Source organism: Lygodium microphyllum, chromosome 7 (genome assembly GCF_053477565.2).
Source record: "Lygodium microphyllum isolate KBCC chromosome 7, Lygodium_microphyllum_v1.1.10, whole genome shotgun sequence".
Taxonomy (NCBI): Eukaryota; Viridiplantae; Streptophyta; class Polypodiopsida; order Schizaeales; family Lygodiaceae; genus Lygodium; species Lygodium microphyllum.
The window spans coordinates 133,284,971-133,357,059 of record NC_141141.1 but is presented as its reverse complement, the minus strand read 5'-3'; the positions used below and the strand labels follow the sequence as shown (position 1 = coordinate 133,357,059).

General features: G+C 41.7%; 1 protein-coding gene across 1 annotated transcript; it reads left to right on the top strand.

The window, feature by feature from the left end:
• The first annotated feature begins 30,353 nt into the window (after nucleotides 1–30,353).
• LOC148033983 (heat shock protein 70 (Hsp 70) family protein) lies at nucleotides 30,354–51,269 on the top strand. The gene is made up of 14 exons (XM_087681971.1): nucleotides 30,354–31,546; nucleotides 37,652–37,884; nucleotides 45,308–45,467; nucleotides 45,590–45,844; nucleotides 45,972–46,108; nucleotides 46,231–46,582; nucleotides 46,715–46,876; nucleotides 46,989–47,063; nucleotides 47,432–47,526; nucleotides 47,649–47,718; nucleotides 47,817–47,873; nucleotides 47,969–48,030; nucleotides 50,703–50,775; nucleotides 50,878–51,269. The coding sequence occupies exons 1-14, from the start codon at nucleotides 30,770–30,772 to the stop codon at nucleotides 51,058–51,060; spliced, it is 2,691 nt and encodes an 896-aa protein (XP_087538097.1). The 5' UTR covers nucleotides 30,354–30,769; the 3' UTR covers nucleotides 51,061–51,269.
• Nucleotides 51,270–72,089: the final 20,820 nt, after the last annotated feature.

The window sequence follows — 72,089 nt, the reverse complement described above, 5'->3', positions numbered from 1 at the left end:
GGATTACAACTAGAAGTCCGTAAGTTTGTGGAGCTGCAAAGACCAGCCACACTACAAGCTGCAACAGAAGGTGCAAGACTGTACGATGAAGTGGAAGCTAGATTGGCAATGAATCCAGGAAGAGGAGTCCTACCTCCTCTGATGCCAGGAATGATGTACCCACCAAATGCAGTCCCAGGGACAGTTCCCTACCCCTACCAACAGATGCCCCCAGTATCACAGTACAGTGCACCAAATCCACAGTGGCCACAATCAATACCTCAAATGATGGTTCAACCACAACAACAATGGTCCCAACCAATTTTCCCAATGTCAAATCAGCAGCAACAGTGGAACCCTACCAACTGGAGCCAACAGCCAACAGTTCAAACAGGAGCTCTGAATCAGAATCAGAACAGAGACCCCTCTACGCCAGCCCAACCTGTTTATGCAGTGATTACAGAGACTCCTCAAAATCCTACTGCCAGTACCTCAGGAGGAGAAAGCTTGAAGGATTACTTATCCAACTCAGTTGCAAATATCAAAAAAGAGTTGATGGATGTGATTATAGAGCAGCTACAGACGCTGAAAGTGAATACCGCCAGCATATCCAATATGGCAGCAGCAGGAAGAGATGTGATGTGGTCAAATACTTGGTGTGGTAAGTGTCATCAAGCAGGCCATTTAGCCACTGAATGTACATGAAAGCCAACAGTCCCTGGAGCTTTCTGTTCCTACTGTTTGCGGAAGAACCATACAGAGGATATTTGCTCTCTGAAGGAGATGCATGATAGGAGAAGGAAGGAAGAAGAGGCAAGATTCAACTTGCTGGAATCCAAAATGACAACACAGGATATTGGACCCAAGCCTAGAGAGTTTGGTCCTAATTTCGGACCCAGAAGATTTCCCTCTCAAAATTACAGAGGAAGACAGTCTGGCGGTGGTCAGAGATCAGAAGTGGAGTGTTATAGATGCGGAGAAAAGGGATACATTTCACCAAATTGTCCAAATCCCAGAAGGTCAGTGGATTACAAGTCCTTATGCAGTCGATGCAAAGGAGAAGGCCACACTGCAAAAGACTGTCCAAGCCCAGCCCCAGTGAAAAACAGTGCTACTGATAGTCCGGCCAAGGCCCAAGAGCCTACCTCCAATTTAGTGGAATTGGAAGTTGCTACCATCACGCGTGCAAAGAAGAAGGAACCACCTATCCACAAAGAAAATAATCCTCCTGCTAGAACAGTGAAGTTCAATCTTCCACCAGAAGAACAGAACAGAACAGAGCCTGACAGTGTCGTACAGAGCACCACAGTGCCACAGAGAGTCACAGAGACAGTTCCAGAGACATGACCAGAGGTCCAGGAAATAGAAGAGGAGGAAGTGCCACAAGTGGCAGAAGAAGTTCCCATGATGCCCCTGTTGGAAGAAAAACGAAAAATGAAAATGGGTGTTGCCCCATTCCCTAACTGGTTAGAGAAGCCAGTGGATCCTATTCAGGAATACGATCTGGTCAGAGATCTAGATACCTTTAAACCAAACCTCACATTTCGACAATTATTGATGTTGTCTCCCAGTTGCCAAAAAAGGCTCAAAAGTATACTGACAAGAAAACGTGGCTTAAGGATTGCTCCCTCAACAGCAACAAAGTCCAACAAAGCTCTAGAGCCTGTAAAAGAAGTGGACGTGGCTAACGCCTTCTTACATCCGGATACCCCAGAGACTGGTGTGTGGATAGAAGGTTGCTTCATTGCAAATGCACTGATTGATGGTGGCTCGTCAGTGAACATTATGACGGATGTGACAATGAAGGATCTATGTCTACAAGGTGTGCAACCAACCCAATGACTCATCAAATTGGTGGATCAGAGTAGAATCAAGCCTTTGGGCATTCTCCCATATGTGAAGACTACAGTGGCTGGAAGAGATTATTGGTTAACCTATCTGGTGGTAAAGCCAAACTCTTATGGTACATCCTACCCTCTGTTACTGGGCAGACCATGGCTTTTTGAAGCCCGAGCAAGGACGGATTGGTTCAAAGGAACCTTGACCTTGGGTAGAGGACCCAACAAAGTGGTGCTGAAGCTATATGGTTCTCAAAAAGGACATGGATCCACCTCCTTGGAATTATCTTCTGACTCCCCTAATGAGGCTAGAGATGGAACATCAGCAGACGAAGATGCTATCAAACAGATCCTTCCCAAGAAAATAGTGGCACGTTCCTTAACAGTGGATACTGTAAGCTGACTCCCAAACGATGCAAAGTCCCTGTCAATGGGTGAATACTTCCTGCCTGAACCAGGAATGATTTCCGAAATCGCTTCTGACAGTGAGATAGAAGCATGGATGTACTGCTCTCCTTGTTACATGGCCATAGCAGAGCCAGAGACAGAGGCAGAAGATGAAACAGAGAACCTGTTCTTCTCTTACAGAGCTCCCATAGAGACAGAGCCAAAGCCAGAGACAGAGACAGAGCCAGAGCTAGAGACAGAGACAGAGACAGAAGAGGATGGAGATGATATGGAAGAAGAGGGTTATGAAAGCGAGATGGAAGAATCTATCCCACCTGAAGAGGATACATATGAAGAAGAAGTTCCAGAGGCATTAGAAGCAGACGAGCTCATGCTGTGGAACAGAATGGCGATGGTACCATTTGGTCTGGTAAATGGATCTTCTCATATGCAAAATCTCTATAAGAAATGGGTTAAGAAGAATAAGCCGTCTTTCAGCAGTGGCTCATGCCGTCCTTAACCATCCTTGCCAAGAAAAGATGATGATGATGCACCATGCCAACAAGCACCAGTCTCACGATTCCAATAGGCATTAGAGGGTCCCTGTTATGTGATGTTCCTGGACGTGTCATCAGAAGATGAGTCTTCAAGCCAAGAGGTAATTAATCGTGAAACCAAACCTGAAACAGCTCTAATCCCATTTCAACATCTCAAGGAGCAACCTAAGTCTCCATCAAAAGAAGAAGTTGGGTCTAGTGGGACATCAGAAGAGGACACCACTCCCTTGAAGGAGTCGGATCTGTATCCAAAAGCAGTCCGCGAGACCTTCATCCGTGAAGTAGAAGGTGAAAGGCAGTTAACTTTTGTGGATGCAGATGGCACTGAACGCCATTTGAAGGTGGGTAGCAGCCTACCAGAAGAGGAGTTGTCAATCTTGTACAACTTGTTGAAAGAGAATTTGGATGTGTTTGCATGGTCCTACAAAGACCTAAAGGGGATTGATCCCACAATATGTCAACATCATATTGACTTGGAGCCTGATGCCAAGCCAGTACGGCAACGACAGAGGCGAATGAACCCGAATTATTCCACATTGGTTAAAGCAGAGCTGCTGAAGCTTCTGGAAGCTGAGTTCATCTATCCAGTGGCAAATAGTGAATGGGTTTCACCCATCGTGGTGGTACCCAAGAAGAATGGCAAGCTTCGTATATGTGTGGATTTCCGCAAGTTGAATTCGATGACGAAGAAGGATCACTTTTCTATCCCTTTCACAGACCAGCTGTTGAACACAGTGGTAGGACATGAGCTTTATTCCCTTCTAGATGGATTCAGCGGATACAACCAAGTCCAAATAGCAGAAGAAGACCAATCCAAAACAACCTTCACCACAGAATGGGGGACCTACGCTTACCGAGTGATGCCGTTTGGGCTCTGCAATGCCCCTGCTACTTTCCAGCGAGTCATGATGGCCGCATTGCAAAATCATCTGCACGACTTTATTGAGGTATATTTGGATGACTTCTGTGTCTATAGTTTGATCCATGAACACTGGGGACATTTGGAACAATGCTTTGACCGATGCCGGGAGTATGGGATTTTCCTCAACCCCGACAAATGCATCTTTGGGGTCTCTTCTGGAGTTCTATTGGGCCACATTGTCTCTGCACAAGGGATATCAACAGACCCTACAAAGATCGAAAAGATCGCAGCTCTGACAGCACCCACCAACCTCAAACAGTTGAGGGGATTCCTAGGCCATGTGGGTTACTATAGAAGGTTCAGAGCCCATTTTGCAACAAAGGCAACCTCCTTGCACAAGCTTCTGAGGAAAGATGCAGAGTTTACTTGGACGGAAGAATGTGACAAAGCCTTCAACACTCTGAAGCAGTGTTTGATTGAGGCACCCATTCTGCAACCTCCTGATTGGACGAAGGAGTTTCATGTACACATTGATGCATCTATTGAAGGGCTAGGCGCTGTCCTATGTCAGAAGGGCTCCTCGAAGCTGGATCAACCGATCTATTACGCAAGCCGAAAAGTCACTGATAGGGAACGGAACTATACAGTGAGACAGAGCTTGAGTGCTTGGCAATGGTGTTTGCCCTAGAGAAGTTCCGCCACTACCTACTGTCTACCTACTTTAAATTTTATGTGGATCATGAGGCCCTATCCTTCCTGATGAACAAAGCAGATGTGAAAGGACGCATGATGAGATGGCTTCTTCTATTCCAGGAGTTCGACTTTGAGGTGATTACCAAACTTGGTCGTTCCCATGTTCTGGCTGATCATCTGTCGCATATCCCACAAACTGTAGACGAGGAGCAGGATGATCCAGACCTCCCTGATGCTTCCCTATTCCTGGTAGAAACTGTAACCCCCTGGTATGCCGACATTGCCAATCTGCTGGCAACCCAACAGTACCCTCCTGGCATTTCTAGTCGGGAAAGGAAGAAGCTTATGTTAGAATCAGGCCCCCACACCCTGCTAGGCGGCGCGCTGTACAAGAAAGGCAAAGATGAAGTGCTCAGAAGATGTGTTGCAGGAGATGAGATTGGGATTGTTCTGAAGGCTTACCATAACGAGCCATGTGGAGGCCACTTTGCAGGAGAAGCCACAGCCAGGAAGGCTCTGCTAGAGCAGGATACTGGTGGCCTACCATTCATAAGGATGCCTATGATTACTGTAAAAGATGTGATGCTTGTCAGAGAATGGGAAAACCCACGAAGATAAGTGCCATGCCACTGCAACCTATCCTTCCCTTAAAGCCTTTTGAGAAGTGGGGCATCGACTTCGTAGGTCTGATCGATCCTCCCACCAGAAGGAAACAGAACCGATACATCCTCGTATGTATGGATTATGTCACAAAGTGGTGTGAAGCTAAAGCCCTAAAGTGGGACGATGGTAACAGCGTGGCCCTGTTCATGTACGAGAATATCATCACCCGTTTTGGCAATCCCCTAGAGCCGGTAAATGACAGAGGCACTCATTTCATTAATAAAGTCATGGAAGAGTTGACAGAGTTGTATAAGATATGCCCCCATCGCAAGTCCACTCCTTATTACCCCAGAGCCAACGGCCAAGTCGAAGTCATGAATCGCATCCTCTGCTCAATTCTGACACGAACAATTGCCGCACATCGTCGCGATTGGGATGATCGACTTACAAAGGCCCTTTGGGCGTACAGAACCTCCCATAAAGTAGCAACAGGACAGACACCCTTTCAGCTGGTGTATGGTACAGAAGCTGTTTTCCCTGTTGAACTGAAATTGCCCTCTTTGAGAGTGGCTATCCAAGAGCGTTTGGGGGACGATGATTCACTGCAACGCCGCCTCTTGCACTTGGAATGTTTGGACGAAACTCGCAGGATGGCTCTACAGTGTATGGAAGCCACGCAAGCTCGACGTAAGGTTTACCATGACAGCTTCATCAAGCACAAGGAGTTCAAAGAAGGTGATTTGGTCCTAGCCTATGATTCACGATTTGGCAAATTTCCTAGCAAGCTTCAATAGTGGTGGATGGGCCCATATAAGGTACTTGATGTCAACCCTAATGGCTCTGTCCAAGTGCAGACCGTTGATGCCTCTGATGATCCCTTCCTGATCAATGGATATCGCTTGAAAAAGTACTTCCCTCCTTGGGAATCTTGACAATCATGGTCACCTAATCCTTTCCCCCGTTGGCGTGGCACTGTAACTCTTATAATGCTACTTCTGATAGCCGTTCTTCAGCCAATCCTGATGAGGTGGACGCAACCCTCTGTCCCCTCAGCCCCACCTACCAGCCTTGATCTTTTATCCTCTATTTTCCACCAGCGACAGTGGCGCGGTGGGTTCTGATACATGGTATTTCCACCATTCCCTTGCTTAATTCGAAAAAACAAGAAGAAAAAAATATACATATCGGTCATGGGAGAAAAGGACTTAGGTCCCTGTCATGCCGACCTATTCTTCGAGAAAAGATGGAAACACCCTCGGGAGTAGGAGAAAAAGAAAAGGAAAAAAAAAACAAAAAAAGAAAAGAAAAAAAACTGTTATGGGAGAAAAGGAAGCAATTCCCTGTCATAGCAGGCCTCATTCCAAGAAAAGGTGGTAAACACCCTTGGGCGAGAAGCTGGCTGTGGAAAAGGTGGCAACACCCAGTAGTCCAGAAAGTGGATTCATCAATTGATATCCCCAGGATCCAGTTCCAAAGCTACCTCCCTTGGTACGTTGTGTCCTGGGTCTCTCTACAAAGCTTCTAAATGTCCTCTAGCAGACGCCATGTTCCTTTCCAACACAACGTTCGATTTGTTGGCTACCTCCCTAGGTATGCCTCTTCCACAACTGACGACGCGATCTTCATCGACAAACAATCGAGTGATGTGGGCTTTCATCCTAACCGGATGGGGAAGTGAGTATGGGTTGTCCTCTGTAACTATCAACAGAGTGTGAGACAGAGGGTGGGGCGAGTGACCAGTCTTTTCCCTTCAAATCAAATGAGAGGTGAGCAGTGTGAATGAAGTATTGCACGCATGGGATGGGTCTCTCAATGCACAAAGCACAATTTGTTTCTGTGCACTGCACTATAAGGCTCCCTGGCCTTTCTTCTTGCACCGTATGCCGGCACAGGGCGGGATGCACAATTGCACCATCAAATACGCACAAGGCATACAACCTTTGCACAAGTGACCGTGAGGATAACATCAATGGGTTTCAGGAAAGGGTTGCCTCCTGTATCTATCAACAGAGAGTGAGACAGAGGGTGGGCTGAGTGTGACTGGAGTTTCTTCAATCAATTACCGAGAGGTGAGATTGAGGGATGTTACGACACTTGGAGTCAGGTATGTTCTCGTTTCCCTATGCACCCCCGGGGTGGGTCTCTGTTGTCATCACAGGACACGTCACCCTGTTTCGTACACTGCACTGTAAGGCTCCCTTGCCTTCCTCCTTGCACTTATGCCAGACGGGTTGGACGCACTAATGCACCATCAACTGTGCACCCTGGCATACTCCTTCTGCACCATTTCCTTGTCGATTCCTCAACCGGGATGTGAGCCATGGGTTTTTCTCTTGCTTTCCTCGAGTGATATTAGTCATGGGGCGAGTGACAGTTCTTTCATTCCATTTGAGTGATTGTGAGTTGAGTGTAATATCCCCTCGCCATCGAAAAATTTCCTGCAATTCCTTCAACGAGCTACCTCCCTGGGTGTTGCCGCATGGTCCCTGCCATGACGGATGTGTGCTGTGAAGATGCCTTGGTACCTCCTGCAGCCAACAATGACACAGGAAGTGCCATCGACAATCAACCTTGATTCTCGACAATATGAGCCAAGTTTTTCTAACCCTACACCTTCTGTTTCTCAGTGACATTCATGTTTTAAGTATGGGGACGTTATCGGATGGTTTGTTATGTGGTCCTAGGTCCCTGTTGCTCGGTTAACCCTGTCCATTAAGGTTTTAAGTGTGGAGACACGTCCCTGCGCGTTTACATTGCATACCCCTCTGCATATGCCTCCACCTGCTAATGCCTCTATGCCATGACTTGCTTTTACCCTGCTGGGGTTCCTCCCCACCCACCCGTCCACTTTCACCCCTCCCTTGGGGTTGTTCCTTCTCCATTTCTCTTTTTCTCTTATTTTGCTGTGTTTTTATGTGAACGCACCCTACGTTTAGCGGACTTCCAATATAACTTTACAAACATGTTTCTCCTTTGAACTGACCATTTTTCCTTTTTACCTACCCCTGTTTCGGTGCACGGTTTTCGAGTTATTCATTTTTTAAGCCTTTTCCGCACATTAGTCGGTTTTCCATGTGAACGCGCTTGGCTTGCTTCGGAACCGTGATCTGATGTCATAGCCCTGACAACCACTTTCTTCCTGACATTTTTCCTTTTTGCTCCGTGTCATTTTGATGCATGGTTTGTCCAATATTAATTTTTACGATTTCTCGAGACTTTTTCGTGCGTCTTTTTGACATTTTTCCATGTGAACCTGCCCTGTTTGCATCGGAATTCCAGTTTGATTTGACAGCCGTGTCCCCCGCGCCTTCCCCCACCTTTTTTCTTTTTCCTCCCCCTCTTTTTCCTTCTGTATTTTTAATTATTAATTTTTCAATGTGTTTTCGGGTGTATTTTTGGTGTTTTTCGCATGTGACCCCCTCCTACTTCAATCGGAACTGCGTTTTGATATGACAACCCTGTGTCACCCCTTCCTATGGACATTTTTCCTTTTTACTGCATGCCATTCCGGTGAGCGGTTCGTCCAATATTAATTTCCGATAACATTTTCAGGTCTTTTTTTGGGTTTTTCCCACATGAATGCACCTTATCTTAGTCAGAACTATGTTTTGACATGATAGGATTGTCGGGCACATCCTTTTGCACATTTTTCCTTTTTGCTACACCTTGTTCCGATGCACGGGTCTTCCGATATTAATTTTTAATTACATTTTTGGACCCATTTTTCGTGTTTTTTGCATGTGAACGCCCTGTCTTTCCCCTGGAACCTCCGTTACACATTTTCCCTGTCTTTCCCCTACCGTTCTGCCTACTTTTTGTTTTTATGACATTTCGTTTTGATGACTGGCTTGGGAGATATTAATTTTTCTTTATTTTTTTGTGTTTTCGCGCGACTCGTCCCGCGCGTGAACGCGCTCGTTTTCAATTTCACGCGTCTCCACGCGCCCCGGTCGCTTCCGTGTGCCCCGTACCACCATCCCGGTGCTATTTCGATCCCGTCACTGTAAAGTTTTTTACCCCGCCCCACGCACGTGCGCGGGACGGGGGTACACCTTTCTTTTATGGCAGCCGTCTATTCTCCCCCATGGATCCCCGCCCATTTCCCTATAGGCACCCCATGGTCCCCCTCCTCCTACCCTTCCCCCCAGGCACCCCCCCATTTACCTCTCAAGTGCCCTTTACCACCCCCCTCCCATGGGCGTACCCCGCCCCTCCCATTCTTCTCCTGGGCACCCCTATCCCCTACCCTTCCATCCCATGGGCCCTCCCGCCCATTCCCCTCTAGGCATCCCCCCACACCCTTCCCTATCCCACCCCCCCAACCTTTCTCTCTCCCCGGCCCTTCCCCCCTCAACGACCTCTCTCCTTCTCCCCTCCCTGCGTGCTTTCCCCTTCTCCTTCCTCCTTCACGCCTGTCGCCTCATCTTCTCCCTCATCCTCCTCTTCTCCTCCCTCCCTCCTCCCCTGTCCTTCGCCCTGCCCTGGTTGCCGTTGACATCGCCTAGCGCCCCCTCCTCCATGGCGAGCGCCCGCCACCTCCTTCGCCACGTGCCCCATGCAGCGCCTGCACGCCCGCCTCGCTATGGCCTTCTCCCTCTCCGTCGAGCACCGCCCCCCTCCTCATGGGCCCTATGCATCACGCCGCCACGGTGCCCTGTGGCCCCGCCTTGTGGCCGCCGGCCACCCTGTGGCCTCGCTGTAACCGCCGAGTCCTTCGCCCTGCCCGCCTTGTGGGCGCCGAACGCCGCCGTGGCCTCCTCGCTGCCGCCTCCTGTGCCTCTGCTCTGCAGCCGCCGTCGCCCTCCCTGCTGGCCGCCGTTGGGTCCCCTGCCACCCCTGCTTCACCACGTGTCCCTCCAAGCCCCCCTTCCCCCCCAGTCCTACAGTCACACACACCTACCCACCCCCCAGCTAATCCCCCCTTCCCCCACAGTCACAACCCACCCTTCCCACCCTCCAAGCCCCCCTTCCCCCCAAGCACACCACACACCCTACCCCCCATCTAAGCCCCCCGTTACGCAGACACCCCGCAGACAACCACTTACACCCCATCAGCCCCCTTTTCCCCGCCGACAACCAGCAGCACCCGCAGACATTCAAGAAACCACCGATAGAAACCCGCAGATACCATTCTCCACCCCTTGACACACGCCAGCGTGGTTGTGTTCGTGTGTTCGTGATTGTTCGTGTTCGTGTGCGGGAGTCTGTTAGTGGATGTTTACGCGCGGGGATGTGCGTTAGTTGGTCCGTGAGGTGGTGTGCAGCCGGCTGTTCACACGCAGCTGACACGCAGTCTATTCCTGGGTATATTCCCGGATTTTTACTTCCAAAGCCCGAAACCTTTAAAATACATTGAAAAATTACACCAAAAACATTTAAAAACACTTAAAATTCAAAAAAAAATTACATAAAAATCTTGAAAATTTTTCCAATATTTTTGCAGTAAATTGCCATATTTTTCTAAACTGAACATTTCAGTTTTTTTTTTTAAATTAGAACATTTTAAAATTAAATATTCTTTTACAAATACCCAAAAAATGAAAAAAATTCATTAAAAATGGTAAAAATTTCCAATTTAATTGCCAAAGAATTCCATTAACATTTTTACTTATTTTTGAAAGATTTTCTAAGCTAAAAATGATGTGTCATTTTATTCCATGATTATATTATGGTAAAAATATTTCATTAAATGTTAAATTCATTAAAAAAATCATTTTTAATTCAAACCACACACTGAAAAATCTCTAAAAAAATCCAGATACCTTTTTGGATTGAGAATAGCGCATTCATTGCATTCACATACACCCACTACCAGGTATTTTTTTCTCTTTTATATTTTTTATTTTTTTCTACTACCCCAAAATTCACGATTAATTATTAAAATGAACCCTAAACACCACCATGGCACGTGCGCTCGCGCTAAACACACCATTTTATAATAAAAATTAACCCGTCGTTCACTTAGCACGCGCTAAGTGCGCTTAAGAGGCACTTTAATATTTTTAATTAAAATGAACCAGCCGTCACAAGAGCACGCGCTGGCAAAAAAGCGCTCCACATCACCTTAATTTTTAATATATGAATTTGCATTTAGAGACCCAGTCTGGGTATCGAAGTCCGAGATTCGGATTAAAGCACCGCTTTAACCTAATAATTGATAATTAAAATTTTAAGAATGAACCACCGTTTTCTTGTTAAGGTTTATCACTTAATAAAAAATCACCCATTTCTTAATAATTTACTAAAATGAACCTTTCATTAAATTAATTTCCCCCTCACTGCACTTATTTCCCCTTTTTAATGAACTCGTTTCGTGGGATGGGTATGCGAAGTCTTCGAAGTTGTCTCCATGGTTAAAATTGATTATCAAAGTTGTGGTCCTGATGTGTGTGGGTTGTTGTTATGTTTTGGTTCAGTTTCTTTTTTACGGTTAAGGGTACGGTGTGTAGTTTTTCTCTTTATTGCCTGATACGGGGATTTGGGTGTTTGCATGTTGCATAGCATGAAGCTTTCGGTCGCATATGTCTAGAGGTCATGTCGAATTTTTTCTAGGCTGTGGTTTGCTTGGGGATAGTTGGTCGAGTCACGTTTTATCGCTTTGGTTGATATCTTATCCTTGGTTTTTGTCTGTTGCTTTGCAGGCATTCTCTTTGTTTGTCTATGTTTGTGGTGTGCGTGTAACCATCTGAATGGCGCCTCACGCTCCTCCCCCTATCCAGTATGTCCCACTAGTCAGTAGTAGGGATTACTCTTCCCTACTCACTTTTGAGCCTCTCACAAAGGCGGGACTCACCACTTTCGTGGCTGCCTCCTTTCCATTGCTTCCAGAGGATCCATCGATGTGTGACGAGTTTCTAGCCTCCTACAGCAAGAAGTCAGGACTGGTCCAGGGTACTTCCATGACTTTGACACCTCGAGGCCTCGGGAAGGCTCTGTCTCTTCCCTCCAAAGGTGAACCCTTTGTTACAACTCGCCAACTTTTCTCTAACGAAGAGATTTTGAAACTGTTACACAAGCAGACCAGGGAAATTCTGGATGTTAAGAAGGTGATCAACTCTTCAGGAGTTTCCTTTTCCATGATCACTGATCCTGTGTGGAAGTTGGTCTGTCAGTTTCTCCAAGACAGGTTTATGCCTGCAAAAACACCATCCCATTACTTGTCCAAAGAGCTCTTTACAGCTTCAAGGATGGTGTTAAAAGGAGTAGCTATTGATTGGAGCACTTACCTACTCACTAAGATGGATCAACATTTCGTCAAAGTCACCAGGGGCAATGTTACCAATGTCACCTATGGATCGTACTTGTTTGCCTTCTTGACCTACTCAGGTTTACAGAAGAGTGTGCCTCCACCTCCTCCATCTGATCCAGTACCTCCTCCTCCACCTTCAGATGAGTCAGAACCAATTGATATAGAGGATTTGGATTCTCCGCCTCCCCTGGTCATACAGTGCAAACGCTTGAAGCGGGTAGCAGATAAAGCTCCTTCAGTTCTTCCTTCCGTGCCCATTCCTGCTACCTCTGGCAGTGATCTCCCTGGTTATCTCACATGTAATAACCTGTTCAGAGCACATCGAGAAGGTTCATTGGATATATCAATCCCCTCACTGAACAGTCTCGTCTCGGGAGATGCCATTCCTTTCCTATGTAAAGACATTCAGAGTTCCATTGAACTGTCAGTGACAGCTTGTGTTCAACAGCTATACGCTTCCTTTTATGAAGAACTGATGCAGTCTAAGGACCAGTTGCATAAGGCAACATTCAAGTTAGCCTCTGCTAAGGATACCCTAGCAGATTTTTTTAAGCAGATGGAGCAACAAACCCAACTGATTGAAACCCAAAGAGATGAGATATCTTCTTTGAAGATTCAGTTAATAGGGGCTCAATCAGAGATTACTAGCCTCTCAGAGGAGAAGGAGAGGATGTCCAAAGAAACGCAAGAGTTCCAAACTCTTTTAGATGTCAAACTTTCAGCCTTACAGACTGCTAATGACACAGTGGAATCACAAGCTTCCCAAATCAAGCAGTTGCAAGATCAACTGGCAAAGTCACGGTCTGTTCCTCCAAGCCCTCATGTTCCCTTGATCCCTTCTCTCTCACAGCAGGACTTGGCAGCTCTTCAGAGACAGGCTACCTTATGTCCCTTATTCCAGACCAAGGTGGAGAGATTGCAATCTCGTATGAATTTGTTATGGTCTTCTTTTGAGCAGTATCAAGACTATGTTCCACCAGATCATTCCTTTTTTGTCCATTATCAACAATAGAAGTTGGCCTTCTATATCAAGCTTTCCACGATGGATTTACCTATTCCAGAGGATGGATGGAGTGGAGCCTGGTCATCAGATTTGTTGATTGAAGTCGTAAGGATGGTTTTTGAAGACTCTGTCACTCCAGATACGATGCTTTTGTCTTACACGTATTTGAGGGGTGATTTACTGATTCCAGATGAGGAAGATTTGGCTTGGTATGTCGGAGATGTGGTCTTGCAAGCTTCTTTGTATGTCCGACATTTGGAGTTGAGGATTGATGAGATGTTCCAGGGATATTTTTCGAAGGTGGCTGAGTGTCCTGAGTTTTCATGGCACCCTATGGTTGATTCTGTCATTTTGAATCACCTTCAGGTCAAAGCTTCAGCTCATGCCCAGAACACTAACCAACTGAGGGTGGATCTTTTAGCCTATCTTTCCAATCAACCCCCATTTGATTCTTCTTTCTTTGAAGCCTATCATCGTAGATCAGCTTTAGGTCCATCCTTACCATGCTTAACTCATTATCAACAAATGGCTCATAGGTATGATGCTTATATTTCCCTTTTTCAATCTAACCCAAAAGTCATTTTACCCCTTCTTTTCCAACCTCAAGGATCTCCTCAAATTCCTATTTTTACGCATTGTTCTTTTATTGAAGATAGAGTTTTTCTACCTCCTGATGCTTGTCATTCCCCATCCCCTGATATTCTATCCACTTTTCCTCCTTATCTTTTAACACCTTTCTTAACAGAATCTCCTCAATTTTCAGCCAATCCATCTTTAATCCATTCCTCATTTTATGATTTTGCCTATCCATCACTTCATCCACTTTCATTAGTCCCCCTTCCATCTCCTAATACTTCTATTCCTAATCCTCCTTAGTTGGTTAGTGGGTATCCAGGTTTTGATCATAAGATTCTTCGAAGAAGAGGCTGGAGTTCAAATGATTCCCTTACTGGACCTCAAATCAATTGGCCATTGATCCCTGGAGAATGGATAAGTGCTAGTCAGGCTTATCAGAATTATCTGCATTTTGCTCAGCAGTATTCTCAGTCTGCAGATCCTTCTGTGCGCTTAACTGCTCATTTTACTTGGTACCTGGCGTATATGCATAGGCATTCTCATAATGATTCAAAGCCTATTCCAAAGTTGTGCATGAATGTCAATGTGAGCATTGATTCCCAGCAGCTGGATATATTGTACTTTCATGCCCTTTGTTTGCCTAGCAGATACCTTGTCCTGTTGGAAAGAATGTGCTGCCTTCAGTTTTTTCAGAATCCTCCCAAGACATTTGTAGATGAATCCTTATCCATGGATCGTTTCCGAAATCACCAATCTTTCAAGAGGGATCATCTTCATTGATACCTTTTTCCAATGTATGGTGGATGATTTTTAATGATAAATCTCTCTTTTTGGAGGAGTCATTCAGATGGTTGTGTTGTTTGTGTTGTGGATTAATTTATGTAATAAGATCATGGTGGTTGCCTGGTGTTCTTTTCTTCATTGTGATCATATAAAACCTAATAAAAAAGCTTGTTGATGTTACAAGATAGATTTTATTGCAAGAGAATTCCCTTTTCCTTGGTGTTCCTCTTGGGGCTCCAAAGGGGCCTACAATTTTTTGAAAAAGAGGCGGTTTTGTAACTACTTATGTCGTTATGTTGTTTAGAGCTAGGCTACTGCCCATGCAAATTGTAACAACTAATTAATACTTTAAAAGTTACCATTTTTATTAGTCAATTTTTGGTTAAAGACTCAAGTTTAGAAGCATGAATAGAAGCCATGACCAATCAAAAAGGCCATAAAGAGGGTAGGATGCCCAAGGGACATGGGGAAACCCTAATCCTAAATTTCTTGTATAAAAAGGATGAGAACTAATGAAAAAGGCTATTCACGTGTGTGCAAACTTGTCTTCTTAATTTCTTGTTAAGTGTTGCCTTGAGAGTGAGAGTAAAGAAGAGTGAGTTGAGAGCTTGTGAGAGGGTGAGGGACATGGAGTATGAAGCTCTTTGCATGTTATTATTTCTTCTCCATCATTTCATGGTGAGTATCTTTGTGAGCGAGAGTGTATGAGTTGAGAGTGTAAGAGGGTAAGGGACATGGAGTGAGAAACAGTCTGCTTCTCTTCTTATCTTCAACTCATTGTAGATATCTCTCTCCATCACAACAATAAAGAAGCAATATCAAAGACAAAGAAGCATGCATTTGGATCGAGAACAAGGCAAACTAATACGTTGACTACAACGAAGAAGGTGAATATAAGTAAGCATGTTCTCCCATCTCGTGTGGATTCATTGCTGATTAGGCTAGGTGAGAGCTAGTCATGGGTTACGTATGTCAAACTCTTGAAATAATAAGAGCATGTCCAATGGTCCCTATGTCAAGCTCATAGAGCATGACACCTAGCTTTGGTATTTATACCAAATAGCTTGACTAGATTATTCCATGCTTTTGTAAGAATATATGCATCTTGTAATACCCAATCATGTTGTTTGAAACGCTTATAGAAAACCAATATATAACTCGGATAGTATCCTCGTTTGATTCATTAAATGCATTTACACGCTCAAGCATAGCATCCTGCTTCGATAACTCTGTAGCCTTTGCATTATCCCTTTCAATAGAGTCCCAATAACCTTCAACCATAAGGAAATCGGTCAATGTGAACTTCCAAGCATGGAGGTTATGTTTTCAAATCTTGTAATTCATAATCTAATTCAACCCCTTAGACATTATGCAGTAGAACCCAAAATTTTACTAATCTTGATAGTCTACTAATTTAGATAAACTTTCATTTGTACCTCGCCTTAATTCATATGCATACATTAGACAACACTTGTAATACTTGAGATCTACAAATACTATTTGCCACACCCGACACTTACAACCTATTTATGAAATGGAGAAGGTTTACAGAGTTTGAAATCATGTACACTTGGCCAACCTTTTCTTAACAACCCTTTTTTGAGTTGGTTGCTTTGGCTAGTTGAACTCATGGTTCTTCTAGCTCTTCTATATGATTTTAGGGTATTCCTTTCCAAATCTTGTAAGATTACTTCCTCTTCAGTACATAGAAATTGGGCTTTGTTCTTCTTGAGTTGGTCCATTACTAGAATGCAATCGTAGCATCCCAATGGTAGGATCCATAGTTATGCTCTAGTTAAATGGTTGTTTAAGTTGAATTGAAATCTCCTTGTAGTTTTTATCAAGGCAATTTCCTTTCTTCTATCCCATTCTACTATTGTTTTTCTTATTTTCTTGGGTTCTAGTAGGTGCAATCTCTTGACTATCTTGGATGCAAGAAAGGAATGGCTACTACCGCAATCAATTAGTGTTTTAAATTATGTAACCTTGTAAGTAGCTAGATATTGGATTATAGAACATTGGGAGTCCACTCTTTCTTCTCAATGGCAGCATGTACAGATCCTCTTCCAATCTCTTCACCCAAGGTGCACTCTTTGGTGCCCCTTATCATGGCATTTACTTGAGCTTCACTGCTCTTCCACAATTATAACCTTGGTTATTGTTTCCATTTCCATGGCCTCTACTTGCAAGTTGGTAGGTTTGGATTATGAGGATGATTTTTTTGCATGGAAATCATAACATATTGCTAGCACATAAGTTGAGAAAATATCAATTAACTTCCTAACCACTTAAGACAATTTCCTCTTTTAGTAGCACATTGGTGTCTTTAGCCAAATCTATGGTCTCTATATTTAGAGTGACCATAGTGAGTACATATTCTTTTTATTGATCACCCATCCTTTGACCCTTTGGCCCATATACCTTTATGCTCATCTCTTTCCATCCTTACCCTAAGGCAGGCTATCCCTTGACCCCTTAACCTTGGCAATGCCTCAACATGCTAGCATGTTGCCTACTATTAGCATTCTGGTCAACCTTTTCTGCAAATGATCTCTGATCATGACCCTTGTCCTAACAAGGGTAATGATAGTATCCACCACAACTTCATGTATGTGATCTCTCACCTGTTGCACTATTGTGTGGGCCATGATCTAGAAGTCAATGGTTAGCCTCTGCTCACTCACTAATGATGTGGTTAGATTGTCTTTGTAAAGGTTCATATATGGAACATCTTGAAATAATTCCCAGTGCGGAGACTTGATTGATCTGGACTCAAAAGCTAGGATTTGAACCTTTCATCAATCCAACCATAGTGTCTATTAGTCTCAAGGGCTCTCACATGCGTGCTCTCTAATCTTTTGCTTTGACCTAACTTTGATACCATTATCATATGTACGTCTAGAAGTTATAGCCTCTCTCAGGTGCAACATTTTAGAAAAGTTTGGCTAGCCTCCATGGCCCTCAAGACAATAACCTATTTTAGCACCACACTAGTATCTTAATGAAAATCTATGGTCTCAATCTTTAGACTAACCTTAATGAGCCCATTCATATTTATCACCCATCCTTTGAACCTTTGGCCCATGTACCTTTATGCTCATCCCTTGGCATCTGATGCCCTAATATAGCTATTCCTTGACCCCGTAACCAATCAAATCCCTAGGCATCTGATGCCCTAATATAGCTATTCCTTGACCCCGTAACCAATCAAATCCCTAGGCATGCTAGTGTATTTCCTATTATCGGCATTATGGTTGAGATTTTCTATTGGATCATGTCCACTCAAGACCCTTGTCCTAACATGGGTAATAATAATACCCACCAAAACTTCATGTATGCCCTCTCTCACCCTCTTGCACCACTATTGGCTTTGCAATCTAGAAATTGACAATTATTGTCCACTCAAGTACTAGGGACAATGTGGTTAGAGTGTTGACTAGTCCTAAGGGCCATGTGCACTCCCTAATCTATTGCTCTAACCTTATTTTGATACAATTTTCACGCATGAATGGAAATCATAGCCTCTCATCAACATAGAAGTTTAGAAAAGCTCAGTTAACCTCCCAACCACTCAAGATAGTCATCTCTTTTAGTAGCATAGTAGTATCTTTAGGCAAATATATGGCCTACATATTTAGACTAGCCTTAGTGAGTCCATTCATATTGATCACCCATCCTTTGACCCTTTGGCCCGTATATGTTTATGCTTGTCTCTTGACATTTTACACCCTAACGTAGGTTATCCCATTACCCCTTACCCCCTTCAATGCCTTGGCATGCTAGCCCATTCTGTGCTATTGGCATTATGGTCAAGTCTTCCATTGGATCCTTATCCTAACAAGGGTAATTATAGTATCCACCAATACTTCATATATGCTCCCTCTCACGCTCTTGCACCACTGCATAATCCATGATCTATAAGTCAACAATTATCATTTGCTCTACCACTATGGATGGTGCAATCAAAGTGTTGGTTAGTAACAAGGGCTCCCATCGGCATGTACTATAATCTTTTGCTATAGCCTTGCTCTAATACTAGTGTCATGTATGTGTGGAAGCTATGAGGAGGCCATAGGCTCGTGCTAGCATAAAAGCTAAGAAAAGCTTACCATCCACTCAAGACAATAACCTTTTTTAGCACCATCCAAGTATCTTTAGGTAAACACGTAGTCTTTATATTTAGTCTATTAGTCAGTCCATTCCCACTAATAACCCATCCTTTGACCCTTTGGCCCATGTACCTTTGTGCTTATCTCTTGGAACCCTATACCTTAAGGTAGGGCTATCTTTAACTACTTAACTAATATGCCAATCCCTTGCCCGATGTTAATATTATGATCAATCTTTCTTATGGATCATGTCTACTCAGACCCTTACCTTGACAAGCATAACCATAACACTCACCAAAACATCATGCATGCTCTCTGTCACCCTCTTGCAATGCTACATTGTGCATGATCTAGAAATTAACAATTATCATTTGCTCAACCATCAAGGATGTTGCAATCAAAGTTTTCCATAGGGACTTTTGTACACATGCTCTCCAACTCTCATATCAAAGTCATGCATGCGTGGAAGCCATAGCCTCTCACCAGCAAAAAAGTTCAAAGAAGCTTGATTAACCTCCCAACCACACAAGACAATTTCCTTTTTCAGCACCACATTGGTATCTTTAGGCAGATCTCTCTTTGTGCTCATCTCTTATCATCTAATACCCTAAATAAGGCTATCCATTAACCCCATCAATGGCTTAGCATGCTAGCTTGTTGCTCCCTATTAGTATTATGGTCAAGCACTAAGCATTCTTTCAACCTTTCGTCCATATACCTTTCTTGCCATCCTATGCCCTAACACAAGCTATCCCTTGATCACTTTACCCATTAATGGCTTAGCATGCCAACCTTTGCCTATTATTGGTATTACAATCGAGCTTTCCTATGAACCGTGTCCATGCAGGATTCCTTTCCTAATAATGGTAGTCATCGTACCCACCAAAACTTTATGTACACTTTCTTTCACCTTCTTGCACCAAGGTGGGGTCCATGGTTTAGAAATAGGTGGTTGCCATGTGCTCAACTATTAGGGATGGTGTAGTAAGAGCGTTGATTTGTCCCAAGGGCCCTCACATGGGCTCTCTCTAATTTATTGCTTTAACCTTGCTCTAATATGAGTGTTATGCATGCATGGAAGCCATAGCCACTCACCTGCACAAAAGCTTAGAAAAGCTTGGTTAACCTCCCAGCCACTCAAGATAATCACCTCTTTTTAGCACCACATTGGTATATTTAGGCACATCTATTGTCAATGTATTTAAACTATGTCCATGCATACAAATTACCCATCCTTTGACCTTTAGCTCACAATATGATTATGCTCATCTCTTGGCATCCTACACCCTAATGTAGGCTATCCCTTGACCCCTTAACCCCATCAATGTCTTAGGCATTACCATGATCGAGCTTTCCTTATGGATCGTCTTTGTTGTGCAGGACCCTTGTCTTAACAAGGATAATCATAATACCCATTAAGGCTTCATGTATGCTCTCCTCATCCTCTTGCACCATTGTATGCCATACAATCGAGAAGTTGATGATTACTATCTACTTGGCCACTAGGGCCGATAGTCAAAACTATTTGATTGGTCACATGGGCTCTTGCGTGAGTGTTCTCTAATCTTTTTGTTGTAACCTTACTTTGATACCAATGTCATGCACACATGGAAGCTAGTACAAAACTTGGAAAAAATTTGGTTAACCTCCCGAGCACTCAACATAATAGCCTCTTTTAGTACCATTCTAGTATCACTAGGTAGATCTACAATTTGTGTATCCATATGTCTTAAGGTAGGCTATCATTAACTCATTAACCCCATCAATGCATTAGCATGCCAACCCTTTACTCATTATCAACATTAGAATCAAGCTTTTCAATGAACTATGTCTACTCATAACCCTTATCTTGACAAGTTTAATCATAGTACCCACCAAAACTCTGTGTATGCTCTATCTAACCCTCTTGCACCACTACCGGGTCCCTAATCTAGAAGTTGATGTTTCGGCCACCAAGGAGGGTGTAGTCAAAGTGTCAATTGGTCACAAGGCCTCTTACATGTGTACTCATTAAACTTCTAATGTGACCTCATTCTAATACCAATGTCATGCACACATGGAAGCCATAGCCTCTTGCTAACATAGTAGTTGAGAAAAGTTTCAACTTCCTAGCCACTCAACATAATTGCCCTAGCATGCTAGCTCTTTGCCCACTATTGGCATCATAGTCGAGCTTTCCCACTAATTGTGTCTACTCAAGACCCTTGTTGTGATTAGGGTGATCATAGTACCCTACAAAACTTCATGTATGTAGTTCTCTCACCCTCTTGCACCATTATATGTCCACAATTTGGAAGTCAGTGGTTGTTTTCTGCTCAACCATGACAGATGCTATGGTTAATGTTGTTGATCCAAGGGACTCTCGTGAATATGCTCTCTAATCTTTTGTTGTTACCTTATTTTGATACTAATGTCATGCTTGTATGGAAGCCATAGCCACTCACCAACATAGAACTTGAGGAAAGCTCAATAACCTCCAAGCCACTCAAGACAATTACCTCTTTTAGCACCATTCTCATACCTCTATGCAAATATATCGTCCATAGACTATTGACCCTTTGGCCCATATACATTGCCTTGAGGTAGGCAATCCCTTGACCCCTTAACCGATTTAATTCCTTAACATGCCAAACCACTGTTTGCATTATGGTCAAGATTTCCTACGGACCATGTTTGCTCAAGAAATCATTTTCCTAATAAGAGTATTCATAGTACCTACCAAAACTTTACGTATGCTCTCTCTCTCTCTCTCTCTCTCTCTCTCTCTCTCTCTCTCTCTCTCTCTCTCTCTCTCTCTCTCTCTCTCTCTCTCTCTCTCTCTCTCTCTCTCTCTCTCTCTCTCTCTCATGATGTTGTATAGTCAGTGATTAGGAAGTCAAAAATTGTCATTTGCTTGATAGCCAAGGAGAATATTGTCAAAGGGTTAATTGGTCACAAGGGCTCTCACATGCATGCTCTTCGAACTTCCATTATAACCTTGCTTTAATATCACTTGTGTGCATGCGTGGAAGCCATATGCTCTCATTAGAATAGAGCTTGAGATTTTGTTTAAACTCTTAGCCACTCAAGAAAGTAGCCACTTTTAGGACCATGCAAGTATCTTTAGGCAAACCTATGGTCTCTATATTTAGACTGACCTTAGTGAGTCCAATCATATTGATCGTGAATCCTTTGAGCCTTTGACCCATATGTCTTTGTGCACATCTCTTGGCATATTATCTCCTAAGATATGCTATGCCTTGACCCATTAGCCCCATCAATGCCTTAACATGCTAGTCTATCACCCCATATCATCATTATAGTTGAGCTTTCCTATGGACCATGTTCACTTATGAACTATCTTGACAAGGGTAATCATAGTACCCACCAAAACTTCATATGTGCTCTCTCTCACCCTCTTGCATGATTGCACTATTTGTGATTTGGAAGTCAATGGTTGCCATTTTCTCAACCACCAAGGATGGTGCAATTAGAGTATCGATCAATTGCATAGTTCTCACAGATATGCTCTCTAATCTTTCAATGTAACATCGCTCTAATACTACATGGAAACCATGGCCTTGCACCAGCATATAAGTTGAGAAACACTTAGTTAACCTTCCTAGAACGCAAGACAATCACCTCTTTTAGTATCACTCTAGTATCTTTAGGCATACCTATGGCCTCCATATTTAGACAAATTTAGTGAGTCCATTCACATTGATCTTCCATCCTTAAACCTTTGGTCCATATTCCTTTATGCTCATATCTTGGTGTCATGTCCAGTAATGTAGCCTATCCCCTGACCCCTTAATCTGATCAATGCCTCAAAATGCAAGTATACTGCCCATTATCAAAGTCATGATCAAGATTTCCTTCAGGCCATGTTCGTTCAGGACCCTTTTGTTGATAAGTGTAATCATGATAAGTGCTAAATGTTTATGTATGATGTCTCTCACCCTCTTGCATCAATGTATGGTCTAGATTTTGGAAGTTGATGTTTATACTTTTTGCTCAACCACCACGGACAGTGTGGTCAATTGGTCAAAGGGGACCTTGCATACATGCTTTTGAGAGCTTTTAATGTAACCTCTCTCCAATATCAATGTCATGCACACATGGAAACCATAGCCTATTGCCAACATAAAAGTTGAGAAAATCTTGATTAACCTCCCAGACACTCGAGACAATCGTATCTTTTAGCATTACATTACTACATGTAGGAAAATCTATGGGTTCTATGTTTGGACTAACCTTAATGAGTCCATTCACATTGATCACCCATCCTTTGGCCCTTTGGCCCATACATTTTTGTCTTTATCTCTTGGCATCTTATACCCTAATGTATGCTATCCCTTTGGCCCATATATTTTTTGTCCTTGTCTCTTGGCATACTATACCCTAACGTAGGCTATCCCTTGACCCCTTAACCTTGTCAATGCATTAGCATGCTAGTCTGTTGCCCGCTACCAACATTATAGTCAAGCTTTCCTACTTGGATCCTTGCCTTGACAAGGTAATCATAGTACCCATCAAAACTTTGTGTATTCTCTCTCTCTCTCTCTCTCTCTCTCTCTCTCTCTCTCTCTCTCTCTCTCTCTCTCTCTCTCTCTCTCTCTCTCTCTCTCTGACTTTGCATCCCACCATTGTTTTCCTCTCAATGTTTGACAAAGAGGGTATCATGAAGATTATCATTGGAAATGTAAAAGTACATTTCCTTGATTCTACTATCATCTTTCCTACTTTGATGATAAGAAGCATAAACCAAGATTGTACATTGATCTATGTGCTAATGGATTGACCAAATCTTATTCTTCTCTTTGAATGAGTTATTATTAGCAAAATCCATCACAAAGTCTTTGGTGCTTTTGTAAGAAGCATCTTCAAGCACTCTCTATATTGATCAGCCTACACTTGTATGTGAATGTGTGTTTGATGAAGGACCTAAACACATTCAAACATTTAAACTAAATTTTTTCGTCTCTTGCTACTCATACAGACAAATAGGAATGTTCCTCACATTGCGTTTGTCACATCGGCACTTAAGACATTCATATTTATGAATGCTTTGAACATATACACGGGCTTGAGATAAAAATAGAATTTGCTATTAGTTTTGCACTTGCAAGGTTTGGATTGATCATCAAATTTATGGATGAAAAATGTATAGTCCCTGATCACTCATTTGGTGACACAACTTTTCAATCTCCTTTGGCTTGTTATGCATTGTGCAAGCTCAATAATTATGGAAAATGAGTGGAAAATATGGCATGTGGAGTTGCTAATTCGTGGGTAATTTTAAAATCCAACTTTTTTGGCAAGTTTGCTTTGGCCATTAGAAATTTGCTACTTTGATATGATTGCAAAAACCTAGCATGTTGTCTTCATTGCCTACTCTTGAAGCACCCATAAAATATATTTGTGAGGGCTGTACAATGTTCATGTATACCCCAAAAAAAAAATGCTATAGTTGAGAGAAAGAAGAGATTGCTTATGGAGATGGCTTGATGTATTATCAATAGTCAATCTTTATTATTGAGGCTTAGCAAGGCAAAATGCCATATGCCATGTTTCTTACTTGTATGCTTTTAGTTTCTTGGCTTGTGCATTGAACACATATAGCATTGCAAAAAATTAGAGGATAAGGTTGTGAAGTGCACCTTGTTTTGTTACAATTTTGAAAGAAAAGTGTGTAGATTATATAATCCACAAACTAGTTGTGGAGTATATTTTTGTTGGTTGCATTTCTAAAAGCAAAGGGTGGAGATTATATCATCCCCACAAACTAGGTATATTTCGATTAGTTGTGATGTCATCTTTGTGAAAGATGTTATAAAGCCTTTACTTTCATATACCAAGGACTAAAATGAATGCTCACATGATAAATGACATTTTGTTGCTCTTTTTTAGTGGTAGATATTCAAATCTAGCACCAAATGGGTAGTGTTTTTTACTTATGCAATTTTTAAATGAATCCACTACTTTTTATGTAGATGTGAAAGATGCACTTATTGATGAAAGAGAAGAGATTTAGAAGTTTAAGACTATGGCATGTATACATTGGGTGATAGTAAATTAGATGCACTTTTGATTAGGCATACTTGTTATGGCTCTTGTAGTGCATCTTATGCCTTAGATCTTATGTCCTAGTTCATTCTAGTATGTGAAATGAGGATTACCTTGTCCTGTTCAAAGAGGTACAAATTTAAAAAGCTAGATGGTTGCTAAGGCATTTGAGTATGATACTACTATCATAAATGGCACTTGGTTCTTGCATGACTTGAGTTTTGGCAAAAGGGCCATCATTATACTAAGTTGGTTTATGAATTGAAATGGAAGCCAAATGATAGTGTCAATTGCTATAAGGATGGACTTGTAGCAAATGATTATGCTTAGCAAAAGGGCATTTACTTTGATGAGACATTTGCTCCCACTTACAATATGCCAATAAATTGTAGCATTTGTGTATTAGCAACTCATAATGTTTCAATTTTGCATTGATAATGCCTTTTTGAATGGTGATTCACATGAAGATGTATTTCAAGTTGGTCATTTTGTTCAACAAGGGCAAGAAAACAAATTGGAGAGGAAGTTGTATGGCCTAAAAAGTAAACATCTTGGGCTTGTATCAAAAAATACATGCATGCTTGACTAGACATGGTTTTCAAAATAGTCCAATTGAGAGTACCTTATATGTTAGACATGAGGGTGATGCAGCTCTAATTGTAGTGGCTTATGTTGATTGCATGCTGCTTCTTGGTCCTAATGAGACATGTATTACTAATTTTTAAGGTTCATTTGAATTTTGCTTTTAACATATTGTATTTAGGCCTATCGTATAAATTATTTGGGCATCCGGATTAAGCAAAGTGATGGAGACATTGACTTCTTTCAAGAAACATATGTTGAGACATTGTTGTGGATATTTAATCTTGAGGATTGCAAGCCTACTGCCACTCCTATGGAGATAGTTTTGAAGTTGAGCCTTCATGACATCAAAGACAATACTGTGATGTCTTTCTCCATAAGCAAACTAACAGATGCTTGATTTATATGTGCATCACGAGGCCATAATTGAATCTTAGGCTCATATATGAGGAGGTTTATGGATAGACCAAGCACTAAGCATTGGCATGTAGTGAAGCATATCTTTTGTTATTTGTGTGGTTCTTGGCACATTGAGCTATTTTGTTCCAAGGGGAGATCATTTTCACCTAACTTGCATGCTAGATTAGATTTTGACTAGGCTAGTTGTTATAGTCCTCATGTATCTAGAGATAGTTTTGACTTAATGATTGCCAATTCATGCATACCATGGTTATAAAACAAGTAGCCCATTATGGCCACTTCTCACAAAGCTGAGCATAAGGCACCTTTCATAGCTATAGTTGAGTGTGTTTGGGTCAAATGCCTTTTCACAAATTTAAGTGTTGGACAATCATCTACCAACACTATCCTCATTGATAGTCAAAGTGGAGTAGTAGTTTCATGGAAACCAATGCTCCATGCTTGTACTAAGCACTTTGAATTGCATTATCATTGTGCAAGGGAGAGACTCTCTACGAGAGAGACAAGCTTGGCCAATGTGGAAGTGAAGAAAACCTTAGAGATATTTGCATGAAAGTTTTGTCTCATGAGAAGTTTGAAACATTTTCCAAGGCTTTGAGCTTACTCCCCTTTGTGGATTGATCATAGTCCACAATGCTTAGCATAAGTACTAGCTCTTGTTCATTGGATCGGTCCTATGGGGTATTTGTCACCACATTTTTGTAGGGATGTGTGTGAATACAATTAGGACCCTCGAGGCATGCTTTTTTCTCATTAGGATCATCAACCCCCCCCCCCCCCCCTCCCCACCTCCCCCAACCTTGTACATATAGCCATTCACTCTAGGGAATACTTAGATTTGAATCTTCTTTTTTATGCTACTCAATACGCTATGTTATGTGCTCTTAAGCTTCTTCTTCTTTGAGGGGGGTGTGTGTACACGTGCAAGTGTGTGCATCCTTGAAATCCTAAATCCAATTGATCTCTCCTTAGAAGACATCTATATTGGATGGTCCTTTTTTTTAAGAAGACGAGTTTAAATTTGTAGTAGGAAATATGAATAAATTAAAGTAACTAGGAATGGATGGATCACTAGTTGAGGCTTTTCTAGAGTTTTGGTAAGATGTTTGTGGGGATGGCTCTTCACTCAAGCCTTTTGTTTAGTTAAATACACTATCCTTTAGGGTTGGGCAATCTATTGGTCTATTTGAAAAGAAGCTAGCATGAGGTATTAATAAAAAAATGTGTAAAATTTTTGTTAGATTTGTGGGACCTTGTGATTATGGATTTTGTGCCTATAAACTTACTTGCTCGAAAATTTGGCCTAAACTCAAGTGAAGCACAATGGCTACGACAAGTTTTGTCGAGAATGAAGGAGAATTATCATATTGCCCATTTAGTATTGCATTTTAGTCTCCAACAACTCGAGGTGCAAAATGTAGGGTTTAGTATGCAGGGCCTTGAAAACATTTCAATTTTTTCATAGGTTTGATGTGGATACGTCAAAAAAATCTATTCAATTGGTGATGTTATGGGTTGGAAAGCTACTTACTTTAATGAGATTGATTTTATGCTATAGAAGATTGCTTTGAACAAGTTACCAACTTGAGATAGATTGAATAAATCGTTGGAGGTTCCTTTTGTTTTCCTTGTTTGTCATTTAGAGGAGGAATTTGTCTTCCATCTATTTTGAGAGGATAGGAGAACCAAGCTAGTTTGGAAAAGGGTGCAAAAATGGCCTCTAGATGCAGCAGGCCTTCAAGGTAGGATCACATGAAATAGGTGTTGTTGGGTCGTGGAGAATGAATCTTGTTTTTGACACAAATGGCATGTGATTAAAGGTTTGACTATGATAGCTACTTGAGAGGCAAGGAATTAGGTTGTTTTTGGATATTTGCCCTAAGAAGTTTTCAAAGTTTGTGCATTGGATCCTAAAGGTCGTGAAGCCTTGTGTTGTAAGATTATTTTTGGAGTTATTTGCCCATGTGGGGATGATACAGGTGTACTATAGCATTGTATGCATCGCTTTCAAATATAAATATTTACCTTAAATTCCTATTTTTGTTTATGCTTTTCTCATTGATCCTACTCTATGGTTTGCATGTACCTATGTGCATTGCTTCCATTAAAAAGTGAGATTCAAGGGTCAACAACTGAAAAGGGAAGGGGCAAAACAACAAAAAAGGTTTGTTTCCATGGAGGTTGAATCCACATGGCCCTCGTTTTGGGCATTATTAGTAGTTGTGAAGATACATGTTCATGCTTTACTTTTGCATAGTATATCTCTTTAAGTTGGCTAATTGTGTCTCATCTTAGAACTTCATTCCCTTAATCCACTCAACTTTATATAGCTTAAGTTATACACCTTTGTCAAATATTGAATTCTCATATTCTCATTCTTTCTCACACTATTTCTTCCACTTTGTCTTGCCCTTCCTTCCTTTCATATATATTTTTCTCAAGTTTGGATCATAGGTATGTAGTAGAATATACATTAACCTTATATAGCATAAAGTCCTAGTTTCCTTGATTAGAAAAGGGTAAAAATGGCTTCGCATAAAGTTAGCAATAGACCTCTATTTAGTATATCTAGTCAAATAATTGACATTCTTAAAACAAGAAACAAGACTAAATTTTTTATTCTTTAACAAGAATATTGAGATGCCAATTTTAACACATGCAAATGCATGGTATCATTAAAATAGTAGAACGATTTGGGAATTTGAAGTACCTTCTTATGATTTGGGAGTCAACTTGATGTAAGTCATATTAGGTTTAGTGACATATCTATTTGGGAACTTTGAAACTATTTTGGTAATTTAGAAAACTAGTTCAAACAACAATGTATCAAAGTTCTTTTCCTAGGGGTCAAAGAGAACTGACAAAGTAGATGCAATTGGCATTTTGTTAAGTATTGACTTGTAGAATCTACATCTTTTAGCCCTTAGTAGCAATTTGAAGAAGGAAAGAGTTTAGCTTTGAAGAGATTGTTTTGTCATAGCATGGATATTAGTATCTTATGTTTGTATTGGAATCTTTGTTTAACAAATATATCTCCAACCAAAACTAGTTATAAACATAACTTTGTGTCAATTTATATTCGAAAAGTCATAATACAATCTACTGAATTTGGTAAAAGATGGCAATTAAGTGGGAAATCAATAATCTAACAATTATAGGTAAATTGGAAGCTTAAGATCACAACACTAAGTCAGAACTTGATGATCACAATTTTCCAAAACCACTTGGCAACTTCTCACCATTGGACTTCAGAGGACCCAAAACCATCAACACCTCTTGTCTAAATTTCCTAAGATTGCAATTAGGCTTTTGCACAAATTTCATTCTAAAGATTACAACATTATTGCTAGACCAAATAAACCTCAAGGCAAAGCCACAAAGCAAACTTCTTTTGTAAGGCGTGAGCCTTGTCACATCTTTTGATGTTTCATAGAAGTCGGAGTGTAAGGTGTGAGCATCATCACATCTTTTGATGTTGTAACTTTCACTTACTTTTATCTTAATATGATGCACATTACAAAAACTTCTCACCATTGGATTATCACACAAGTATTGTGAAGCTTTTTTTCACTTGCCACATGCTATATATGTCCCTTGAGAGATAAGAAGGTTAGCTCCATTATTTTAGTTTTTTGAACACTACAGGAATTGATGTAAGTCATTTGAAGTAAGAATTTTTTGTCTGAAACTATGAGCTACATCTAACATATACACAAATTTAGATAAGAGCAAAGTAATAAGAAATTTGTTGTGGAAGTAAGGAAGAGCTTGAGTAGAATAGATTATGCAAAGAAATCCAAGAGTAAATTTGTAATGATCACTTTTAATATGATCAAATGTTAACTAGGAGACAATCACCGCAACTAGAAGCTTTCCAAATTGTTGGCCCTAACAAAATATATCTTGTCGGGGTGTTGTGAGTGTGGATGAGATGAGGCATTATAAAACACTCACATAATGAGATAAGCTTGGATTCAAATTGTTGGCGTGGTCAGTTTTAGATATTGTCACTGAATCCATAATGTGCTCTTAGTGTTCATAAAAAAGCAAGGCTTAACGTAGCATGAGATGCATATTTTCGAAACAAACATTGAGCAGCATGAAGAAGAACACTTAAAGTCTCAAAATTTGTAATCTTATGGGTTATGAAGTGGTGAGAACATGCAAATTGAATCGAAAGTCCATCAACATATTTTGAACAACATGAAGAAGAATGCGTAAAGCCGCAAAACTTGTAAGCTTATGGGTCATAAAGTGGTGAGAACATGCAAATTGAATCGAAAGTCCATCGACATATTTTGATTAAAGTTATTTTTTTGTTTGGTTTGGTTTGCTTAAAAAAGGTTACTCGTGAACTTAGCTTCCTCTCGAAGATCAGTGCGATTTCTAAATCCCAACATGGGCGCACGCCTTGACGATTCATCATGCCCCATACGAACATGACCTACACAAGCACACCATGAGAACGGGTCCTAGAATGTTGAGGAGTCAAACAACTGGACTTTTAGAGACCTCGCTGCTGGCTTTTAATCGAGGAGCAAGTAGTTTCTGGCCATGTGGCACGTGTGCCACGTGGAGGCTAGCGATTCGTGCACTCTCGCATTTTCGTGTCGGTAATATTGCACTATAAAAAAAAATGGACCAATTACATACACCACACCACGCCTGCCTGCTCACACAGACAAGCTGGTCTTGCGTTGCTTGCTACCGGTCCTTCTGGGAGGCCTGCCGCCTGTTCACAGACACAGAGAATAGGGGTTTTAGGGAGGGCTCCGCAGTCCTCTCAGGCCTTCGCGCCTCCCCTCGGATCTCCATTTTTGCAAGTCGGCTTGTCCGACCTCGCGTTTGAACCTTGCAACAACCATCCCTCATCTTCCATCTCCGATTTGCCTGTCCCCGTCAGTCCGTGCACTTATCATAGCTTCCCTTCAGCAGCGTTCGCAGCTCACAAATTGTCGGCATTTTGATAGCTTGCCTTGATAATCTTCATCATCAGTGGCTCAAGAATTTCCGACACTGATAACATTACCTTGAGAGTCTTCCATCAGTGCAAAGTGCACAGAGTTAGTGCTCCAAAGGAAGAATGCCGCTCTCTAATCGAGACGGCATGTTCCGTGGTTCACTTCTGTCTCTGGCATTCTTTATCCTGCTGTCATGGCCGGTGAAATCAGCGGTCATCAGCGTAGATCTCGGATCGGAATGGATGAAAGTGGCAGTTGTGAACATAAAACCTGGGGAAAGCCCTATCTCCATTGCTATCAATGAGATGTCGAAGCGGAAATCGCCGTCTTTGGTGGCATTCTCCAATGGTGACAGGCTTCTGGGAGAAGCGGCTGCAGGGATAGTGGCTCGCTATCCTGAGAGGGTATACTCACGAATGCAAGACATGGTTGGTAAACCCTTGCAGGAAGTTAAGAAGCTGTTAGCCTCTGAATACCTTCCCTTCGACATTGTTGAGAATGAAAGAGGTGCAGCAAGTGTGAAAATCCATGATGGACAGACAGTGTTCTCTTCGGAGGAGCTCCTGGCGATGCTCCTAGGCTATGCAAAGACATTGGCAGAAAGTCATGCAAAGAGTGTGATCAAGGATGCTGTTATAGCTGTGCCACCGTACTTTGGCCAAACAGAAAGGGAATGCATAATCTCTGCTGCTGAACTTGGAGGTTTAAATGTGCTGGGCCTTCTGAACCAACATTCAGGTGCAGCTCTGCAGTATGGGATCAATAAGGATTTCTCCACTGAGCCAAAGCACGTTATATTTTATGACATGGGTGCCAACAGTGCCTACGCTGCCCTGGTGTATTATTCTGCATACACCACCAAGGAGTTTGGAAAGAATGTAACTATCAATCAGTTCCAGGTATCACATATATGCCCAAGATACTCCCTATCCAAGGAATTCGTTTTGCTCAGTACTGAAACTTATATGGCACAGTTGTTTTGTGCTCCACTGCTGTCGTGCTACTATGCTTCTAATTGCTTCATTTGGGTCTATTCATAATAGCATATAGCGTTTTTAGCTTTCTTGCACAACACTATTTTTGTGCTGAAGTACCATTTTTCTTAGCACTTCATCTTGGTTTGTTCCTGATCTGATATATTGACTACATTTTGCCTGGCTTATCTGTAAATACATTGAATAGGACTTTTGAGTATTTCAAAGATATGAGTTTTATAAGAATGAAGATAGAAGTAGGTGTTAGATATTGCTGTAAGTCTTACAGGCATTGTTGCTGAATAGTGTGCCTTGAGATGTAGATACACGAGGAGGATCGCAACTAAGCTGTCTCAAGGCCATGTACAATGATAATTGGGGTTAGTATACATTCCTTTGGAGGAGTGATTGTCTATTTCAGATATGTATTGGATGTGAGCAATGATTAATCTTAGAGCAAGTGTAAATACCATACCCTTCAAATGAAGCCTTGGAGGTGCTGCCATCCCTCGCAACTCTCCTATGCCAAAGAGGGACTGTGAGAGGGTGGTGGTGGTGGGGCATCGTGGCCTCATATATAGGTTGGTGCAGTGGACCTAGATTGTCGCTTCCCTCATGAATTGATGAAGCTTGGTAGTTTGAAATCCTAGAGTTGGTTTGACTTCTGGGTTCATGATGGGCTGTTTTTTGATGACTAATAGTCTTTGCTCCTAGTGTAAGCTCACATAAGGGGACACTTTGACAATCTGGTCGAAGGTGGGAATCCATGGTCATGAATGCTTTTGTAGGACATTAGGGAGAAGCATTGAGACCCTATTATTTCCATTTTTTGTGGTTAGGGATTGTTATGATTGACATTGACCCTAGTGTCATTCCAAGGCACCTTGGTGATGGCTTGATCACCCATGGCTTGGGTATTCATGGTTTTGTTCGATTGTGATAGTTATATGTATTATAATGAGTCATTATCATTGTTTATTTTATTGTACTGATGATCCATAATCTGAGAGAGGGGTTAGTAGAGTGCATATCTTGGGTGTTAGAGGTTGCAGTTTACAAGTATTTTCTTCTTATGCCAAAGCCTTCTTAGGCTGTTTGAGTGGCATCCTGGTGCCATTTGTATCTAGTTCACTAGTCATCATGGCATTCTTTTTGCCTGTTTATTAGGAGTCCCTCCTCTCAACTAGTCAGTCATCATTATATGATTCCATTAGCATGATTGCTTTTAGGTGGAGAGAGGGAGACTGGTGCACATTGCTAACAACTCATTGTGTCAGAAATGGGTGCATTGATGGAAGTGTAGAAGACTGTTGTAATAGATTGCACAACACAAGAGAATTGAATAAACAAAAGAAAACAAAAGAACAATGCAGAGATATGCTCGGGAAATGAAATTCATATACCAAACATGAGACTGCCATGTACAACAGTGAGTCATTTGTTGTGTTGGTATTGCCACCAGCTCCCTCTCTCCAACAAGACTTGCTCAGAGAATGAGAGTGGATGTTAATGATGCAAACTGAGGAGGGAGCCCAATATGTAAGCATAAAATAATGCCAAATAATAAATAGGTCGGCCAGCACTAGCATGCAATTGGCGAGCAATAAATGGTGCAAATCACCAAAATCGTGACGATAAAAAATATATAAAATATCCTATTATGCCCAGCCCACTAATAGACATGCCTAGACTTACATGTGAGCTAGCTAGACTGCTAACACCCTCTCTCAGATCATGGGTGATTTGATACAATGATAATGACTCATCATAGTCCATAGAACAAAGACCACTAGAATAGGACCATGGATACCCTAGTAGTGGGTGATCAAGCCACCGCCAAGGTGCCTTAGATAGAACTTGATGTTGATGTCGATCATACTAGAACTTGAAAATAGAGAAGAATAATAGTAGCTATCTATGTGTGTCAACAATGCCTCATAGTAGCATACATCCATGGATTCCTTGCCTTCGGCTAGATTGCCACATTGTCCCCTCATGTGAGTTCAAACTAGGATCTGATCCCACTCTCTGTCATAAAATAACCTGTCATGAACTTGGATATCAATCCTAGCTCTAGGATTTCAAAACTTGCTAGACTTTAGTCAATGTGGAAGGAAAGTTCTTCTCTAGATTTTTTGCACCTCTATACACGTATAGATGAGGCTTAGTGGCTCCATATCACCATCCTCTAGAACTTGATGTTGATGTCGATCATACTAGAACTTGAAAATAGAGAAGAATAATAGTAGCTCTCTATGTGTGTCAACAATGCCTCATAGTAGCATAGATCCATGGATTCCTTGCCTTCGGCTAGATTGCCACATTGTCCCCTCATGTGAGTTCAAACTAGGATCTGATCCCACTCTCTGTCATAAAATAACATGTCATGAACTTGGATATCAATCCTAGCTCTAGGATTTCAAAACTTGCTAGACTTTAGTCAATGTGGAAGGAAAGTTCTTCTCTAGATTTTTTGCACCTCTATACACGTATAGATGAGGCTTAGTGGCTCCATATCACCATCCTCTTGCACTCCCTCTCTAGCAGTGGAGAGTTGTGATGAGGGATGACCATATCACCTACACTAGAAAGCAGCAAGAGGGGTTGCCCAAGCCCTTCCGATGATTTGTAGAAGAGGAATCCTTCCGCACCTTGGCCTTCACCTTGGCCAAAGGATCGGAGTCGGAGTTGGAGGAGGATGACTTGGTGGAGTTAGTATCTTGCTCCTTCCTTGAAGCGGTTGACTCCTTACAATCCTTGCGTAAATGTCCCTTATTACTAGAGCAATAGCACTAGGCTTTCAACTTCTTCTTGTTGTCATCCCTCTTTGAAGTTGCAAATGCCTCATTGGAGTCACCATACTGAGATGGAAGGCTCACCTGTAACCTCAAAGATGCCTCATGTTTAAGTAGCATCAAGGACACGTGTAAAGCTCATTGGTATTGATGATGTTTGGGCTCGCAAAGCACTGGCTACTCCATCAAACTTTGGAGGGAGGTTGTAGATAATAGTCCCAACTAGATGAGCCTCTAGAAGAGTGGAATGCATTGTGCCGAAGTTGATCTTGTACCTGTGTAACATGAAGTAAGGAAGATTGGATAATACCCTTAGGCTCAAACTTCATTTGTTGGACCTGTCCATAGAGGGTAATTGCACGCATAGTTGAGGAAGCCTTGCACAACATGTGTAACTTCTCCCGTACTATTGAAGCAATCTTGCAAGAGGTGACCATTGGTAGAACCTCTTTAGAGATACATTGGAGAAGAGCAAAATATACATGGGCATCATCGAAATTCGGAGAAGAGCAAAATATACATGGACATCATCGGAATTCCATGTAAGCACAACTTCCTCATGGTTGTCGTGGTCCCAATCATCTAGAAGAGGGGTGGTAGGTTGAGGTCTCTCAATAGCTCAAGAAACTATGTATCACAATCGCTTGTGCACAAACCATGCTTTTATAATGACACTCCATGTTTTAAGTAATTAGGGTCATGAAGTTTGTCATTAGTAGAATAGTAGGGATGAGCTATCTAGAGGAAAGGATGAGAAAATTACGAATAGAGAGAGAGTACAGCCATACATGACTCAGATTGCATAGGTGATGAGTTTACACATAGTGGCTATTTGGAGAGGAAAGGATGAGAAGATAAAGAATGGAGAGAGTACAACTGAACACAACATAGATTGCATGGATGATGAGTTCACACGTAGTAGCAAGGGGGGCTGATCAGAAAATGACTGCAAAATTTGAGATAATCATGAGTTTATCGTGAGTAGAACAATAGGGAGGAACCCTAGTTGTCCACGTTCAAAGGATGGGTCAACTCGTCCAATCCGTCTTGTCTAGTACAACACCTAATCACATCCGATGGAAATTGTCTGATTGTTTCAAAGTGCTTGTCTGTGACCATTTGGGGTCACTTTTGGGGTAAATTGTAGTGTTGTTTAGGCTTCCTCTTCACAACACACTTGTACATACCCCCGTCGCTCCCTTCTCTCTCTCTCTTTCTCTCTCTCTCTCTCTCTCTCTCTCTCTCTCTCTCTCTCCCCCTTGCCCCCCATTCTAGCAGTATACTCTCTCCCTCTTTCCCTTTCTAATTTCAAATTCAAATATCAAGCTCTCTATTCTCAAACTCTCTCTTGTCAAGCTCTCTAACCCCACTCCCTCAAGCTCTCCTTCGTCATATCTCCACCCTACCTCCACTTTCAAGTTCTCCATCAGCCATTCTCTCTATCCTCAAGCTCTTAATATGTAATCTCCTCGTATAAAGTCTCTAAATGTTTAAAGTGTATTATTTCTGAGTCCCAACATTTAAGTATAGGCATTAAAATTATATGTACAATTGTTTTCATTGGACGTAGGTGACAACCATGGGAGGAGCCATTTGGAGAGGAAAGGAGGAGATGATAAAGAAAAAGAGAGAGTACAGCCAAACACAACATAGACTGCATGGATGAAGAGTTCATGCGTAGTGGCAAGAGGGGCTGATGAGAAAACGATGGCAAAGTCTGAGATCTTCAGGATGTAAACAGTCAGAAAACACAGTTTGAAGGATGAAAAACTTGTCATCCAGCCTGCACAAGTATTAAATGTAGAAAATGCAGCAGCTGCAGATCAAAATGCAGACAAAGAAGGCACTAAATGCAGTTGTCAGCATTAAATTAATGTAGAAAATAAAAAACGCAAGCAACTGAGATAAAATACAGGCCTCAAGGGCAAAAATCATGCCAATTTGCAGCAGGGACAGGTCGCCTGGGCTGCAAGAGAGAGCAGGAGATTAATCAGCAGCAAAACAGTGTGAGGGTGGACTGTACACAGCAAAAAACAGCATTCCGAGCCCAAATACAAACATTTGATACAGTGTCAGAAGTGGGTGCAATGATGGAAGCATGGAAGACTGCTGTGATAGACTGCACAACACAAACAGAGAAAACAGAAGAAAACAAAAGAACACTGTAAAGGAAGAACTTAGAGATATGCTTGGGTAATGAAATCCATATACCAAATGTGAGGTTGTCAGGTACAACAATGAGTCACTGGTTGTGTGGGCATTGGTACCATCTCCGTCTCTCCAACTAGACTTGCATAGAGAATTTGCAAGTGGATGATGATAATGTAGATTGAGGAGGGAGCTGAATATATAGGTATAAAATAATGCCCAATAATAAACAGGTTGGCCAGCATTAGCACGCAGTCGGCCAACAATAAATGGCCCAAATCACCAAAACGGTGACAATAAAAAAATACATAAAGTATCCTAATATGCCCAGCCCACAAATAGACATGCCCAGACTCACTCATGAGCTGACTAGACTGCTAACACATTGTCCCTGCCATTGTTGGTATATGGATTACATTCATTGTAGTTAATATTAGTAGTGTCTCTCTGCTTCCATTGCTCCATGCTTTTCTAACACTGACAAGGCTATGGCCCTAGATTGTGTTTCAATCCTTGCGTGAATATCTGAAACTTATGGAAGCCCATGGTTTGATAGGACTCGATATTGGTTTGTGACAATTGCTTGTGGAAACCAAGTTTTTGAGAGAACTCTATGTTATTGTGTCAAGATTACTCTCTCTATCTGCCACGTCTAATTTTTGTAGTAAGGACCCATCATATAAGGTGAACACAGGAGATAGTAGGCTTATACAGCCTTAGAGCATTTGGTCTTTGTCTTGAGAATGGCTTATTATAGCTTGAGGAAAGTGGCCTTTTCCATCCTTATGTAACTAGACTTTGTATGCATGATGTAAGTGGCATTTGCTTGAACAACTATTTCATAGTGGTGAGTTATGACTTGCTTTAGAAAGGATGAAGAAGTAGTTGCTTGTTAGCTAAATGATAACTTCTGAAAGGGTGTCCAAAATAAATAGCTGCTGCTTATGCATGTTTTACATTTCCATTTTGTGCACCATATGAAAGATCTTTTTTCTTGCTGGAAATAATCAATGTTGCTTTGTGTACTCAAGGGGTGTTGTCTTTAATTCATTTGGTCGTCTCAGTGTTCTGATGTTGCCCCTTGCAGGTCCAGGATGTGAGATGGGATCCTTCACTTGGTGGAAATAAGATGGAGTTACGACTTGTTGAATATTTTGCGGATCTGTTTAATAAACAGATTGGTAATGGTGTGGATGTACGACATTTTCCTAAAGCATTAGCAAAGTTGAAAAAGCAAGTTAAGCGTACAAAAGAAATCCTAAGTGCAAACACAGAGGCAATATTGTCAGTGGAAAGTCTGCATGATGACCATGATTTCAGGTTTACTCCTCAAGACTTATATCATCACTTTTTAAATTCAGAATTTCAGAATATTGATTTTCAGGAAGGGGTACTACTTGATAGACATGCATTTTTTAAATTGCAAAAGGGTTTGATAGACATGCACATTAGAAAACTTGATATTTACTTATTTTTTAAAACTCCTTCAATTAATGACGTGAGGTGTCTCGAACTCTCATCCTTGGACCTTAATTGTTGTGCCTGGAGATTGCTTAAAGGAACCCTAGTGCTGATGTGGAGAGAGAGAGAAAGGCTTTGATGCCAATGAGAATTTTTGGTACTGTAGAAAATCTTGCTTTGAGAATTTCAAAGACTGAAGACCTTACTTTAACATGTTATTAAAGTGAGGCAATACGCTTGTTATTTCTTGTACGAAGCCTGGACTTTATCAAGACTTAGATACTCCATTTTCAAAACAATGCATCTTGACCTCTTTCATGTATAAATTGAATTGGGCTGAAGATTAAGCTTAATGTCTCTAATGCTCCTTTTTTCCTATCCTTGAAGCTTGAATGTTACTGGAAAAACAACCTTCCTGTGGCCTTCAGGAACGAAATTGGTTCAGATGACTGGTTGTCATACTGTAAAACACACAATTTTTATTTTGATTGCTAACTTTTGTCTGTTGTCGAATTCGTCATCAATAAGAAACTCTCTTTATATAGGTGCAGGCCTTCTCCAAACCGATAGATGATAGCCTCCATCCTAAGATATCAATTTTGAGTAGCTAATGCCAATATAGTTGATGAGTTTTTAAGGTTAAGATAAGCCAATGATGGTGTTAGAGATCAGATCACAGCCAGTGCAGTCGGACAGGCAGCCGCAGTGTGCAGTCGGACTGCCACGTGGCAGTCCGACCTGTGCAGGCAGTCGGCTGCAGCCGACAGGCAGTTTTCTGGCGCCCTATTTTCCCCAGATTTCTGGCTATAAATAGCCGACATCTCCAGCAGTCTCCAACACTTCTCTGCTCGCAGATTACAGACCGGTGACGCGCAGATTCCGTCTCTGTTGGCAGATTTCAGACAGGAGACAGTGCAGACTGCAGCAGACTTCTAGGTGAACAGCAGGTCGCATTGTCGAGGTGGAGACACGCAGTCCAGCGCACTGCGCCTGTGTATATATCTGCATATCTTTGTATTTAGCACACTTTATACAGCAGATCTTCATCTTCCACCGTCTCTTTCTCTCTCTTCTCTCTCTGCGTTCTCTCTCTCTCAGTCCTACGCTTCCGCACCGCTGCACTCTGACATGGTATCAGAGCAGTGTTAAAGGGTTGACTGAGCGCAGAATCAACCTGAAGAGGAGTTTCTATCGCGACACAAATTTGCGTTTTTTGCGTTTGAGGGCAGATAGGAGGGCTGCGCCTTGGAACAAGGCTGAAGCGAGTGTGGGCGCACAGGAAAGGAGTCCAGGTGGTGGATTTGCTGCTGTTTGACGCGGAGGAAGTTTGAGTTTTCAGCCTACAAGGGCAGGTTTTGCTTTTTCATCGCATCCGGCGGGTGAAGAAGTTTCAAGACGTGGAAGAGCCTTAGCAGGCTGAGTTTTCACAGTCAGAGGGGGCTGCTTTTGCGTTTGTGAAGGCATTATAGGTGAAAATGTCTACAGAGATTGACTTGGAGTTCCAGTCGATTATGGACCGGAAGGTGCCTGTCTTACCGGCTCTTCCTGCAGATCAGAAGCTCGACGGCGACAACTACCGCATTTGGCGCGTCATGATGTTGGCCATCCTTGAGTCCCATGATTTGGCGGAGCTTGTACAGGAGATCGACCGGCCCTCGGTAAGAGATGAGTCCAAACTCTCTTTCGATGCTCGTGCGGAGTTGGCCAAGGCTCAGTCTCATTGGGACAAACTGAATTCCAGGAGTCGTTCCTTTCTTTTTCTATCATGTACTACAGCCGTGATCGCTCACATCGAGCACTTGACGGTGGCTCGGGAGATATGGCTGGAGCTTGATCAGATGTACAATCAGATGATCCTTATGAAGCGGGTTTCTTTGGAGGTACAGATGCGGACCTTGTCCGTAAACAAGTCTTCTTCGCTGCGGGAGCACATTAACAAGCTAAGGCAGCTTCAGATGCAGGTTCAGAATACGGGGAAGCCGATTTTCTCCGAAGACATGGCGATCACACTTTTGTCCCAGTTGCCGCCATGATTCGGTACATTTTACTCTGCCCTTATTGCTTCAGGGCGAGAGTCTACTTTTCGGTGGGAAGAGTTGGTTCCTATGGTCTTGGACCAAGAGGAACAGTTAAAGGGACAGAATGCTTCCAAGTCGGAGGCGCTGACAGGTCAAGCCTCTCAGAAGAAGGGAAAGGACCAAAAGAAGAAGAAGGGGGATAACAAGTCCAAGAAGGACAAGGACAAAGAAACCACATGCTATATTTGTGGAAAGACTGGCCATTGGAAGAAGGATTGCCCTGACAAAGACAAGAAGGACACCAACAAGGACACAAAGGATTCTGGAGCGGTGGCTGCACCCTCATCAGCTGCATTTCTTCATCTAGCTGTCATTGAGGACGCTTCACCGAATGCTTCTGATGCTGCGATGACGGCTCCCCAGGCTCGAGAGTGGATCGTTGATAGTGGTGCCTCTCGGTACATGACTCCTTCATCAGATGGTGTTGCCCAGCTGCGACCCTCGCGTGGGCAGATTCTCATTGGAGATAGCTCTTCAGTATCTATTGCAGGTTGGGGTAAGATGCAGCTTATTCCAGATGGACGAGGTGGTACCCATACCTCAGAGGTTTTGCATGTACCAGGCTTAGGGTACCATCTCCTGTCAGTTCATAAGATTTGCTCCCTTGGTCTTTTGGTGGAGTTTGACAGTATTACGGTGCGAGTCCTTGATCGTGGATCGAGGAAGGTTCTATCATCCGGATATGAGAAGAACGGCATTTATAAATTGAAGTCTTCCACCGTCCTCACTACTCTTCTTCTTACCTCTCAGTCACAGTCAGAGTTATGGCATGCTCGGTTTGGTCACCTAAACTATGATTATCTTCGGAGGACGTCACGTGGACAGCTTGTTCGAGGGTTGCCGGATATAGTGGTGAGCCAGGAGCCATGTGTTTCTTGCATTCGGGGGAAGCGGCATCGGGATGCCATTCCCCACACAGCTTCGCGGCGGTCTACTTCACCGATGGAGCTTGTATCTACGGATCTATGTGGCCCTATGAGGAATGAGTCCTTGCGTGGGAGCTCGTACTTCATGCTGATCGTAGATAACTACAGCAGGATGACATGGGTCTTTTTTTCGGCATTAAAGTCAGAAGCTTTCTCACACTTCAAGGATTGACTTCTCTTTGAGGAGAACCGATCGGGCCGGAAGTTGAAGACCTTGCGATCCGACAAGGGCGGTGAATTTGTTTCTAATGAGTTTGCTCGGTTTTGTGCAGATCAAGGTATTCACCAGGAGTTTGCCAATACCAACACTCCTAAAGAAAATGATATTCTTGGACGGAAGAACCGCAGTGTGATCGAGATGACGCGTACCATGATGGAGCACCGACAGACCCCTCAGGTTCTGTGGGCCGAGGCTGTGGCTACTGCCGTCCACATCCTTAATCGATCCCCTACTTCGGCCGTCGAAGGGATGACCCCGTTTGAGGCTTACTTTGGGACCAAGCCAGATGTTTCTTACTTTAGGGTTTTTGGGTGTGATGCCTATGTTCACATTCCCAAGGCTCACCGTGATAAATTTGAAGCAGCTTTCCGAAGACAGGTATTTGTTGGCTACAGCTCCCAGTCCCAAGGCTATCGCTTGTATGATCCCGTCAAGCGGGATGTGTACACTAGCCGCGATGTGCGGTTTGTTGAGGTTCGGGCGATATCAACGGGTGAGGAGCATCCCGTTCTTGGAGATCCAGGGGAGAGTTGGGCTCCTTCTACAGTTCCACTGGAGCCCGTGCCTTTTGATTATGATTCTGTTTCTGACACAGAGTCTACTGTTCCACCGGTCACCCCTGAGGAGTTACCACCGGTGGATATTCCAGAGTCTTCCGCTGATGGAGAGAGACGAGGGGAGGTTCGGCCTCCTCCTCGCTGGGCCCGTGACACACTGTGATTCAGGGATCGAGGGGGTTCCTGAGGAGTGGGGACCGCAGGATGGTCTGCGGCGATCACGGCAGCACCAGGCACATTCAACGGAGCTTGTTTGCTCTAACTATTGTTTGATGACCCGTGTTATGCAGGATTGAGAGCCCACCTCCGTGAAGGAGGCTTTACAGTCTACACCATGGAAGAAAGCTATGGAAGCCGAGTTGGAGGCTATTGAGCGGAATGGCACTTGGTCACTCGCGTCCCGTCCCCCGAATAAGAAGGTGATTGGCGTCAAGTGGGTCTTCAAGACCAAATACCTTAGCGATGGTTCTTTGGATAAGCACAAGGCTCGCCTTATTGCTAAAGGTTTTGCACAGCGCCGAGGGATTGATTGTCATGATACTTTTGCCCCCACAGCTCGTATGGCGACCATTAGAGCTGTTCTTGCCTTGGCTGGCCATAGGAGATGGCCTGTTTACCAGTTGGATGTGAAGTCAGCCTTCCTCAATGGTGATTTGAAGGAGGAGATCTATGTTGAGCAGCCTCCTGGCTTTGGATCTTCAGATGGGAAAGTCTACAGGTTGAAGAAGGCCTTGTATGGCCTCAAGCAGGCTCCCCGTGCATGGAACGAGAAGATTGATTCGTTCCTCCAGTCTCAGTTGGAATATCGGCGTTCCAAGGCCGATCCGCAGCTTTATGTTCACACTTCCGTGGATGGTTGTGTGCTTTTTGTGTTATATGTTAATGATTTGATTGTCACAGGTGATGATGCACAGCAGGTCCAAGAGACGAAGTCAGCTTTACATCGGACGTTCGAGATGACGGACTTGGGTCTACTCCATTTCTTTTTGAGCCATGAGATTTATCAGTCGCAGAGGGGGATCTTCATCTCTCAACAGCGATATGTACAGGAGCTCTTGGTGTCTTTTGAGATGGAGGATTGTCGGACCCTATCTACTCCTATGGATCCGAACTGGAAGGCCACTTCCCAGTCAGCTTCTCCTTTGGCGGATGCTTCCCGCTATCGTCAGTTGATTGGGTCCTTGATTTGGCTTCTCAACACTAGGGTTGATCTTTGTTTTGCTGTTGGGCTCTTGGTAGGGTTCATGAGTGAACCTAAGACGGTGCATTGGCAGGCTGCTCAGAGGATACTTCGGTATTTGAGGCGGACATCTGATTTAGGGATTCATTGCCCCGCAGGGACGGATGGTTCAGATCTTGTACTTGCAGGTTGGAGCGACTCAGATTGGGCTGGTGATGTGGACCACAGGCGATCTACTAGAGGTTACTGTTTTACCTTGGGTGCAGGTGTTATCTCATGGAGTAGCAAGAAGCAGCCCACGGTAGCCCTTTCGTCTACTGAGGCGGAGTATCGGGCCGCGTCTTCCACCACATGTGAGGCTGTGTGGCTTCGGAGATTATTGGAGGAGCTTGGGTGCCCCCAGACTCGTCCTACTTTGCTGCAATGTGATAATGAGAGTTGCATTGCCTTGGCACGGAACCCTGTTTTTCATGCCCGGACGAAGCACATAGAGATCCAGTACCACTTCATCAAAGAAAAGCTTCTGGATGAGACCATCACTGTGGAGTACTGCAAGATGGAGGACAATCTTGCGGATTTGTTTACGAAGGCACTTCCCCAGGCTCTGCTTCGGAGACATTCTAGATCCCTCAGGCTTCTGCCCTGCCCAGGCTCTGAGAGGGGGTGTTAGAGATCAGATCACAGCCAGTGCAGTGGCAGCCAGTGTGGTCGGACAGGCAGCTGTAGTGTGCAGTCGGACTGGCACGTGGCAGTCCGACCTGTGCAGGCAGTCGGCTGCAGCCGACAGGCAGTTTTCTGGCGCCCTATTTTCCCCAGATTTCTGGCTATAAATAGCCGACATCTCCAGCAGTCTCCAACACTTCTCTGCTCGCAGATTACAGACCGGTGACGCGCAGATTCCGTCTCTGTTGGCAGATTTCAGACAGGAGACAGTGCAGACTGCAGCGGACTTCTAGGTGAACAGCAGGTTGCATTGTCGAGGTGGAGACACGCAGTCCAGCGCACTGCGCCTGTGTATATATCTGCATATCTTTGTATTCAGCACACTTTATACAGCAGATCTTCATCTTCCACTGTCTCTTTCTCTCTCTTCTCTCTCTGCATTCTCTCTCTTTGTCCTACGCTTCCGCACCGCTGCACTCTGACAGATGGTTGGGGTGCCTTCCAGAATCACACACCAGGTTGAGGGCTGTGGCCAGTGTGTTAAAAAGGATGGAAACCTTTTCACAGGGCTAAGCCCCAATAGGCTCCCTTGACTGCGATTACTCCCTGCCCATTTTCTCTACTCTTTTTGGCCAAGGTACTTTCCCTGACCATGAGTTTTCATGGTAGGGCCCTACGACCTAGGATTCATTCCAAAGAAGAAGGGCTGGAACATGTTTTGGCACATGGCCAGTGTGAGAAGGCCAATGGGCATATGTCTGCTCACCATTGACCATAAAAAGATTTCCATGCCTAGTGTGTAAAGGATGGATGACAAAAGGGCTACCCACCACTTCAGATATGTGTGTTGATCACTGCAATTACTCCCTGCCCATTTTCTCTACTCTTTTGGCCAAGGTACTTTCCCTGACCACCATGAATTTTCATGCTAGGGCCCTACGACCTATGATTGATTTCAACAATGGCTAAAGGAGAAGGGCTGGAACATGTTTTGGCACATGGCCAGTGTGAGAAGACCAGTGGATATATGCCTGCTCACTGTTTACCATAAAAAGATTTCCATGCCTGGTGTGTAAAGGGTGGATGACAAAAGGGCTACCCACTGCTCCCGATATGTTTGCTGATGAAAAAGAAACCCATTTGGGTGCCCTTGGCAATGGGTAACAGGCATTTTGATGTGAAGTTTCTCTCTCATGATTATTATGCTTCTGATGTATGACAGGACTTGAACTTGCAACCTAAAAGGTTAAAAGTGTTTCTGGAATTTATGAAAGGGCATGAACCTAACAGCAGGCGCTCAAATTCAGGCACTTTTGAGAGTCAATCTGATCTCAACAATGAATCTTGGAGAATTTTGTGAGATTTGAGCAAATCCTGAAATTTTTGAGATATAAGTTGGGCCTCCCTATGATATTTTTGGGGCCAATCTGAATATTCTTCAATGTTTCTCCAGATTGACATTGAAGTTGGGTGAATTTTGTGAGATTGGAGCAAAACTTGAAAATTTGAGACATTAGTTGTGCCTCTGCTTTAAGGTTTCTTTGACTGAGTGGCTATTGCTTGAATTGAGACTAAAAGCCATAGTGGAAAAGTTTGAGCAGCCTATCCTTAGATTTTTCCAAGTTTAGTGCTAACTTGAAAGTTCTCTGAAATTGCAGGACTGTCATCACGCGCAAGAAATTTGAAGAACTCTGTGAAGACCTGTGGTTAGAAGCACTGGTTCCCATCAAGGAAGTCCTTAAACACACTGGTTTGGCATTAGACAAGCTACATGCAGTGGAATTGATTGGTGGAGCAACTCGAGTCCCCAAACTACAGGTGACATGTCAGTTGCAGAATGTTGTGATGCATAACAAGCAGGGCATGCAAAAGGCATTATGTATGTTTGTAGTTTTGGTTCATTGTGCTTCTCTTCTTACTTGAACTTGTGGCTCCTGTAGGCGGTTCTATCTGAGTTCTTGGGAAAACAAAGCCTTGATAGGCATCTTGATGCTGATGAAGCCATTGCCTTAGGTGCAGCTTTACATGCTGCAAATCTAAGTGATGGTATTAAGATGAACCGTAAACTTGGTTTGATTGATGGAGTGTCCTATGGTATCTTTGCAAAAATATGGAGCAAAGGTACAGACTTGGGGGATCAGCTGGAGGAAAAGCATGAGGAAGTAGTTCCTAGATTGAAGAAGCTTCCTACCAAGGTTACATTTCCACTGAATTTGATACAGGAACATTAGACTAAACAGATGTGCATTTGCATCAAAATGGGCTTGCTTTATTTCATTGTGTGTACGAGCAGCACTTTTAAGCTCTAATGGTTAATTCCAGGTATTAAAAACTTCGAGAAATAGCAAAGACTTCAATGTTTCACTGTTCTATGATACTGGTGGCCTTTTACCTCCGGGCATCAACTCTCATGAAATTGCAACTTATGAAGTGTCTGGAGTTACCGATGCGTATTCAAAGTAATACTTTCCATCTTCCACTGCATCATTTTACTGTGAAGAGTTGTTAAAGGGGTCCAATTTTGGACTTTGTATGATTAGCTTTCCATGTTAACCTTGTTATTTTTGGTTGACTGTCACAGGCATTCGTCACGCAATCTTACCTCTCCCATGAAGACAAATCTACATTTTTCCTTGACTAGAAGTGGCTTGTTGACTTTGGACCGAGCTGAAACTGTTGTAGAATTTTCAGAGTGGTATGAAGTTCCTGTAAAGGATACCACTGTAAATGAAACGAAGCAATCATTGGAAAAGCCTGTGAACTTGACAGAAGCGGAAGGGAAGGAACCTAGTGATGTGAATGGAACAGGAGAAGAAAACTTAGCTACAGCTGAAACTTTCAACACCACTGAAGCAGAAGATAAAAATACATCTGGATCAGGGGTTGTTTTTGAGAAGAAATTAAGAAAACGCACAATAAGGGTTCCTCACAAGGCATGTCTTATGCTGTTTTAATGTCTTTATGAATTATTGTTATTGTTAGGTTTTAGAGATGTCTGCAGATGAGGTTTATATCACAGTTGGTTTTTTGGACAAAATTTTATGCACCTGTTTTATATATCTCAGATAACGGATGTCAGCATAGGAGTTGTCAGGCCAATGGCCAAGGAAGCTCGGCTGGAGGCCATGCTACGCCTTGATAAGATAAACAGACAAGAAGACGAGAAAAGGAGGACAGCGGAAGCCAAAAACAATCTTGAAGCATACATCTATGCCATGAAAGAAAAAGTAAAGAAAATGTTGAGCAACTCTGATGGTTTGATGAACTAATACTGAGCAGTTAGAGATTCTACTTCGAAGTGCTCTAACCAAATCGTAATTCTGTGGTGTCCTCTCTCAGCTGGATTCTACTGAAGGGGTTAATGAAGTCTCGACTGAAGAGCAGAGGGATTCCTTTCGACAAGAGCTCAGTGTGGTAAGACGGATTCGAGTTTGTTTTAGCGTTACAGCCTACTTGCCAAAGCTTAGGAGGATAGATGTGGAGTGCCATAGTTTTTGACATGTGAGCAGAGATGCTTTTGCATAGAAAAAGGGTTGTTCAGGCTCTGTGAGTCTTGTCTCAGCCCATATGTAAAGAAGGAAATTAGAAGTGTGGAACGTCTGCAGATGGGAACATTGTCTCTTGCTTTTTGAAGTCTGTCAAAGATAGTTGTGCATAGATGTGTCAGTTTGCTTTAACATATTAGATTTGTCTAAAAAGCCTGGTGAAAATTCATAAAATATTCTGGCCTTCACTCTCCTGGTTTAAAATAGTCCTTAGCAAGCCTTGTGCTCTCAATACAGGCTGAGGATTGGCTGTATGACGAGGAGGCTACAGCTGATGAATACACAAAAAGGTTGGAGCTTTTGAAAGCATCTGGAGAGTCCATATTCTTCAGGTAATATGTGGTATTGGTGTTTGATTTTATTCTCTGTTGGCTTTGACAGCAAGTGTAATGAGTTTTGAATATCCAGTTTTCATAAGGTTTGTGACAACTTTGTTTCGATATCTTTGCGACAGACTGGCAGAGCTACAAGCTAGGCCGGCTGCAGTTGAGTTTGCTAAGAAATATCTGGATAATGCAATAGAGGTACAACATAGAATGGTCACATTTTTGTGATCATGCATGTGCGAACCAAAATCTGCTTTTAGAACTGTTGCTAAATGAGAAGTTGGTTTCTTTATCAGGCGATGGAAGGGTGGAAGAAAAGCAAACCTTGGATTAGTGAGGAGAACAAAGCAGAGGTAACTAAATGTCGATCCGTCTCGTTTTGTGGCAATTGTTAGAGGTATGATGTACCCTGACTTACCAGTGTGAGTAAATGTTTGTTTCTATGCAGCTGTTAGATTCTGTCAATGCATTGAGAAAGTGGTTGTTGGAGAAGCAGTTGGAACAACAAAAGTGAGTTGGCATAGCATGTTTTGGGCTCCTCTTTCTATCTTTCTTGTGAAACTGTTCTTATGGATAAGCATATTGCTCTGAAAAACTTTACCGATGATAAGCTAGACTTGCTGGAGATTGTCTTTACAGTTCTATGCTTGCTTTGGGCTATAATATTCTATTTCACGACTTGAATAGAAGCTGAGGGACTGTTACATTATAGTACTGGTTAAATACCATCAATAACATTGTACTGGCCAAAAAATTGAAGGGTAATATAGGTTCTATCACGGTCAACAGGGTATGGAGTTTTGGATCAAGAAACAAGGGGAAAAATATCTTAAAACTGAAACAGTGCGGGACTTAGTCCATGCTGTCATAAGCAGTAAAATTAAGGGTCTTGGGGGGCCATCACATCTGCACATATACTCTGTTAAAAATATTTACATACAAATATACTGGCTGTTAAAAAGTTCACATGCCTCCAGGTGATCATTATCACTGGTGGACAGAGCCTCATAAGTGGTGGACTGTTACTCTTCAGGGCGAAATTGTGAGTGTGTATGTTGTAACTAGAGAGTGGAGGCCATGGTTCATAACTTTCTAAAACACACCTCTCAGCTGTCCTCACAAGAATAGGCTGATATTTTAACATGGGAAAGCCTTGCAGGCAATTTGGGTTTACTGTAAGGAAAGATAAGATTTCAACTGGACAGCAATGATGAAATGAAACGAAGATACTAAGGGAGTTGGGTGAAGAGAACTGCCTCTTCTCTGTCCAACCCTCTATAACCTAGGTTTAGGCATCAGTTCAGATCCAGGGTAAGTCTTATCAGTCCTGCTTTTAGTCCAGCCTATATTTGGAATCTAGATCAGTAGTTTCCCTCTGTAGGTATTTGGCTGTTTTCTCAGTTCCATTTTTAGTACAGTCTGTATCCAGAATCTAGTACGGTAGTCTCCCTCCCTAACGGTAGCTGGGCCTGTAGCAGGCAGTTGATATACCCTAGACAACTTTTAGGACCTTGTGTGCAGTGGTTTGAATTTCTTGCACAACATCAAATGAGAACAGAGTTTATGTTTCGTCATGAGTCAATGCATCTTTGCTACTTTTTTCTAGTGCAGGCACAGAGGGTCTTCACTGAGATTGTCCCTTCAGCTGTCCCATTACATCTTCTCCAAGCATGCATAAAACAAATAGTCCTGTATTTCGCCATTGAGTGGGTTGTTACCCCCCATAATCTTTGTACTCTCTCTCCACCTTTTGCAGTTGTGCTTGTTCTTAGTTGTCCTTTCAACTCCAATGATTCTATGGTTAATGCCCGTTTTAAGATACTTTCTTTACAACATTGAAGCTTACACAGCGGAATTCTAAATCAGAAAATTGAATAAAGGGAAAATACCCAACCCCTCTCTCATCCTCATGGTGGAAAACTAATCAGAATATGAAAAGGCTGAGACAAACACAAAAAATATCAGCCCCAGCAACTGGCTGTTGTGTAAAATGGAAGAGGGCTATGCACAAGGCATCAGTAGAATTAGGAAACTTGGTGATCATGCCAGCCATGAAGGGTTTCCTTGAAATAGGCTGACAATATACCTCAATAGGCTGAAATCTGGCCAAGTCGGATCCAATCCGAGTTGTAACTGTTCCAATTTATTTGATTTGATTCATCCTTGTTTGTAAAATGTAATACTATTGAACCATTTGGGGTTGTCTAATAGGTGGGCCATACACCACCCGCTCTTGATTAGTGTGGCCTGACAGTGCATGGGTGGAGAACGCTTATAGCTAAAGCTAGTGAGAAAGCGTGTAGAAGCAGCTGCTGTCCAGAGAGTTTGCAGCATAAGTTTGTAATGGAGAATTTTCCTCTCTAGCAAAATTATTAATTCTGTGCAAGGGGATTGTATAAAATTACCAGGTGTGCTCTTTGATCTCCTTAAGCCACAACTTAATGAACACGAAGAGGTCAAAATAATAGAGTCAAGATGGGGACATAAGCATTGGTGGCAAAAATGACCTTCTGAGATGATTTTACTTGATGAAAGAGAAATTCTGGTACAAGAGATGGGTAGCAAGTGCAGAATTTTCCATGAAAATAAAAACAGTGACTGTTCCAGCAAGCCAGAATTCTCCAATAAGAATGAAAACAATGCCCGAAATTGCCAGCTGACTTTGATTAGCTTCTTTGAGGTCTATTTCAGCCTTGTTCACACACTAATACAAAAGAACAACAAAGATAACTGTCTTAAGATATTTTATCATGTAACAATTAAACTTTGGTCACAAGTTTGCCTATAGTTAGTGTACTACAATAGGGGACTTGTTTTATATACTGTTTCTTTAAGGCGGTACATAAGTCTAAGTCATCACTACATCATATTATCGTCTCTAAGTCTGGGCAGCCAAGCCCTAAGATAACTTGGGTTCAAGTCCTGTTTTTTGAGCACATTTTGTTATGTTTTCTTCTTATAAAAATGAAAAGAAAAGCCTCTACGCATGATGAACAAAAAGTTAGCCTGCCTTTGAAGATACTTTTTATTATTTGCATCACTACAAGGCTGTGCCAAATCTTTCCTTTCTTAGCCTGGTTCTTCATGATTTCTGTATGAGTGTTTTAATCCGATCCCTGCATCTGCAGGCATAATTTTAATTTTAAAGTGCGTTAATTGTTCATGATATAATTTCTATGCAGGATGCCAGGTCATAAAGATCCTGTTTTCACATCGGAGCAGGTGTATTCGAAGATCTCTAAATTGGAGCAAAAGGTAAACATTGTAGAACACATTCCAATGCCTCAGATATAATTGTGTTTCAGTCTATTCATGCATGCCAGCTGGACTTACATAATACGAATACTTTGAATGTAGTTCTCAAAGTTGAGTAATACTCCTAAGCCGAAGCCAGAAGTGAAACCTTCAAGTAAAGCGAACGAGTCATCTACAATCTCAGAGGAACAGTCTAGCAAAACAGCTTCTGAAGATTCGGCTAGTCCAGAGCCAGATATCAAGACTAGCACGGACAAGGGTGAGGAGTTACATGATGAACTGTAGTTCTAGAGCTTAGAGTAGAGCCATGGTAAGCGAGCAGTCGAAACCAAAGCCAAAATATTTGCTTTTTGTGGAGGGACTGCCTCTGCATTACATCAAATTTTGACATTAGCAGAGACATTTTTCTTGTCGATAATGACAGATGAAACCATGTAAGAGGTACCACATTTTTAAAGCAATTTAACCCCATTGGGGCCATTTTATATGTTTCACACTCTTTTTGCTCTTTCTGGTAAATGTTTTTCCTCTGCTTCAGATATGGGCATGACTTTGGCTTCAGACATCAGTTTCCAAACTGGATTACCATTTACATATGAGCTTTTACAGTATCTTTTGTGCTTAATCATCCTCTGCTTCAGGAGTGGACTTGTTGTTTTGAGTTTCTCATTGTACCATGGGCTTAAGACACCGGTTGAATCTTATAGAGTGTGCATGATTTGGTTTGGCATTGGGTGAATGCATGTATGTCTATGAAGTTTAGCTTTCTTCGCTTTGCACGGTCATTAGGAGTGGACATTACAGATCAACTCATTCAGTTGGGTCTGATAATGGAGCATGGTGGGTCTCACACTTAATTTGGAAGGGTGTTCCATTTGTTATGTAGCTCGTGTGACCATATTTGCTCATGCTTGAACATTACTAAGCATGGAAATGGTTTGAGGGTGACCAAGGGTCGGGTCGATTATTGGCTATCTTCTAAACGACCAGACAAGGCATGGTAACCCGAATGTTCCTGGAAAATTGATTGCATGCAAGTAAATGTCTAAAGGTGTCAAAAGAATTCAGCTGTAAGAGAAGGGTTGACAAAGAAGTGTTGTATTATAACTGTGTAAGGTGAACTGTACGAAATTTCAATTGGGCTATATGGTGATTACACCACTGTCAAAATCTTGTATATTATGGCTGTGATTACAGCTACTTATTCTGTTCCACGTGGACAGACATTAGGAGCTTGTATTTGTTTATGGTGCTCCATTTCAAGCTTGGAATGTTTGTACAAGGCAGCAATCATCGCCCCAGAACAGGGACACACAAATGGATGAATAAATGACAGAAGCGTAGTTTCCAGCGTGAGTGGTGTATACCGAACATATACTTCTGCTGTCCAAAATCAACATTGGGCACACAGAACATCTTCTACTGGCCAAAATAGTAATATAGCAGTCCACAATTTCTACTAAGTAACCACCCACTTCTACTGGTTTGGATATCCTGATTCCCAGGAACTGGTGGCCATTGGTCAATGCACTGTGATATCAGGGGTAAATACTGATATCTGATAATTGAGGTTTTGGCCGCAGAGTCAGGGTCTAATGGATTATTCTCAATCATGGAAGACGTACAGCAGCAAGGTAAAGTAGGGAGATAAATAAAGTGCCAAATCTCCAAACATCCAATGTGCTATCTTCATGATTGAAGAGACCTAAAGCGGATGTTGTTAGCAACAGTCAGCTCATGAGTGAGTTTGGGCTGTGCCAGGTATTCTAATATTATTTGGGCTATGTTTACTGGTCACTTTAGTGATTATTTTAGCATTTTATGCTGGCCGACCTGACACCATTTATGGCATTCTTTTGGTCTATTAATTCAGCCTCCTCCACAGTCATTCATTCATCACTTGCAGATCCAGTGCATGCCTTGTTGGAGAGAGGGAGCCGGTGCTAGTGCAGTGCCTATGCAGCCAATGGGTCACTGATGTATGTGACTGTCTCGTGTTTGGTACATGGATTTCATTTCCCGAGCATATCTTAGAGTTCTCCTTTGCAGTATTTTTGTGTTTTGTCTTTCCTTTCTCTTTTGTCTTGTGTTCAGCAATTCTATATCAGTATTCTTTCATGTTTCTGTTGCTGCATCCACTTCTAACATGATATCAAATTTTAGGACCTATGCTATTGCTGTTGTTTTTTACTGATTATAGGTTTTCTATTGCTGACCATTGATCTCCCTTGCATGCGCGGCCACCTCTTCTTAGCCTGGCGACATGTCTGTTGCAAATTGCCATGTTCCAGTCTCTGCAGTCTGCATTTATTGCATTAATTGCTCCTACCAGCAATTTGTCTCCAATAGTTTGAGTTTTCAATTTCTTCATTCTTTTATTGTGGCATTGCCACATTTAATGCTTGTTTAGTTTGCATTTTGACTCCAACACATTGGGCCATTGTATTTTTAGGTTTTGTTGGCTGTAATCTTCTTCACCTTTTGGTTGTGACTGATTAGATTTTGTCCATCTCTCTTCTTTCCTTTATTTTCTCTTCCTATCCTCTCCAAATGGCTCTCCCTTGCTGTCCTATTGATGATAAGCTTCATGTCTCTAGTTATCTAACATGGAGTGTTATGAAAGCTTGGTTTGTGTAGAAGTGGTTATGATACATTGTTTTTGGAGCTTTTGAGTGTCCCACCCTTCTCGGTGATTTCGATGAGAACTATGAAGAAGTTGTGCTCACATGGGGATAATGATGATGCTTGTGTATATTTTGCTCTTCGTTGTATTGCTACATAAGTTTTTTTGATGGTCACCTCCTCCAAGATTGTTTCTTCATTATGAGCGAAGCTTTAGATGTTGTATGAGGCTTCCTCGACCATGCGTGTAGTTACCCTTTATGGGTAGCTCTAACAGATGAAGTTTGAGCTGAAGGATACTATCAAGTCATTCTTGCTTTGTCACATAGGTACAAGATGAACTTCGACATATACACTATGCCCTTTTGGAGGCTCATCTTGTGGGGGACTATTCTCTATAAGCTCCATTCGAAGTTTGATGGAGTGGCATGCTAGGCTTCCATCTCAATATGGTGGCTCCAATGAGGCATGTGCAACTTCAAAGAGGGGTAGCAAGAAAAAGTTGAAGGTCGTGCTATTAATGTGGTAAGAAGGGTCATTTGTGCAAGGATTGTAAATAGTTGGCGACTTCGAGGAAGGAGAAGCAGTAGTAGGGTGTAGACTCCTTTGTCGAGTCATCTGCCTCCTTCGACTTTGATTTAGATTCTCCGGCCAAGGCACAAAAAGAGTCATCTTCTTTAGATCGAGGGAAGGGCTTGACAGTCCTCTTACTTTCTAGTGTAGGTGATGCGGTTATCCCTCCTGACTCTAGTGCTAGAGATAGAATGTGAGAGGGTGGTGAGGTGGGGTAGGTGAGCCTCATCTATATAGGTATACAAGTACACAGGTTCCAAAGAGGGACTTCCCTAATGCATCAAAAAAGTCTAGCAGGTTTTGACATCCTAGAGCTGGGATCGACTTTGAGGTTCATGATGGACAACTTGAAAATGAGCGGGATTGGCTTACACGAGGAGACACTTTAGTAGTCTTGGTTAAAGATAGGGAATCCATATTCACATCTGCTCAGAGGCATTTATCACAGGTGGATCCTATTTACTACTGTGAGGCATTGATGTCAGTCATAATGATGCTACGATTCTTCTCTATTTTCATGTTCTGGTATGACATTGACAATCAAGTTCTCTTCGAGGCACCTTGGTGATGGCTTGATCACCCACTACTTTGGCATCCATGGTCCTACTTTGATGGTCTTTGTTGTATGGATTATTATGATCCATTATCATTATATCATTGTATTGTATCAGATCACCCATGACCTGAGAGAGGATGTTAGGAGTATAGTTAGCTCATGTGAGTCTGGGCTGTGTCAGACATTCTAGTATTATTTAGGCATTTTTTAGTGGTCAATGTAGTGATTATTTTAGCATTTTATGCTGATTGACTTGACACCATTTATAGCATTTTTTTGGCCTATTTGTTTAGGTTGCTCCACATTCATTTATTTATCACTTGCACATTTAGTGCATGGCCTATTGGAGAGAGGGAGCCGATGCCAGTGCCCATGTAGCCAATGAGTCATTGTTGTATGCAATTGTCTTGTGTTTGGTGTATGGATTCCATTTTCAGAGTACGTCTCCAAGTTTTCCTTTATAGCGTTCTTGTGTTTTCTCTTTCCTTTCTCTTTTGCCTTGTGTTTAGTAGTCTATTTCAAGATTCTTTCATTCTTTCATTGTTATATCCACTTTTGATAGATGTATCTAGGTTTGTATGTACTCATGCCAAACATTTTAAGTCTTATTGTTTACACGGTTTAGAGTCTAGACGTAATTTGTGAAGTTGGATGTTTAGTCCATGGATCCCAATGCTACATCTGTGTTTGTAATTTTTGTTGAGTTTGGTAGGAGGTTACAATTGTTTCAAGGCTATCTAATTTCATTGGTGGAGGTTTCAAACAATTATCATCACTATGCATAACTTGGACTAGCAATTTGTAGATAAAATTAGGAACTCTAGGAATAGTAGTGTTGGGGGTAAAGGTGTCTAGGCCTAGCCATTCGTGTATTACTATATTGACAATGCTTGCACACCTACACACTGCAGGTGGCAGGCATCCATCACTGTCACTTCATTCTTTATTCTGTTGATGACATTTGAATAAAGGGAAGGCTGTCACACATTGTGACTATTAGAGTTCCCATATCTTATGTGTGTGTGTCTCTCTCTTGCTCTTGTTCCTGCTCGCGTGCTTCTCCTCTGGGTTCAATTTCTTCAATTGGTATTAGAGCCAACCCATAATGCATGTTTGATGCTTCATGGATGCTATTTTTGTGATCGAATGGTATGGTTATGCTTTTGGATTGATTTGAGCACACATTTAGCTCAATTTTCTCAGAGATTTCATTGCTATAATAATAGGATTGAATGCCATTTATCTAGGAAAAGCATATGCCTCTTGTCAATTGATACTTTCGGGGCTTGGTATTGATACACGAATATTCGCTTGACACTCAGGAATGCTTGACACATGTCTTAGAATGCTTTTGGCCTTCGATTGAGCTTACATTCACTCAATTTTGATTGACATATCCTTGCTGTTCATAGTGGACAACAAGCAGTTGTTTAGTAAAGATTGTGCTCATTATGCTTTGAAGCTACTCGGGTACCACATATTGGATATGCCGACACTTTGGTTTTCATGTATGTCTATGGATATGTTTATGATATGCTCCTAACCTAAGATTGGAGCTTGGATGCTTTGACATTGGTTGTCATTCCTGTCCTTGGATACTATAGTCAGAGTCTTGTAGACTACTTGGAAGTCAATGCTTCTGGATGTATACTATAGTCAATGCTTGTAGACTACTTAGGAGTCAATGCTCGGATCTTGGAACTTTAATGTTATTCATATGATGTTTTGAGATTTGCTTGGTCATTTGGCATTTAACTTTTACTTCAGTGGAAGCTACTTGGCTTTATGTACTGAGCCACATTGACACTTAGATCTACTACAAAGCATTTGGTTTATGCAGTTGAGCTTGAGCTTATTACGATAAGATAGTGGGACTCATTGTGATATGTACATGCTCTCTTGATATTTATCGAATGCAGATATCCTATCGTGGGCTGATTTGATTTATTGGCTTGGACTTGGTACTTATGTCTTTCAAGATGTTGTCAATGGTATTTATATGCTTCTGGGTTATGTATTGAGCTTTTACTCAATAGGTTATGCATTTGGCAATTCTCTTCATTTACCCTTAAGACCTACCCTATGCATGACGTCTATGCCTATTGCATCTATGGTTTCTAACACATTGCAGTTGTGAAAGCCTTCAATGCCGGTTGTTTCTGGCTTCTTCCTTCTTGGTTGCTCACGGTTAGTTGGTGTTGACCACCCCCTACACCCCTCCCTAGAACGGTATTGCTGAACGCATGAATAATACAATTTAGGAGAGGGTTCACAGTATGCTTAGCTAGTCAAGCTTACCACAACACTTTTGGGTTGAGGTAGTTAGTACTGTTGTACACTTGATTAATAGGCCCCCTTGCAGTGCTATTGATTGCTAGGTTGCAAAGGAGGTATGGATTGGGAAACCTCCATCCTATGCTCATTTGCACATCTTTGGTTGTGAGACATTCTGCCATGTTTCCAAGGACAAGCACTATAAGCTAGATCCTAAGTCTACGAGATGCATCTTTCTTGGTTATGGGGATGTAGGTGAGATGGGTCCAAAAGTTATCCACAGCCATGATGTCATTTTCCATGAGGAAAAGATGCATAAGTAGCATGAATAGGGGGTTGAGGTATGCAGGGTGATCTTTCAAGAGAAGCCTCCTATTTCCATACAGCCAGTTAGACAGCTAGTACATCAATTGATGCTCCAGTGGCCCAGGCCCTGCTTATTGTGCAAGATCAACATGCTTTGAGATGGTCTACTAGAGCTAGATGTTCGCCTGAGCACTTTATACCCTTTATGGATTATGTTATGGTGACAGATGTAAGTGAGCCTCTTTTTTATCATGAGGCCATGCACATAGATGATAGTCACTCTCATGGAACAAGGCTATACAGTCGGAGTTTTGACTTCTTACAAATTAGCCATATGTAGAATTTGGTTCATTTGCCTAGTGGTAAGAATGCATTGCCATGCAAGTTGGTATACAAGCTGAAAAGTATCCTTGGACGTTCCAAGCCTACTTATAAGTCTAGATTGTTAGCTAAGGGTTTCAAGCACGAATATGGTGTTGAATTTGATGTAATCTTTTCTCTTGTGGTCAAAATAACAACCCTACGCTTGGTACTAGCATTGGTTTCTCAGTTAGATTAAGCTAGATCTAGACCCTTATCATATGGATGTAAAGATAGCTTTTTTACATGAGGACATGCATGATGAGATCTATATGCAACAATCTAAGGGCTTTGAAGAAAAACGTAGGAAACACCTAGTATGCAAGTTGAGAAAAAGTCTTTATAGCCTTAAGTAGACACCTAGAGAATGGTACCACAAGTTTGATACTTTTATGCATTTACAAGGATATGGCCGTAGTGCTATGGATCTATGTTTATACATGAAGAATGGCAGCCTTTTGATTTTGGTACTCTATGTGGATGATATGCTTCTTACTAGGAGAGCTGAATGCCTTGAAAACCCAACTCAATAAGATCTTTGAGATAAAGAACATAGGACAAGTCTCGCATATTCTTGGGATATGCATCACGGTGATTGCTCTAAGGGGCTCCTTTATCTATCCAATAGAAGGAGCATATCTAGAAAGTCCTTGAGTGGTTTCATATGTTGGATGGTAAATCTATTCGTTGTCCTTTACCTTTCCATGTGAAGGCTAGTCAAACAGATTGTTTGCATTTTGATCAGCAGAAGGTCAAGATAGCCAAGATCCCTTATGCATCCACCATGGGCAACTTGATGTATGGCATGATAGCCACTTGTCCTAACATAGCATTTGCAGTGGGAGTTGTGGCACACTATATGGCTACACCTGAAAATCTTGCAGATCTACTCACAAAAAGTCTATTCTCATAAGCCTTTTCTAACTCCTATTCTCATAAGCCTTTTCTACAGTATATTAAAATATTAAAGTTTTTAGGTCTTGTATAATAATTATATCCAAATAAATTAATTACGACTGTGTGCTTACAATATCCTTATGGTAAAAAGCACACAAAAATTTAAAAAATTCACATAATGAAGCATTCAACCACAATTAATTCCTACACATTAAAATTTGTTTTCTCAAAATAGTTAATTTGATAACTATGTCTAATAATCTGTTTATCACAATACAAAGTACATTAGTATCCTTTCATTTATCTACCATGCATAATGCGATCAATGTCATATGCATGCATATGTAACAAGTTATGGATTATGTGACAAATAGACAAAATCCACAAAAATAGATAAGTAAAAATAATCTTATTTTCATAGTGAACTTTGGTAAATTTCATAATATAATGAGCATAATTAAGAAAATTATAATGTTTCAAACAGTTTGAAAGTATTGAAAGTACTTAGGATTCTCTATTCATTACTTTATCACTTGAAGAAGATAACATTGTCACATAAAGATAATGTAGTTAATGCAGGAGGGAAAGGAGATGCTGAATTTTGATAAAAGTGGTGGTCAATGACTAAGTAATTGGAGTTTTAAAGAAGGGGTCCATAAAAATCACACACACACACACACACACACACACACACACACACACACACACACACACACACACACACACACACACACACACACACACACACACACACACACACACACACACACACACACACACACACACACAGAGTTGTGTGTTTACCATGTAGTTACATTGTTCTATATGGGGATGGACTAACTAGAATTAGTCCATTTTAGGTGCATGTAATAAGTGTATTCATGCATAAGAATATATGCTTTTGTATGGACATTTAAATATACGTGTTCATGCATGCATGGAAATGCATGGGACTTAGCTTTGATAGGAAGGTGCTTGGTGTTGTTACTTTATTCTCTTTGTCTAAACTCAAAAAAAAATATGGATACTATTCTTTGATACGAACCTATTTGAGAGATGATTCTCTTATATCTATGAAGCCAAGGCTCTAGTGAGAAGTCCACTATTGGAGAAAAAATTTATGCATGTTTGGGTGAAGATGACGATGGTATTTTTGAGTTCAATGGTAAAAGGGCTTACAAGGAAGCTAAAAAGTAGTATCCTGAGTGTAATACTTGTGGAGATCTTCTAAAAATATTGGAGTATCTTTGCTAAGGATCTTTGTAAGTTATTGAATTGGTTCAATGAAATGTGGTGAAGTTAAGGCCTTTGTTGCTAAGGGGCTTATATCAAGATTATTCCTAAATCTATTCATAGACTCTAGCCAAGTAATTGGCGCTCTTCTCTAATAATGTAAATATAGCTTGCAAAATTATGGAAAAGGCTATCGTATGGAGAATTATGGAAAAGGCTCTTACATGGAGAATTAAGGTTTTGCTCTTGAATCTTATCCACACTTATTATTATGGCTTTGATTTAGACAAGAGACCATATCTTAAACATGGTTAGTTTGCTAGATTATATCATGTGATTAGCAAGTAATACATGTTAGTCAAGATAGATGTTGATAAGGCTTATTATCATATCGTGTGGAAGCTTTTAGCTAGAGTGTACAAGGTTTGGGATTTGGACTTGGCTTTTGTAAGATTGTAAAAGTCCTCTTTACTAATGCCTCTTCGAGGATTTCCATGGCCAATGGATACAATATTACTCCCACTCTCCTTCTTTTCCTTATGGATGCAATGTTGCTCCTTGCATATCTTGCACGTGCAACATTTTTGCTTTTCTCTCTCTTTCTTTACCAATCTATCATACCCCAATCTCTTGGTATGCCTATTACACTCATGTGAGGTAGTGCATGTGATGTGGGGATGCATAGTGGGTTGCAATTATAGCTCGAGTGGTATGTTGAAGAAGACAAGGTATGGTGGGAGGGAGGGTTAACAATGGTGTGATGAGGAGGAATGTAGGTGGGGTGACATGAAAGAGAAAGAAGTTAGTGATGGTGTGTGGTAGCTGAGGAGAATGGCCACAAATGTTAAGGTAGGTGGTGATGGTTGTGGCAAGGGAGGGGGGGTGCTCTCGCTAGGAGCAAGGGAGATGGGGTTGATGAGTGTCAAAGATGGGGGGGGTGTTGCATGTAAAGAAGGAAAATGTGGGGGAGATGGGGCGTTCAATAGGAGAGATAGAGAAGGTGGATATAGGAGAGGTGTTGAAGGCGAAGAGGGTGGATCTCAATGGTAGCAACGGGCTAGCAAGAGGTTGGATGATTGTTGCAATTGATTGGTTGCTAGTTGAGATAGTATGGTCGTGTAGCCCGGTGGATGGGAGACATTTGTGTGAGTTGTTGTTAAGGAGATAGATTAGGTTGGAGATGAGTCAGATGGATACAAGCTAAGGGCTAGTTGCAGATTTGAACATGGCTATGGGTTTAGAGAGGGTGATTGAAAAGAAGCTCATAATCTTAGGGAGGCTAGGCTCTCTGTAGGAGATAGAGGAGGTTGGTGATGCACCAAAATAATTGTGGCTAGAGGTGAAACAATAAGTGGAGCTTGAAAGATGGAGCCTAAGTGAAAGCACACAAACAGAAGCAAGAGCAAAGCAAGAGCTATGGCGAATGGAGCAAGTGAGCAAGAGAGAGAGACACACCATATGGAAACTCCAACAGTCACAATGTGTAACCGGTCTTCCCTTATTAAATAGTCATTGAAAAAATAAAGTGATTGATGGGAGCCCACCACATGTAGCGTATAGGTGTGTGATCACGGTGTGTGTAGTAAATATAGAGTCTAGCTTATTGTGTTTTTCTTTGGGTAGATGGCAAAAAGCCTCATATCTAAAGACTCTAAGGTGCGTATACGAGGGAGGTTTTCTAGACCATACCTCATGTACAACCTGATAATCGATAACAACGTATGGGGATCTATTTATCAAATGTACGGTAGTAGTAATAGCCTTAGCCCAAAAATGCCGTGGTAAGCTTTCCTTACCAAGCATACTTCGGACTCTTTTTTTGAATGGACTTGCTCATGATCTCAGCAACACCATTTGGGTTGGAGTATAGGTGGCGGTCAACTAAAATTCAATATCCCTCTCAATGCAAAACTGCCCAAAATCCTTAGAGGCATATTCACCTGCATTGTTAGACATTAGGCGTTTCAGCCTATTTCTTAACAAGAGTGAGCTAACATTGAAATGTAGATAAGACATTTTATTTTTGCTTCATAGGATATGCCCAGACCTTATGTGAATAATCATCAATGAAAGTCACAAAATACTTTGTGCTACCTAGTGACTAACAGGATATGGAATCATATACATTAGAATGAACAAGAGCCAAAGGCTCGCCCATACATGTAATGCCCGACTTCTTATGAGAACTACATGTTTGTTACCTACCATAAAGACAATGGTCACAAGAATGAAAACATTTGCAATCAAGAGACAAAAGATACTACAAATGAGTCAGCATTTTCATTCCCTTTAAGGACACGTGCCCAAGGCGACAATGCCATAAATATACATGTGGTATGTCAACCATAGCCAAAATATGGTCAATAGACTCAAATACAAGCAAGGGATAGAAGCTACTAGCTTTGGCACCTCGAGTAAAGATAAGATTCCCATGAGTAATCTTCCATGCAGAATCACCAAGAAATACATGATAGCCTATATCATCCAACTATCCAACCACCAAGAGTAGGCTTTTGGTCAAAGTCAAAATATGGCGTACATCATGCAAAACAAAAGTGTTGCTTAATACAAACTACAGCCTAACAATACCAATCTTAATAATATCCAATGCCAAGTCATTTCCTAGTCTCACAGCACGTGTCATGTTGCAATAGGAATGAAACCAATCCTTGTGTAGGGTAACGTGGAAAGAAGCCCCTGAATCAAGCAGTGAATAGTGAGAAAAGGTGAACGAGGCATTAGTCAATTGACTAGCATCAAGAGAAGAAGTTGCCATGGTATATTCATTATTTGACTCAAGCCACACTACATTTATCTCCTTAATCTTTACACTAGACTTACTAGGGGAAATATTGCGATCATCAAAATTTTCATGCACTTTTTCCTTGCCTTTCTCTTTGCTCTTATCATCACGTATCTTATGGCAATGTGGCCAAATATGACTCTACTTCCCACAGTAATGATATGTAAGAGAGGCCTTATGACCATGGGAAGATTGCCCACAAGATTGAGACCTTTGTGAGTCTCTACCACGATGATTATTGCTACTCTTACGATAATGTCTGCCCCTAATAATCAATGCACGAGAAGTATGGGCTACATCCATATTCTTCCCATTTATCTCATGTGTGAGTAAAGCACCCTCAACATCATGGAGTTTCAAACTATCCTTAGGCATATTGGCACACATGGCAGTATGGAAAGTGTCCCATGACTCGAGAAGTGTCACAAGCAAGAACAAGGGAGGAAGATTATCCTTAAACTCAATACCCTACAAAGTCAACTAGCTAAAAATTGAGTGAAACGCATTCAAATGTGCAGACACACTAGTCCCTTCCTTCTTGCAAAGGTTCATACTTGTTTGAACCAATACATCTATGAAGCAAGACTTTTCTTGTCATAAAGACTCCACATCTTTTCCCATAACTACCAAGCATTATTCTCATGTTCCACAATATTGAAATAAACATGTTTAGATAATGACAATATAAGAGTGAATTTACATAGCTCATCCAACTCATTCCAAGTATCCTAATCAATGCCTTTGAGCTTTATCGTCTTGATTTTCAAAGGCTTAACCTACTTCTTTTGAACCATTACTTGCCATATGTACGTCTTCCAATAGGTGAAATTTGTACCATAAAGCTTTTTAAAATTGAAAATGGCACTATCATTCAAAGAACCAATCATAATGATGATATATCAATTTATAATCCAACAGAATGGGCTATTGTAAATGACTTCAAATCAACCCCCAAAACTGAGTTAAAACAAGGGTACAAAAAGGAGGGAATATCAAAGTATAAAGCTATCCACCAATTGTAAGCAATAGACTGCCAAAGTATAATATCTGCTCTTCAAGATAATGGAAAAATTGTAATTACAACAATGTTGAAATAAAGGTAGTAGTATATATCAATCCAACTGTGATCAAATAGCCAAGAAAGAAAGCTCCCACTACTAGGGATATAAGAGTAGAAACTAGGATACAAAGAATGTAACTAGCAATGACTAACCTTTGACCACTGATATCAAAGACTATCATGAACTCAAAGTGTCAGTAAACCATACATCCCATAAGCATATAAATCACCAACGGATTGCTAACACATGTAAGTGTTGGTGTCCAAAGCATATGGAATCAAATCAGCCCACTAGTGAGAGTAATTACATCCAATAGCATACAAGAGAGCATATGCATGAACCAAGAGTCCCACTGTCTCAAAGAAGTGAGCTCATTTGCATAAAGGATCAAAAGCTCTAATGCCAATAGCAAGTAGCTCCCATTAAAGCAAATTTGAATGCCAAATGAGCAATACAAGCTCAAGACATAAAATACATGACCATCTGGAATCCAAAATACATCAAGGAGTATGAAACCCAAATGAGTCTTAAAATTCATAATGTCAATGACTAAATTAACTAAAGCATAAAGCCAAAGCTCCAAAGCATCAATGCTAGACATCAATACATACAAATGGCATACTTGAATAGCATTAAGCCTCAATAGGCATAACCTTCCCATTTTAAAAGCTTGCTGTCCAAACTTTTATTATAGCAAAGAATCTCACCAAAACTAAGCTAATCAAGCTCTAAGCAATCAAGTAGCATCCAAAACCATAACCATACCATCCAAGTACCAAAATAGCATCCTTGAAGCATCAATGTGCATTATGGAATTTACTATTTGTTACCCAAATCAAAATTGTTATATTCTGTGTAAAACATAGAACTAAAAATTGCATAGAATCAACTATGTGAGTGCTCAAATTCGTAGGTCTTATCGTGCTCTTCATTTCTAGCTATAGAACACTTGGATCTGATATGTATACAAAAGTTATGGTGGCCAAAATACAAAAGTGTTGTCAAGATGCCATAATTGTCTATGACTTCTATAGCATGCTTTGTATCCACTCAAAAATTGGATAGAATGGCTACTTCTTAGCTCAATAAGCACTCAACAAGGCTCATTAAGCCTTGGAAAGCTCTTCAACAAGCCAGGAGCAAGTTGGAACAAGTCAAGGGAAAGGATGACTCAATGTATGTCTCAAGAGAAAGAAACAATGGCTCCTGTGAAACCTTCAACTAAAGCTTTGAATTTGGGCTAAAGAAAAGGATAAAGAAGATCCTCAAATGGTTGGCTCTGATACCACTTGAAAGGTAGAGCATGAGTGGAAGCACACAAGCAAAAACAAGAGCTATGGTAAATGGAGCAAGAGAGAAAGAGAAAGACACTGTATATGGGAACTCCAATATCACAATTGTTAGAAATCAAGCTCCACCCGTCAGTTTGTCTTGGTGTGTAACCGACATCTATGACAGCTAGGTGTGTGATGTCTCCATGTGACTACATTGAATAAGTCGGGTTTGTGTTAGTAGGTGACTTGACTAGAGTTAGTCAGTCTAGTCAACACTAAGACTAGGTTACTTTACATTGTAGTGTGTGCTTCTCAGTATGTTTTATTCTGAATAATGAAGAAAAGACATTGAGAGCTTGAAGGCTCATGGATATGGAGTTTCCCTGTCTCTCTCTCTCTCATCTTTGAACATGGTAATAGAGCATTGCCAGGTTGAGCTCTCTTGAACAGGAGGAATTCAAGAAGACTTGTAGGAGTGGAAGATCAAGGGTTCTCAAAGATCAAACAAGCTGTCATTGTGATGGAAGGTAGGCATTGTGTGATTGCCTACTCTATGGTTCAAGCTACTATCTGTGGCTTGTTTAGAGCCTTGTGAAGGGGGTATTAAGCACTAGTGTGTGCTTCATCATCATCACCATCATCAAATCGAGCTGCTCGAGCAGAGGACAGATCTGCGCAAACTGCGCCTGTATTCTGCAGACATCTTCGTGGCTGAAAAACATCATATGCAAGTGATATGAAGTGGCTAAATCCCTGATAGAGACTAGTGGAAGGTACTTGAAGAGTACAAGGTGTAAATGCTTATGTGAGAGCTCACCTATGAGCTGAGAACAGAGACTATAGGTCTGCAACAAACAGTGGCCTGCTGTATATAGGCATTACAAAGCATGTATGCATTTATGACATGAATCTAAAGCCCTCAAATATACCTAGAAGCATTGATGGAGCAAAGGTATATGCCAGGAGGACATATGTACTTGATAAAATGCATTTGAGCTGAAGTTGCTCACTGAAATCATTCAGATCTGAAATATGTTAATTGCTGAAAACAGTCATACACAGTGAATGACAAGCATTGTATCTTGCTGAAGCAATACATGTCACCTTGGAGCTTCTATCACCTATATGAACTGACATATGCATGCTGAATGTATGGAGGATTGTGGAAAGCATTGGATGTTGTTGAATACTCAGATCTAGACCTGAAATAATTGCTTTGACAATGCTTGGGCTGGTTATGAACAGTCATGTATTCCTTGACAGTGATTAATGAAGACAGGTTGTCTATGCCTACCCAAATGCTCATGTATTGAACTTGCCACTACAAAGTAAATGTATGACATGTCTTGAGGACATTTGAAGCTGGAATACATCTTGGTTGCCAGAATATTGGTTGTTGGTAATTTGTAACCAAATTTATGTCATTTATACTTGCTGGTTATGCATTGTTTTGTGCCTTTGTGCTTATGTCTTGACTGCCAAATGTACTAGCAACTATCTGGGAAGTTTTGGGACATGTATGACTTGAATACAACTCAGCTATGACCTTGGAATTGCTGCTGGTTACTCACATTTTACAGTTTTCAGACTGCATGTATTCACCCTGGCAGTGAGGTTGCAGAAGCTTAAGCTGAAGCAAGTACATAGCTTATGTATTGACAGTTATACCTACAACTGAGACCACTTGTTTGTGGGCTGTTTTGGGTTATCACTGGGCTGAAATACCCTAGTTTTTTACTGCAATTAATTGCAGAAAACTGTCATAAACTGTTGTGGACTGAACTTGGTCAGTGATACTTATCGACTTGCAGGGAGTCAGGTACTTGATAGACAGTCTATTGCATCATGGCTAATGCACATGGGACTGACAATATCACTCAGATAGTTGGAGAAAAGTTAGACAACAAGAACTTTGCATTATGGAAATTCAGGATGAAAAACTTTCTGGTTGGCAGAGATTATTGGGATCTATGTACAGGAGATGAGGCTGCTCCTGAATTGCCTGTAATAAATCCAACTAACGAACAGAAAAGAGCTCATAGGCTATGGAATGAGAGAGCATGCAAGGTGCTGCATTGGTTTTCTCTATGTATATCTGATGTTATGGTAATTCAAATCACTGGATGTGAGACTCCGAAGGATGCTTGGGACATACTGATGAAAAATTATGGAACCATGACACATGCACGAAAGATCCAATTGAAACAGCAGTTCGACAACATGTCTAGGAATGGCAGGAGCATCGAGGTGTATACCACAGAGATTAAGACCATAGCTGATCAACTTGCTACCATTGGCTCAAGTGTATCAGAAGATGATATGATTGATGTTTCCTTGAATGGATTAGGGAAAGAGTACAAAGCTTTTGACACATCCATTTTTGTTAGAGAAGAGCCCCCTACCTGGGAAGAGCTAGTTGCTTTGTTGTTGCATGAGGAGGTCAAACTTGGTTTGAATACATGTTCTAGTGCATCTCAGAGTAGAGACACTATGTTCTACTCTAGCCAACGTGGCAGAGGATTTAGAGGTCGTGGTTCATTTCGAGGTCATGGTGACACTCGTAGTGCTTATGGACAGCAGCAGCAGTAGGGTAATTGGCATGGTGCAAATACACAAGGCCAGTGTGGATCTGGTGGGTTTAGAGGTAGGGGGAGATCATCCCGAGGTAGAGGTGGTGGATCTGGTTCATGGCAGTCTTCTGATCAGTCCAACAGGGACAAAGATTGCCATTATTGTGGCAGGTATGGGCACATTGCAAATGATTGCTACAAGAAGCAGGGAGATATGAAGGCAAAGGGCAGACATCATGGGCACTATGCATCTTCCAGTGGTGCTCATGATGAGCAAGTTAATTGCCATGTAGCATGTATCCAAAAATGCATCGAGACATGATAGAGATGATAGATGGTACATTGACTCTGGAGCGTCAAACCACATGACACCGCATGGAGAGTGGTTTGATGAGATGGTTGCAGGTACACATGGTCATGTATGTACTGGGGATGACACCCAACATGACATAAAGCATAAAGGGATTGTTCCTCTCATGATGCCTGATGGCAAGAAGAAAGGCCTGCATGATGTATTACATGTACCGACCATAACAAAGAATCTTTTGTCTGTGGGTCAAATGGCAGAATAGAATCTGCAAGTAAGATTTAACAAAGATGGATGTTTCATTGAGGAGTATGGAAATAGTTGCAAGCTAATTGCCAAGGGCAAAAGAGATGCAGGATGTTTACTTTGGATGCGACCACTCCGGGACTTAAGGCAGCCATGTTTGCTCATGATGAGAGTGCCATTCGGGATATAGAGATTTGGCACAAGCGGATTGGACATGTCAATGTACAAAAGCTGAAATCTATGCAGCAGAAGGAAGTAGTACTTGGATTACCTAAATTCAAATATAATGACTTTGGTCATGTATGCCTTGCATGTCAGTTTGGGAAGCAGGCACGGTTTTCGTTCATGAGACATGTAAAAAACAGCACTAGGCCTTTACAGTTGGTGCACTCTGATGTCTGGGGTCCTTCACATAATGCTTCATTTGGAGGTGCATGGTATTATGTCTCATTTATCGATGATTTCAGCAGGTACACTTGGCTTTATATTTTGAAGCATAAAGATGATGTGTTTGATGCATTCAAAGATTTCAAGAAGCATGCAGAGAATGAGTTGGGTTGCTACATATCATGTTTGAGATCAGATGGAGGAGGTGAATATGTCTCTAATTACTTTGACAGGTATCTTGCTAAATATGGGATTAGAAGACAGCTTACTTGCAGCTATACACCGCAGCAAAACGGTGTTGCAGAGAGAAAAAATAGGGTCCTGATGGAATCAGCTAGAGCTATGCTAAATGAGAAATGTTTGTCAAATGGTTATTGGGCTGAAGCAGTGATGACTGCTATCTATGTGTTGAATCGAACCCCTACAGTAGGGATTCATGATGTCACTCCATATGAGAGACTGTATGGTCATAAACCTGATACTTCGCACTTGAAGGTATTTGGTAGCATTGCATATGTGCATATACCAGATGAAAAGAGGAAGAAATTGGATCCTAAGGCAGTGAAGAGTGTGTTTCTGGGATATGCACAGGAACGGAAAGCTTATAAGTGTTATGTACCTTCTACGCATGAGACACTTATAAGCAGAGATGTGGTATTTGATGAGTTAGCATCCTGGTATGGGAATCTTGTTGCAGTGCCTACTGATGGCTCACCCAGTATGAGTCGTGCTGAAAATACTCCTGCAGAGAGTACTTCCATGAGTGGTCAAACAGGTGATGTATCATCTACAGTGAGTCCTTGGACAGGACGGTTGCGTAGTCACACTACTGTATCCACTGACACGGATATGTCAGTGAGGGGGAGAACAGATAAGGGAAAAGAAAAGGTTTTTGAAGAAGTAACAGGTCCACTCATTGCAATTTATGAGTCATCTAGCAGTGACAGCTTAGACAGTGAATTGGGGATTCCGTCTATTATGATGCCAGGTGCTAGGCAGAGTCGTTATGTGCCACCTCATGAGAGGCAAGCTCACAGTGAGCCACAGCTCAGGAGATCAGAGAGGGTCAGACGGCTTGTTGATAGATACACTTACACTGGATATTCAGCCCGTCATTATGCTTATATGATGAAAGTAACAAGTTTTAGAGAACCAAGTAAGTTTGATGAGGCAGTTGCAGATGAGGATTGGCGTGTTGCTATGGATGAGGAATATTCAGCTTTGGCTGAAAATGGCACATGGGATTTAGTACAGCTGCCTGAGGGCAAAACACCTATTACCAAAAGTAGCACAGAGCTCTAACACAATAAATGATCTCTTGGTTACCTTCAAATAGTTGAAACTTGAGCTCTATAAGCTTAAAAAATCCCTAAAGCAATAGCGACCTCATTGAGAGAATGTGTAATATGTACATTGTGGTGGGGACTACCTAGCATCACAATGTTTTGAGATCCACTCAAGCATGCATGAACTACGGATAATTTGGGTACGAGGCCATATATTGTTGAGATTTTTGAAGAATTTCCTATCTTGCTCGTTATGGTAATGTTGGATATCAACAAAAAAAATTTGAGGCCCATTCTACTCAAGGCCTTGAAAGTTGGCCTTGCTAGCACTAAAACAAAAGGAAGTAGCGTCAAGAGTAGACATCAACCCTTCGGGACAACTTGGGCCTCTATTTCTCACTCACTTAGTAATGCTCCCATAAAATTCATAGAAGAAACCCTAGAGGAAGAGGAGTATCCGAGTCCCTACATCGCATGTATGACAAAGAGAGAAACGTAGTCTTTATGGACTATTGTCTAATCACTATCATGATAGTGGATTGTAGCATGTGTCCACAAATGAGCTCAGAGATGGAAACTACCTAAGGATAATCATGGAGATAAAAGATGTGCTAATTGTGGCATAACACACATGTACCTTGATTGCCTTAAGAGAAAGGCATGGAGATGATCAATGATTAGGACATTGCCTCAATCCTTATGAATACCATCACAAGAGCTTAAAGCAAAAAAGGAGGAGTTATTATCCCTAGGCCAACCATTGCCAATGGATTGTTGATAGGAAAAAAGTTCTCAAAAAGAGGAAGCATTGTGTTGAAATTGAAGTTGCTTTTTTGAAAAGTGATAGAGTCATGGTGCCACCATCACAAACAATTGCTTAGAGGGTAGGGAGCGCCATTGTTGCACCCTATACAAAAATGATACAACCAAAGTTGAAGAATATCCTAATCTAGAACATGAGATAGAAGTGATCAATATAGTCAAGGACTAGGTTAGGGAGAAGGGAGATGTAAGTTAAGCTCCAAGATCAAGAGATAGTGTGATTGGCTTGTCTAGTATGATCCCCTTGTCAATCCCCATAGGCCCTCACATATTTAAAAGGCCTAATTTTTATTCACCTTAATAGAGGAATGCAAAGGCATACCCTCATTATGACATAGTCAAAACACAAGAACCAGAATCTTCTATATAATGAAGTAGATCCATGCAACCCTAGCCTTCATGATGCGATGATCCTATTAGGAGCATTTCTTGAAGGAAATACCACCCTCTGGAACATATTTGAAGCTTGGATTGAAGGGTCGGAAATACAAAAAACCATACCAACTCCTTGAGAGCCTTAGTGTTTAACTCCAATATTAGGGGCACTAGGTGTTAATACCTTGTGGAAATAAGTTGACTATCATGTTGTCTACCACTGGAAGCTCTAGGTGTCTCTATGTGTAAGGGGATAATGTGTCAAGATTGTGGGAGAGAAGGAAGGAGTCTCACTTGTAGCTTTCTCACTTACAGAAATGGGGGAATACACACAAAGGTGGAGGCTGAAAACAGTTTTCCTCTTCTTAGTTGTGTAAGCCAAAAAAGAACACTAGTACAGAGAAATAGAAGAACCTTATATATGGGTCTCAAACCAAACTCAACTAACTAAGGTGGCATAGTAATTGAGCCACAAACTAGAGTAGATAAGGATAGCTGTCATCTAGCTATTATTCATGGGCTGTGTACCAACCGTATTTGCAGCTAACAAGTCGGTGCCATAAATGCACAACGGTCACCCTGGCATATCACGAGTGGAGTTCGATATCTTCACACTCCCCCTCGAGCTCAATCCCAATTCCTGCACACCAAGCAGGTCTCTAAACTTGCGCAGCTTCTCTGCGGCCAATGCCTTCGTAAATATGTCAGCTACCTAATCCTCTGTGCTGATATAAACTAGATCAATAAGACCTAGTAAAACCCTCTCCCGCACACAGTGATAATGCACCTCAATGTGCTTTGTTCTAGCATGATAGACTGGGTTATTTGCCAAGTGTATACTACTCATGTTGTCACAATAAATGACAACTGACCCATCTGTAGGCTGATGCATATCATAAAGTAGCTTATGCAACCAAGCTACCTCACATGCAACCATTGTTGCACCCCTGTACTCAGCCTCTGTGCTCGACAAGGAAACTGTAGGCTGTTTCTTGCTGCTCCAAGTGACTGCAGCACTCCCAAAAGAGAACACATATCCACTAGTAGATCGTCTATCAGAAATACTACCAGCCCAATCAACATCAGTGTATCCATGCAACTGTATCTGAACCCCAGTCTCATAAAATAGTCCATACTGCAATGTGGATTTCACATACCTGAGTATGCGTCTAGCCGCATTCAAATGCGGTTTCCTTGGAGCCTGCATAAACTGACTTACCAATCCAACAACATAGCCCAAATTTGGCCTGGTAATAGTCATATAAATCAAACTTCCTACTATGCGTCTGTACATAGTAGGGTCTTCTAGAAGCTCACCTGCATCTGCGCTTAGCTTCACATTCTGCTCCAAAGGAACTGAAA

Bases quoted from the DNA above. Each gene is read 5' to 3' on its own strand.
- LOC148033983 (XM_087681971.1), top strand. From the start codon at position 30,770: ATGCCGCTCTCTAATCGAGACGGCATGTTCCGTGGTTCACTTCTGTCT. The intron at 45,845-45,971 runs GTTACATTTCCA...GGTTAATTCCAG, and splicing joins TGAAGAAGCTTCCTACCAAG to GTATTAAAAACTTCGAGAAA. The intron at 50,776-50,877 runs GTAAACATTGTA...CTTTGAATGTAG, and splicing joins TCTCTAAATTGGAGCAAAAG to TTCTCAAAGTTGAGTAATAC.